Raw genomic sequence first — 72,089 nt, forward strand, 5'->3', positions numbered from 1 at the left:
AGAGGCGGACTAACCAGGTAAGCTCCACCACAACTCTCTGCATCGATCGATACTCTGCTTTGACGGAACTGAGAGAAATTGAGGCTTGTTTCTTTGATTTCCAGAAAATTGGTGAAGATCCTAATGAGATGTAGAAACCACTCACTGATCTCCGAGAATCTGGACATGAACCCCAATCCAAATCACAAAAAGCTTGGAGTTTAAAAGATGGTGATGCAGTCATGAAAAGCCCAAGTCCTGGGTCTTTAAGAAGATAACGAAGTACTCGGAGAGCAGCTTCGATGTCACTACCCTAAACTCAAACCTGTCGTGATGGCGCCTATCGTGGAACTAGGCAAGGCGACTCATTCCAAAAAAAACCGATATTTTCATTTCAAGGATAATTTCAAGGCTATTTAGCGTAAAAAACTTTGTAAAGGAGTTCAAATCAAAATAAAAGTGCAGAAAAGAAAAGCCCGACATGAAGGTGTCACTAGTCATGAGCATCTACTACAATCTGTCTAACAATATCAAGACTAACTCAGCCTGAAAAATAGCTAAATACAACTAAAGGAAGATAAGAGGGAGAAGAGCAGGGGCTGCGATCGCCAAGCAACTACCTTGCTATCCCCGAGAAAATCTACAACAAGAATAATCAACCACCGCTACCGTGTCTAACTATACCTGGATCTGCACACAAGGTGCAGGGAGTAACGTGAGTATGCCAACTCAGTAAGTAATAACAATAAATAAAGACTGAGCAGTAGTGACGAGAAATAAAGCATATAAAGTTCATATCATGAAATCTCAGTAAAATACCACATGCTTTTAAAATCAGAACTTGAATCAAAATATCTCGTTTATACCCAGTTCCAGTAAAATCATTTAAAGATATTTGTTTTTCAACAGTTTTCAAACAGAGGCTAAATACAAAGGTGAGCAAAAATGATGAAATCATAAACAACCTCTCGGGCAACATCACTCGTATACAGCCCATCGGGCAAACCTCACAATCACTCATGCCTTTCGGGCATACCTCACAATCATTTATGCCACTCGGACATACCTCACAATCACTCATGCCTCCCAATCACTCAGCACTTGGCACTCACACTCAGTAGGTACCTGCGCTCACTGGGGGTGTATAGACTCCGGAGGGGCTCCTTCAACCCAAGCGCTATATCCATCCAAATCATGGCATAAATCACTCAGGCCCTCGGCCTATATGAAACATGTTGCGGCGTGTAGTCCGATCCCATAAATATCCTCACAAATCAGGCCCTCGGTCTCACTCAGTCATAAACCTCTCAAGCCACTCGGGCATTTCAGTAAAAACAAGGTACTCAGCCCAAAACAACATTTATACGCATCAAAATAGAGTAATAAAAACTGAGTTATGCAGTAAACGGTATAACCATGATTGAATATAGATTTTAAATCGAAAAAAATGATAGGATAGTAAGAAAAGGCCCCTAAGTGTCCAAACAGCACTGGCACAAGGCCCAAACATGGCATGCAGCCTAATTTACAGAAACTCTTTCTAAAACATATAAGTATCATATAGTTTCAACAAAATATGCAGCTTAACTGAGTATTACATATACAACTTCAGCAATTAGCAAGACTTCAAATTCATTCAACTATTCTAATTTTAACAATGTAATGTCTTCATTACCAATAAAAAAATTCAACTATAAGGTTTCGGCACACCCATTTATTATCATCAATTATAAGGGATACTTGACTAAATTAACTCTATCTCTTCCTTAACTGAGTAATTAATGATTATATGCCTACTTGGAGTAGTAAGGGTGAAATTAGAAAGAAAAAAAACTAAACGCATTCTTGATTTTCTAATGTGACAAATATTTTAAACCAAGTTTTTTTGTTAAAGTGAGATAAAAAGGGTAAGAGGAAGTAATATTATCTATCACTATTACTAATACAATACATAGGTCAAATAACAACAACCACAACAAACCCAATAAAATTTCACATATGAAGGGTAATGTGTACGCAGACCTTGCGAAGGTAGAGGGAGAAAAAGAAAAGACTTACAGATAGTCATCATCTTCCCGCCTCTTTTAGTTTCTTCTGCACTGGCGCAATTTCTCGTTGCATTTCAGAGATCTGGCGTTGGTATTCACCGTTCATATTCCAAACATACTACAAACATGATTTGTAGTATTCCTGATTAATGGGTTCATCATACCATTCCTCAAACATATAATGATTTCCGTCATTGCGTCCAAATAATTGTTGACACATCCAGTATCTGCACCCAACATTACCATCAGACCAACATGCTTTCAAAATCACACGTTTGCCACAATAGTACATTGGTTGGTCATTGCGTCCAGACATTTGTTAATGCAAGAAAAATAAAAAATGTATGGAAAGTTTTGCTATTTATTTTGGTTAAGCGCAGATAATAACTAAAATGCGCTAGTTATTTATAGGCAAGACAACACACATAACGTAGTATTTCACCGAGTTATGCTTCGCGTGTTAAAGATTATGTCGGGTACAATACAACTTTTCCAGAAGTTAGCTTTTGCAGGCGAGCAGCTTTTTACGTCGACAAGACAACCCACATAACGTAGTATTTCACCGCGCTATGCTTCGTGTGTTAAAGATTCTTTCGGGTACAATACAGCTTTTTCAAAAAATAGCTTTTGCAGGCGAGCAGCTTTTTCAGGTCGACAAGACAATTATTTTTTTTAAAATAGGTTTATGTTAGATTGTTGTACTGAAGTATTCATGTTAAATATCAATAAGATTTAACAGCAATGGAAACATAATTTTATTTCATACATTCTGCAAGATAAACAAGTACATACACTTATTACAACCACATTACGGAAACAAAACACTACGTGTATCCTTGATAGTTGGACACATTAGATGAACTTCTAGGAATTGGATTACCACCGCCACCCAAACCAGCTGAAGAACATTTACGACGGCCGTGTCCTATTTGCGAGCATATGCCATATTTGCACGCATAAACGGTATCACCAACATCCATTTTATTCCGTATACGTGTTCTTTTTTTTCACTTGCCATTGACGTACATAGTCCTTGTTACACACTATTTTAAATGGTTTCTGTGGCCAATAATGTTCAGCACCTACTGGCTGCAACTGCCCACTATAGGTGTTTAAGTATGCAGCAACACTATATTCTTTATCAACGTAGTTGGTTGCCTCTAAACCTGTATGTTGAAAGCACTTGATGGCATGTGAGCATTGCATGTGGTAGATGGACCATTTCCCACAAGAGCATAACCTTCTGGCTTCATTTACGGTGTGTGTATTATTCCCCCGATTTTGATGGATAGCGGTGTAGACTTCAAAAATATTTCGCTCGTTGCAATACTGTAAATATGAATGCCAATGTGCTCGCCGCCTGTATTTCTCAAATCTTTTCATTGGTATTGGTATAAATTCAACACCCATTTCCATCAATGACAATGCACATCTATCCCTTTAAACAAACCTCTCTAACATCTGCTTGAATGACATCCGCACCATGACAGTGACATGCAATCCACGTGCAGACTTCAATAACCCGTTGAAAGACTCTGAGACATTTGTAGTCAGAATTCCCCATCATCTGCCACCATCCGCATGCAAAGTCCACTTGTCAAGCTCATGTCGCATCAACCAACGATAGGCTCCCTCGTCTTCCTGCCTGATAGATTCCATGCGCCTCCTGAATTTACACTCTTGATGATTTGTTGCAACCATCCACATTAAAATCATGCAAATCCTTGTTGGGATATGCCTTCTAGAAATTGGCCTTCAGGTGCCTCACATAGTAACGGTGGTAGGCATACGGTTCCTGCCATGCACACAAATTCTGTACAGAACTTAAAATACCACCATGCCGATCAGATATTAGACAAATACCTAAATGTTGTTTGATAACGTGCTCTTTCAAGTGGTTCAAAAATAGTGTCCACGTCTCTTGGCTTTCATTGGCACAAATAGCAAAAGCTAAGGGAAATATACTTCCATTAGCATCTACGGCGATCAACAACTTAATATCATACTTTCCATATACATGAGTGCCGTCTATGGATATTACCGGCCGACAATGCAGAAAAACATCAATTGCTGGTTTAAATGCCCAGAACACATATTTGAATATATGTTCTGGTATTCCCGGACTCCGCTCAAGCTTCCATTCAACAACAGTCCTGGGTTAAAGTGTTGCAATGCAGCCATGTACCTGGGTAGAGATGCAATAGAACCCAGTTACCATAAACAATTTCAAATGCACGTTTGCACCCGAGAAATGCCTTTCTTTTGGTAATGGTTCACCCATATTCCTGGTGGACATATGTTATACACTCTTTGATCTTGTACCTTATGGACGCTTCAATATGTGGAATCAAGATAAGAGAAATCAAGTCAGCATTCAAGTTAAAATAATTCTCACTGGATGTATCCATTTCACAATTATGGGTGCCAATGTATTTACCCGCAACCCACATATTTGTTTTCTTCTTCCTCGCACGCAGCATCCAATTATAACCCGTAAACCATCTACGACAGACTACCTTGTATACATCTGGAGATAACTCGCGTACCGTGATCTCACGACACTCTTTTATGCTGTACATTAACACCGCCTTGGTTAGGCGCGCTTTATCGGGGAAAAAACATGCCCTTTGACAGTACCGTTGCTCTAGATTCATCCCACATTACTGTCCGAATTTCATCAATATCCCTTGTGAGGGCATCCACATCCGGCATACTTGGCAAATGATCAAGGTAGGGAATCTCCCTTGAATGAAACGTCACGTGGGACTCGTACACTCTTGGTCTAACGAGGGGTGGAGCATGCTTCCTCGTCAAATCAAGTCCAACATTCTCTTCCTCGTCATCATCACCCTCATCAGGGAAGGGTGTGTCATCTCCAGACTCATCGACATTGTTGTCATAATCACTATTCTCTTCCTGACTCTGTGCATCTGCCAAATCCCGATTAAATATATCGTCTTCGGGAAATTGAGTAAGGACATGACCTTCAGGATGCTCGTTTTCACTGCACAACCAATAGAATAATGAGTTGCTCAAATTGATAAATACTTACATATAGCTATATCACTTTACTTACAAATCGTAATGTGTTGACATCCCATGATGGACATTATCCTGTTGGTGATGACTCCCGGATGGAACATCATAATCCAACACACCAAAACTAGGCATATTTCCAACTGGGCGTTGGTTCATAACTTATAAAATTCATATCTGGTCGGTACCCCATGTGGAATATATAAGTGTTAATACAAATTCAATACAGCAAAAATAAACATCGTAACACAAAGAAAAATTGAAGTTTACCACTCGTCTTGTGGATTATGTAAACTAGGAGAGAAATTATTTTCTCGCTCCTCATTCGCCCGTGGAGATAAGTTTATATCAGGACAAACTCTTTCATCCGGAACCTGTTCGGCTAAAATTACTCCAAAATAACCACCCGATGACTGAGGGATATCCCTGCTTTGCGCAACCTGATTATTGCAAACGTCTTCAACCTTGACGTACATTTCCAGTATTTTTATAAAAAATAATTCCCGGTATTCATCCGGAGTCCTCAAAAAATCTCTCAGAGTTTGATCGTCCTCGATGTTAAACTCATCATAACAAGCAACCCCTTGCGGAGTGACAAAATACAGATATCTTCCGGTTACTTTAAGGTTCACTGAACGTTTGCTCACACTCATTATTTTACATAACAACGATACCAATTTATCGTATTCCATTGTAAGTGGCAACTTAACATGACACTGTGTTGATAAACTATAGGTTACTGAGTTATTCTCCACCATAACCTCACCCCTCCCAAATATAATGAAACCCTTACTTTTCGCTCTTCAGACATTATGACAAAATGCAAAATAACTTAACGAAGAAATATTTCAGAAGACTTGAGAATATTTATGAATGGATTTTTAGAAAATTCTTAACCTCCTTAAATAGGGCAAAAACCAGTCTGGGGTACAAATGTTTTAGGTATAGCGCCTTAAATAAGGGCGCTATACCCAGTTGAATTATTATTATGTCAGTTAAGCCCAGAAGAATTATTGGTGGGCCCATAAAATATGTATAGTGCGGTAATAAAAGGCGCTATACCTCCCGTCTTTTCAAATTCACGTGTAATGCCTTTTTAAAGGGCGCTATACATATTTTGGTCACTATATTTTTTCTCCACACATTTCGGTCGTTTGAGTCCAAATGAATCACATTTTGATTCTGGATTGGCAACCTTATAGTTGCTCTATCCTGAGGTAGAATATATATATATATATATATATATATATATATATATATGTTGAACATTGAAGTATGACAGATTATTTGCAAATTCATCTTTGCGGCAACTGACGCATAACCTGTGAGTGAATCTACAATTTTTCAAAAGGCTTCCAAAAAAAGAGTGTGCTAAGGTACCTGCAAATTCAAATAAGAGGAAGAAAAAAGATACATCATCTGACTCTGAAGATGAAGAGGTAAATAGTGATGAGGAGAGTGACAACTATGAAGAATAATCTAGCGAGCGAGCTAGGTCTTCCGGTAGAGGTCAAGGAAAGGATGTTGCCAAAGCTACATCAAGTAAAAAGGGCAGTGGTCGTGGAAGAAGTCGACCTCCATCGGCAAATAAAAGCTCCCAGCCTGAAGGAAAAGTAACGACAGGTAAAAGAGGAAGGCCCGAGAAATCGTAAGAGTACAACTTTTTTGGTTAAGTTAAAAGCTCTCAATATCATCAAACGTATCTTATTCTCCACTGCCTCCTTAGTTACACTAAAAGTGAATCATTTTCATCATTATTTCCATTCTACATTTTGAAATTTAGCAAGTGTAAAATATTTGTGCTTTAAATTTGTAATCTGTATTGACATAGAGCATTAACCACCAAGATGGAAGTGTTTGTCCGAGTTTGTATCTGCTCAACTCTATATCTATGGTTGACAGATGTTAACAGATTACAAGGATGATTCCTTGGACACCAAAGTTGATATTCTTGTTAGACACCAAAGTTGATTGTGTAACTATAATTAATGTTTAACCATCGCAATTCACGTGAAGTTTAATATATCAATTGTCAGAACTGTTACGAAGCGTTGAAAATTGATAATATATTAACAAACCTTCATGGAATGAACAACGTATCACCAAAAGTGAGATCTCATAAATATCAAACCAGGTAAAGGAACATGGTGTTTTCCTTAGACAATTTAGAGTACTATTGGAAACAATTGCAAAAAGAAAAATTACGCTAAACAACTATTGGGCTCATGCTTAGCACGGGTAACACCCCACTAGTAACACATAAAGAAGCCATATTCGTCGTCTAGTTAAATAGAAATGGTGCCTTATCTGTGTTATTTTTTCAAGTATAATCACATAGGGCATACGGGAAGGGGGAACAAAAAGAGGAAAGAGAAATAGGCAAAGAAGAGTTAGACTTTCCACTTAACACGATGAAGAATGAGTACTGCCAAGTGAGCAATATCCCAATCCCTATGTGCTTGTGCGACTGATGAAAGGGAATGAGGAGTGGTCGGCTTAGTGGGGAATTGGAGATGGAATCTTATATTTCCTCAATTGAGGAATATATTCGGACGGGAAGCATCGACGAAGGCTGTTTGAGATCCTCAAGTAGTGTAATGTGGTGCAGTGAAACAATTCCATGGTCTAGAGTTCAAATTTTGAATATTAAAAAATGTTTGATAAAGAAGGCTTTCTTTTATATTCTGTCATATACAACATAAATTTGAATTAATTGGACTACTAAATTTCGAATATTGAATTGTGTTAAGAAAAAGAAGGCGTCTTTGAGCCTTTGGCTGATCACTATCCTTATCCTTTTAGTTTGCAACTTTTGTAATTTGCAACGGCAGTCCACTTAATTGGACTATATCTTCTGTTACCTCTTTACGAAAAGTGACAATGATATATTTGTACATCTCAACTAAACTAAATTAAATATTTATTTTAACAAGAGGGTTAGTCCTGAATAAGTCGTCCTCATCTTTTAACTTACGAAATGGAAGGTTTCACGCTAAGAGTATATAAAGAATTATTGCTAAATTCTTTGAATGATAGGAGAACAAAGAGTGTAAATTTGATTATTTAGTTTCTTAGTTAAATAATATCCTTTCTAAGATAAGTTAAATAATGTTCTTTTTTTTATCACCGTAATTTATGTCAATTCACTTTCTTTTTTTCCTCCATCGCATGTCCCGCTTCATTTGAAATGAAGCCATGTTTACAGCAAAGATAATTGGGGGAGGGGTGACAAAAATAATTCTTTATATTTGAGCAACTTTAGTCTTCTATGTTTGGTAAAATGATTATTTTTATTTTTGTTACATTTAAACCACGCGACAATAGTAATTTTGTGAAATTGGATCATGAGAAGCACATGATCTATTATTCTCTCTGTCCCAATTTATGTGACACTCTTTCTTTTTAAATCAATCCCAAAAAGAATATTAATTTTTTATTTAGAAATATATTATCTTTAGAATTCTTGTTTTATCCTTAATGAATTGATTTGTAGCGACATAAATATTTATAATTTATTTTAAATAATAAATTTTAAAAGTTTTTTTCTTTCTTAGACTCGACGACTAGTGTTAAATTGGGAAGAAGAGAGTAAAATAGAGACACCATGGAGTCAAGTTTCTAATTAATTTCTTCCGACTCGTACCTCACAAAAAATGTATTTATATTACTTGAATTGAATATTTGAATATCCGTTCACCGATTGACACGTGTCCCCATTCCCTGGAACCACTCATACTTAAGCAAGTGAGAAAAAAAGCCTTCAAAATGATCCATTTTAGGCCTTCCAAATTGGCCTTTTAACCCACTCAAAGACTACAGTTGAATTCAACTCACAACTATAAAAATCCTTTTCTAATCGTTTTTTCTAAGAAATAAAATGATTTTAGATTATTAAAATCCGAAATAACGAAAGGGCGATTTTAACCACACGTGCACCGCACGAGGCTGTCACCTCACAAACCAATGGGCATGCGTTTATCAAAAGTGGGACCCGTCACATGAGAGTCACCAACTTCTCCTCATATTCCCCACTATCTTTCTACGCGCTCTCCTCAAGCGCGTCTAAATCACCCCTCCACGACAACAATCTCTGCAACTAGCAACTGTAGTACTAGAATACAAAATTCGCAGCCAGCCAACCAAAATCAACGCTCACCGTTCAATTCCGCCGGTGATGAAACCTCCCCAAAATCCGCACCTACGATTTAATCTACACCATAGGATTTATGCGTACACTATACAAGTGATTGATATACGTTTATGAGCTTTATGATTGGCGTCTGCCTCCGATTAATCATGGAGCTGTTTGATTCTCAATTGATTACTTTTTTGCTTTTTTAGGTAATAATCATTCGTTATACCCTTTTCTTCTTCTTCAATAATTTTGATATTTTTCTTTAATTTGAGTTATTCGTATGTGTGCTAATGGAAATGGCTTATCTTGATTTTTAGCTTCCTTCTTTATTGTAATTGTTTTGGGGTTGGTGATAATCTGGTGATTATATTAAATCTTTTCCCGTGTGGATAATCCTAAAGGAGTGATTTTTATGTTTGCATGGCTTCATGACTGTAAATTTATCTTTTAATTTTATTTTTTTTGATTATCTGAGTTGCAACTCTAATTGGATTTCTCTTGTGGGGAGGTGGGGGTGGGGGAGAAATTGTCTCGAATAACCTATTATCTCTCAGAATTAAATGGTCTGAGCTAAGAACAAATAGGGGTTTCATATAGGCATATCAACTAGTTGGAATTAACTTAGTTGATAGAAAGCTTGCATGAGGTCAGGAGTTCCCTCGGAGTATTTTTAATCTCATTAGCAACTAGGAATAAGTGCGAGATTTTAGAGAAACTCTAATTTTAGAATTTAGAGAACCCCTAATTTGTCTTATTCACCAATATTAGAATGAAATAAGTCCGAGTAAAGCAAAATGAATATTAGAGGATTCAAATATATAGCGCATTCCAACTAATTTGGGCTTGAGGCATAGTTAATTGATCGAGTTGCCTGTTTTTGTTTAGATTAAGTTGGTTGGGATTATAAAGCTTCAATATTGACTCTAAGTCTGGACTTCTTACAGCTCTGCATTCAGTTTTTCTGGTTGGGGTACTTAGATAAAGGCTGACGCTTTAGGTTATAGCGGATGTCTAGTGCTAAATTAGCTTGACGCGATCAATTCTAATCAGAGCAAAAGAAAAAGATGAAGATAGGAGGTTAGTCTTACTCTTTGACTGTTAGGAGGTTAGTCCTTTATAGACAGGGTTTAATTAGCAAGTGGGTTCTTCTTGCATTTGGAAATTTACTCATCTCTTATCCGTACGTGACGGCGCTACACAGCTGTTTAACATTGTCCAACTCAGTGCTACTTTAGTTTGGTACTGTCTCACTTAAGTCATATTCTTTTTTTGGATTGAAACCAAAGGCATACGAGCCTTTTTCTGCCAACACAAGCTATGCTCACGTTTTGTGCTAAATTACTTGATTTTTTTGCCAGTAATCTCGACTCTCATTACTTTGTTCTTGCATGGTTGAATCCTTACTATACACGCGAGAGAATGAAAACCTTGATGTCAACCTAATGGCTTTCGTTCTGAATTCATGGCAGAAATCATAAATCTTCTTGTTTGACTCATCAATGAAATAATCCTGTTGGGATTTCTAATGTGGATAGATGTGAAAAATGCATAATACTTCCTTGTGTAGGAGCTGTAATGATGCAATTCAACTTTATTTAATTCAACATTGCTACAACATAAGATTGTGACTGTGATGAGTTTCTTTTTTTTTTTTGATTTTGCACCGGGTGTCCGAGTCTCTTTGAGCCCCGACTAATCCCGGGGGTGCATAGGCCCTCGGCAAGGAGTTTCCCGCAAGTGCACCACGGTTAATTCAGGTTTTACCCAGTCCGATGGCCCTCAGAAATTGTTTGCACCCAGTGGGTTTCGAACTTGAGACCTTGAAAGGGAGCAAACCCCAAGGCTCAAGTCAATTGCCACAGGCCAACCCCTGAGGGTTGACTGTGATGAGTTTCTTTGGTTGGCAAGGTTGCAATAGTAGTGTTAAATTACATAGAATTACTATGGTCACAAAAACGATTCCAGATGTACCATGTGTTCTACTTGGCAGTGCCAGTGTCCTGCATCATCGAGCGCTTGGTTGTAAGTTTGCTGTCATATTTTGAAATATAACTTTCATGTGTTGGGTTTTAGCATGTACCTATCTTGCACTGTTTATTGAATTTTCTCCATTGAAAAAACTCTGCTTGACCATCTAAATTATCCTTAATATGTCAAGACTCTGAATTTATCTTGTATATTCCTTTTCAGCTGTAGTACCCTTGTTGTTTTCGTTCATAATAATCCATGCTACTGCCTATTGATGTTGCTAACCACTTAATCTTTAATATAGTTACTACTTTTTTATTCTTTCAAATTTTGTGTCCAGTTATGAGCACTGTGGGTGTTTAATAATCCTAAATGCAATGTATGCATCGTATTGGCTCTGAGGTTCTTGGGGTTTTGAATCTGATATCCTGCCGGTGATGCAGGATCTGGCCGCAGGTGACTAAGAAATTAAAAAGACACTATTTGAGGTGAATATAGCAGTGTGCGGTATTCCTGCACAAAGTTCAAATGGAAGCACGTCCTGTCGCTGTTCAAAGTGTGGTTGCAAGTCAACTCAGTAATTGTGGTGCATCAGGGGTACTTTCTTCTTCTTCTTTCCCTATGCTTCCAACAGTCCTAGGAGAGAAGTATCCTTTGTTGCCAGACTCGCAGCAGACTTCGACGGAGAAGGAACTCAAGCAACATCCTGGAACTTTTGTTTCTCATTTGCCTTCCAACAGTGGGGCTGTTGGTCTTATGTTTTCATCATCATCAGGATTCTCGGCGGATCTTCATTTCTCATCCGTTCGACCCCAAGAAAATCACTCAGGACCTGCACCTTTCATTTCTCAGTCAATAAATAGTGAGACATCAATCCTATTACCTCATTCTGGAGTTCTTCAATCCACAGCATCTAGCCAATATTTGAATGAAAACAATGAACCCTGGTGTATAGATCCATTGCCTGATTTCCTTGACTATTCGATGAATACTCCTGTCCAAGAATAGTCAGCTAGCTTGTAGCAATAAACAAAGTGATTGGCAGGAATGGGCGGACCTCGTAATCAATGAGGAAGATGCTCTGACTTCTAATTGGAACGAGATCATGGCTGATACAAGCCTTGCCGAGACAGAGGTGAAGGTCAGCTATATTCTGCACTTTGCTGAATTTTAATCCTCATTCATTTGCTTTTCTTCTTCTTACTCTTCTTATTGATGATGAAAGAACAAAAGGAGACCCATTCTTATTTTGTTTGTTGTGTGATCAAAGATGCAATATCAGGAGGAAAAACAACCTTCAAATTTCCCAATGCAGCAAGTCCAAACATCACAGCAAATCCCAGCTGTGGCTGTAGAAAATTCAGCTATTGCTCCTGCATCATCCCCTGCAAGTGGTGCTGCAACAAAGCAACGCATGCGTTGGACACCAGAACTTCATGAAGCCTTTGTGGAAGCAGTCAACAAGCTTGGTGGAAGTGAAAGTGAGTTCTCTCCTTGTTGTGCATCATAAATCAATTTTTTAGTATTATGCTGTTGTCTGACTCAGGATTTTACTTGAACTGCAGGAGCTACTCCCAAAGGTGTGCTAAAATTGATGAAAGTTGAAGGTTTGACCATCTATCATGTAAAAAGTCACTTGCAGGTTTGTGCAACCTCTTGTCCTCAAACTGGTTCCCTTTTGAGATGTACCTGTTGTTTCTCCTTACTGATATCAGATTAATTTTTTTTTACTGAAATGCAGAAATATCGAACAGCTAGATATAAACCAGAAGCATCAGAGGGTATGTAAAAATTTCTCATTGTTTTGTGTCTGTCTCAGGAATTGGACTTGTGCTGTGTTTGAGATCTTCGTGTGCGTGGTATTTTTGCCATGCTTGGGTTGGGAATTGTTTGAGATATGTTAAGAACTGAATGAGATAATGTCACGACCCAATTTCCCCTCCGTGTGACGTCGTGACGGCACCTAGTCTCTACAACTAGGTAAGCCTAACATTTTGCGGAATAATGAAATGAAAACATAAATTTAACCAACTATCCAAAAATACACAACAAATCCCAAAATCCGGAACATCGTGAATCACAAACTACAGAAGGAAAATCTAGTGTCTCTATACATCAGAGTCTAACAAAAGAAAAATACAGAAGATAATGGACATGTAGAAGAGTAGAAGGGGACTCCGAGGTCTGCGGACGCGGCAGATATACCTTGAAGTCTCCAAAGCTGTCCCGGCTCACCGATAGTGCGGCTGATAATGAGCACCTGGATCTGCACACGAAAAATATGTGCAGAGAATAGCATGAGTACACCACAATCGGTACCCAGTAAGTGCCAAGCCTAACCTCGGTCGAGTAGTGACGAGGTCAGGTCAGGGCCCTACTGGTAAATATATAATAAAACAAGATAGAGTGTAATACCGCAGTAAAATAAAGACTGAAATTTAAAGAATGAAATCATAGAAGGTAACAGCTCAGTACACAGAAACACAACAGGGGATCTCCCGAGATACCGTCTCGTAGTCCCAAACGTAAATGTGCAGTACAGGGGGATCTCCCGGAATACCGTTCCGTAGTCCCAAAGTAAATATGCAGTACAGGGGGATCTCCCGGAAAACCGTTCCGTAGTCCTAAAGTAAATATGCAGTACAGGAGGATCTCCCGAAATACTGTTCCGTAGTCCCAAGGTAAATATGCAGTACAGGAGGATCTCCCGGAATACTGTTCCGTAGTCCCAAAGTAAATATGCAGTACAGGAGGATCTCCCGGAATACCGTTCCGTAGTCCCAAAGTAAATATGCAGTACAAGGGGATCTCCCGGGATACCGTTCCGTAGTCCCAAAGTAAATATGCAGTACAAGGGGATCTCCCGGAATACTGTTCCGTAGTCCTAAAGTAAATATGCAGCGAAAACAATAGAATTCAATAATTACGGTACAAAATTCTACAGTTCAACCTAAGTATCAGTTAAGGAAAAGACAGGTAAATTCACTAAACATGCTGCACGTAGTTCAAGCAAACAGTTAAGGCAAGTAGGCATGCTATTCTAATCTAGCAGGATACTACACATGCTGATGAAACTCAAATAGGAAAGAAATCAGGTTATTACTTAGTAGAAAATTGGGTTTTTAAACAATTAGCCCGTGTACGTACTCGTCACCTCACGTACACGACGCTCATATATCAAAAACAGTACAATTCTTACGGGGGGTTCCCCACACAAGGTTAGGCAAGCCACTTACCTCGAACCAAGCTCAATCAATCGGTAACAATGCCTTTTCCACGAATATTCGACTCCGAATGGCCCAAATCTAGCCAAAACAATTACATATCATAAATACAATTACAATAAACTAATCTAATTAATGAAATCAAAATTTAGATAAAAATTCCGAAATCCGTCCTAAAAGGTCGACCCGGGCCCACGTCTCGCAATCGGGCAAAAGTCACAAAATCCGAAAGCCCATTCACTCACGAGTCTAGCCATATCAAATTTACTAAAATCCGACACCAAATGGTTCTTCAAATCCTCAAATCAAACTTTCCAAATCCCTAGTCTCAAACTCCTATATTACACCTTAAATACACACTAATTAGGTGGAAAAATAAATGGGAAGCAAGATTATTGATAAAAAATAAGCACAAGGGACTTACCTCAAGAAATCTCTCAAATATTACCCTAAATCGAGTTTGCAAAGTCCAAAATGACAAAAATCACGAGCCCTTCGGTTTTAAGCACTGCCCAGGTATTTCCGCACCTGCGGAGCCTGGGCTCGCACCTGCGGGTGCGCTTGTGCGGAAAATGTGCGCATATGCGCAAATCACTTACCTCCCCTTTGCCTCCGCACCTGCTATAAAGGGCCGCACCTGCGCGTGCGCGCCTGCGGGAATCTTTTGCGCTTCTACGGTCTAACTTCGCATCTGCGATTCCTCTCTCGCACCTGCGGGCATCGCAGATGCGGAACTAACCTCGCACCTGCGATCCCAGCTCAGGCTGCCCAAATCCGCTTCTGCGTCAATTTGCTCGCACCTGCGGGCAGCCTTGCGCAGGTGCGATTACAGCAGAACCAGCACCAAAAAAATCTTCCAAGTCCAAAAATGATCTGATAACCATCCAAAACTCACCCGAGGCCACCGGGACCTCAACCAAACATACCAACCAGACCTAAATCACCATACAAACTTAGTCGAGCCCTCAAATCACGTCAAACAACACTAAAATCACGAATCACCCTCCAATTCAAACTTAAAGAACTTGAAGCTTCAAAATTCTACCACCGATGCTGAAACCTATCAAACCACGTCCGATTGACCTCAAATTTTGCACACAAGTCATAATCAACATTACGGACCTACTCCAACTTCCGGAATCGGAATCCGACCCCGATATCAAAATTTCCACTACCATTCGACTTTCGCCATTTCAAGCCTAAATAAGCTACGGACCTCCAAAACACAATCCGGACTCGCTTCTAAGTCCAAAATCACCCAACGGAGCTAATGGAACCGACGAAACTCCATTCCGGAGTCGTCTTCACCTAGTTCCGACTACGGTCAAAATCCTAAGACTTAAGCTCCCGTTTTAGGGACTAAGTGTCCCAACACACTCCGAAACCAAAAACAAAACCTCCCGGCAAGTCACATAAGCAGAAAGAGATACAGGGAAAACAGTAAATATGGGATCGGGGATATTACTCTCCAAACGACCGGCCGGGTCGTTACATCCTTCCACTCTAAAAACAATCGTTCGTCCTCGAACGAGCATAAAGACATACCTGAAGTGGTGAAAAGGTGAGGATAACGATTGCGCATCTTCTGTTCGGTCTCCCAAGTCGCCTCCTCGACCGGCTGTCCCCTCCACTGAACCTTCACGGAAGCAACGTTCTTTGACCTTAGCTTTCTGACCTGCCTGTCTAAAATAGCCATTGGCTCCTCAACATAAGATAGATCCTTGTCCAATTGGACTGAGCTGAAATCCAACACATGAGACGGATCGCCGTAATACTTCCGGAGCATCGAAACATGAAATACCGGATGAACTCCTGCTAGACTGGGAGGTAAGGCAAGCTCATAAGCAACCTCCCTAACACGCCGCAACACCTCAAAAGGACCAATGAACCTTGAGCTCAGCTTGCCCTTCTTTCCGAACCTCATAACACCCTTCATGGGCGAAACCCGAAACAAGACCCGCTCACCAACCATGAATGCAATATCACGAACCTTCCGGTCCGCATAACTCTTATGTCTGGACTGGGCTGTGCGAAGTCTATCTTGAATCACTTTAACCTTCTCCAAGGCATCCTGAACCAAGTCCGTCCCCAATAATCTAGCCTCGCCCGGCTCAAACCATCCCACTGGGGACCGACACCGCCTACCATATAGAGCCTCATATGGTGCCATCTGAATGCTGGCCTGATAACTGTTGTTGTAGGTAAACTACGCAAGTGGCAAAAACTGATCCCAAGCACCCCCAAAATCTATCACACAAGCGCGGAGCATAGCCTCCAGTATCTGAATAGTGCGCTCGGACTGTCCGTCCGTCTGAGGGTGAAATGCTATGCTCATCTCAACCCGCGTACTCAACTCATGTTGTACAGCCCTCCAGAACCGTGATGTAAACTGCGTACCTCGGTCAGAGATGATAGATACCGGTACGCCATTAAGCCTGACGATCTCGCAGATATAAATTCTAGCCTAACTGCTCGGAAGAATGGGTAGTCATCACAGGAATGAAATGAGCTGACTTGGTCAGCCTGTCTACAATCACCCAAACTGCATCAAACTTCCGTTGAGTCCGTGGGAGTCCAACAACGAAATCCATAGTGATCCGCTCCCATTTCCACTCCGGAATATCTAACTTCTGAAGCAATCCACCTGGTCGCTGATGCTCATATTTTACTTGCTGGCAATTCAGACATCGAGCCACATACTCTACTATGTTCTTCTTCATTCTCCTCCACCAGTAATGCTGTTTCAAATCCTGATACATATTTGCGGCACCCGGATGAATAGAGTACCGTAAACTGTGAGCCTCCTGAAGAATCAACTCACGCAAACCATCAACATTAAGCACACATAGCCTGCCCTGCATCCTCAATACGTCATCATCCCCAATAGTGACCTCCTTAGCATCGCCGTCTCCTTAAGGATAAGCAGATGGGGGTCATCATACTGACGCTCCCTGATACGATCATAAAGAGAAGACCGAGAGACCACACAAGCCAATACCAGACTCGGTTCAGAAATATCCAATCTCACAAACTGGCTGGCTAAGGCCTGAACATCCAATGCCATAGGCCTCTCTGCTGCTAGTAGATATGCTAAACTCCCCAAACTCTCTGCCCGACGACTCAAAGCATCGGCCACCACATTGGCCTTCCCGGGATGGTACAAAATGGTGATGTCATAATCCTTAAGCAGCTCTAGCCACCTCCTTTGACGCAAATTAAAATCCTTCTGCTTGAACAGGTGTTGTAAACTCCGGTGATCAGTGTAAATCTCACAAGGAACTCTGTACAAATAATGCCTCCAAATCTTCAAGGCATGAACAATAGCTGCTAGCTCAAGGTCGTGGACATGATAGTTCTTTTCATGCACCTTCAGTTGTCTGGACGCGTAGGCAATCACCCTACGGTCCTGCATCAACACCGCGCCGAGGCCAACTCGCGACGCATTACAATAAACTATATAAGACCCCGAACCTGAAGGCAATACCAATACTGGGGCTATAATCAAGGCTGTCTTGAGCTTCCGAAAGCTCTCCTCACACTCCTCTGTCCACCTGAACAGAGCACCCTTCTGGGTCAGCCTGGTCATAGGTGCTGCAATAGATGAGAAACCCTCTACAAATCGGCGGTAATACCCCGCCAAACCAAGAAAACTCCGGATCTCTGTAGCTGAAGATGGTCTGGGCCAACTTTACACTGCTACAATCTTCTTCGGATCCTCCTGGATCCCCTCACTCGATACTATATGACCCAAAAATGCCACAGAGTCTAGCCAGAACTCACACTTTGAAAATTTTGCATATAACTTCTTTTCTCTCAAAGTCTGGAGCGCAGTCCTCAGGTGCTGCTCGTGATCTTCCCGAGTCTGGGAGTACACCAGAATGTCGTCAATAAACACAATGACGAATGAGTCAAGATAAGGCCGGAACACACTGTGCATCAAGTGCATAAAAGCTGCTGGGGCATTGGTCAGCCCAAAAGACATAACAAGAAACTCATAGTGACCATATCTGGTCCTGAAAGCAGTCTTCGGGATATCTGGCTCCCGAATCTTCAACTAATGATAACCTGAACACAAGTCAATCTTGAAAAACACTGTAGCACCCTGTAACTGATCAAATAAGTCATCAATACGAGGCAATGGATACCTGTTCTTCACTGTGACTTTGTTCAACTGGCGGTAATCAATACACATCCGCATAGAACCATCCTTCTTCTTCACAAATAATACAGGAGCACCCCAAGATGACACACTGGGCCGAATGAAGCCCTTATCAAGCAATTCATGTAACTGCTCCTTCAACTCCTTTAACTCAGGAGGAGCCATACGATATGGAGGAATAGATATGGGCTGAGTGCCCGACAACAAATCAATGCCAAAATCAATATCTCTGTCGGGCGGCATGCCCGGAAGATCAGCTGGAAACACATCTGGAAAGTCCCTCACTACTGGAACTGACTCAACTGTAGGGGTATCAATACTGATATCTCTCACATAAGCTAGATACACGTCACACTCCTTCTCAACCATTCGTTGAGCTTTAAGAAAAGAAATAACTCTGCTGAGAGTATACTCTAAGGTACCTCTCCACTCTAATCGCGGTAAACCCGGCATAGCCAGCGTCACGGTTTTAGCGTGACAATCAAGAATAGCATAATGGGGCGACAACCAGTCCATGCTCAAAATAATATCAAAGTCCACCATGCTGAGCAATAATAAATCGACTCTGGTCTCAAAACCACTAAGAACAATCAAACACGACTGATACACGCGGTCCACAACAAGAGAATCTTCCACAGGAGTAGACACATAAACAGGGGAACTCAAAGAATCCCGAGATACGCCCAAATACGGGGCAAAATAAGAGGACACATAAGAATATGTAGAGCCTGGGTCAAATAATACCGACGCATCTCTATGACAGACCGGAACAATACCTGTAATGACAGAATCAGAAGCGACTGCCTCTGTACGAGCAGGAAGGGCATAATATCGGGCCTGGCCTCCCCCTCTAGGGCGACCTCTACCTCCCCGACCTCCACCTCGGGCTGGCTGAGCAGGTGGGATGGCAGCTGGTGCCGTAATCATAGCCTGAAGACCCGGTGGAGCACGCTGTGGCTGAGAAGTCTGTGGAGGTGCACCCCTCCTCAAATCTGGGGTTATCCCTCACCATATGGCGAGTGTCGCCACACTCAAAATAACCCCTCAGAGGGCGTGGCTGTTGTGACTGACTCGGGCCAGGTCTGCTGGACTGGCCGCTAATAGCACCCCGAGTAGGAGGCACACTAGATACTGGTAGTGCATAATAAGGCTCCTGGGGTCTAAAAGGAGCTGGAACACCGCTGGCGACTGGAAGAGCTAAATGAACGGGGCGACTCACATAACCCCTATCATGGCGAGCTGCTGGGACACGAGCTCCAGAATAATAACCAGTCTCTCGAGACCTCTTGGCCTCTCTCTCCTCTCTATCCCGGGCAAGCATGCCCTCCAATCTCCTGGCAATACTCACAACCCGCTGATACGAAATATTCATCTCCAACTCCCTGGCCATACTAATCCGGATGCTGGGATGGAGTCCCTCGATAAATCGTCGAACCCTCTCTTGAACTGTGGCAACCAAGGCGGTGCATGTCGGGCCAAATCACTAAAGCGAACTGCATACTCTGGCACAGTCATAGCATCCTGACGCAGCTGCTCAAACTCCATGCGCCATGAGTCCCTGAGGCTCTGAGGGACATACTCTCTCAAAAACATGTCCGAGAACTGAGTCCATGTAAGTGAAGTTGCCTCAGCCGGACTACTCAACTCATAAGCACGCCACCACTAATAGGTTGTTCCTCTAAGCTGGAATGTAGTAAAAGAAACCTCACTCGTCTCCGCTACGCCCATAGTACGGAGAATACGATGACACTCCTCCAGAAAACCCTGAGCATCATCCGTAGCCAATCCGCTGAAGGTAGATGGGTGGTACTTCTTGTACCGCTCAAGTCTGAGCTGCTCCGCCTCAGAAGCTGCTTCCCTAACCTCGAGCTGAGCTGGAGCTACCGGTTGCATTGGTACAATCTCTGGAACCTGGTCGACCTGAACCCGCTGCTCTGGAGTACCGGCGACGGGAGTCTGTGCTCCTCCCCCGACCTGAGATGTGGCAGGAGCAAGTGGAATCAATCCAACTTGAGCTAAGGTGCCGAACATGCTCAAAAACTGAGCTAGAGTCTCCTGGAGGGCTAGTGCAGAAGCAGGTACCTCAGGTGTTTGCCCTCCAGCTGAAGCTACTGGGGGCTCCTCTGTAGCAGCTCGTGCGGGTGCTCTGGCTGCACCACGTGGACGTCCTCGGCCTCTACCCCAACCCCAGCCTCTCGCGGCTCTAGCAGGGGCACGGGTGCCTGTTCATCTGATCCGCTTGCACGTGTCCTCACCATCTGTGAGAGAATAGAATACAGAAGTTTAGAATTTTTGAAGTCTAACAATTTTCGCACGACAAGGAATCAAAGTAGTGAAATTTTCCTAACAGTTCCATAGCCTCCCGAAGATAAGTACAGACGTCTCCGTATCGATCCGCGAGACTCTAATAAACCAGCTTGTGACTCACGACACCTATGAACCTAGAGCTCTAATACCAACTTGTCACGACCCAATTTCCCCTCCATGTGACGTCGTGACGGCACCTAGTCTCTGCAACTAGGTAAGCCTAACATTTTGCGGAATAATGAAATGAAAACATAAATTTAATCAACTATCCAAAAATACACAACAAATCCCAAAACCCGGAACATCGTGAATCACAAACTACAGAAGGAAAATCTAGTGTCTCTATACATCAAAGTCTAACAAAAGAAAACTACAGAAGATAATGGACATGTGGAAGAGTAGAAGGGAACTCCGAGGTCTGCGGACGCGGCAAATATACCTTGAAGTCTCCAAAGCTGTCCCGGCTCACCGATAGTGCGGCTGATAAGGAGTACCTGGATCTCCATGCGAAAAACATGTACAGAGAGTAGCATGAGTACACCACAATCGGTACCCAAGTAAGTACCAAGCCTAACCTCGGTCGAGTAGTGACGAGGTCCGGTCACAGCCCTACTGGTAAATATATAATAAAACAAGATAGAGTGTAATACCGCAGTAAAAGAAAGGCTGAAATTTACAAGAATGAAATCATAGAAGGTAACAACTCAGTACACAGAAACACAACACGGGATCTCCCGAGATACCGTCTCGTAGTCCCAAACGTAAATGTGCAGTACATGGGGATCTCCCGGAATACCGTTCCGTAGTCCCAAAGTAAATATGCAGTACAGGAGGATCTCCCGGAATACCGTTCCGTAGTCCCAAAGTAAATATGCAGTACATGAGAATCTCCCGGAATACCGTTTCATAGTCCCAAAGTAAATATGCAGTACAGGGGATCTCCCGGAATACTGTTCCGTATTCCCAAAGTAAATATGCAGCGAAAACAATAGAATTCAATAATTACGGTACAAAATTCTACAGTTCAACCTAAGTATCAGTTAAGGAAAAGACAGGTAAATTCACTAAACATGCTGCACGTAGTTCAAGCAAACAGTTAAGGCAAGTAGGCATGCTATTCTAATCTAGCAGGATACTACACATGCTGATGAAACTCAAATAGGAAAGAAATCAGGTTATTACTTAGTAGAAAATTGGGTTTTTAAACAATTAGCCCGTGTACGTACTCGTCACCTCACGTACACGACGCTCATATATCAAAAACAGTACAATTCTTACGGGGGGTTCCCCACACAAGGTTAGGCAAGCCACTTACCTCGAACCAAGCTCAATCAATCGGTATCAATGCCTTTTCCACGAATATCCAACTCCGAATGGCCCAAATCTAGCCAAAACAATTACATATCATAAATACAATTACAATAAACTAATCTAATTAATGAAATCAAAATTTAGATAAAAATTCCGAAATCCGTCTTATAAGGTCGACCCGGGCCCACGTCTCGCAATCGGGCAAAAGTCACAAAATCCGAAAGCCCATTCACTCACGAGTCTAGCCATATCAAATTTACTAAAATCCGATACCAAATGGTCCTTCAAATCCTCAAATCAAACTTTCCAAATCCCCAGTATCAAACTCCCAAATTACACCTTAAATACACACTAACTAGGTGGAAAAATAAATGGGGAAGCAAGATTATTGATCAAAAATAAGCATAAGGGACTTACCTCAAGAAATCTCTCGAAAATGCTCTCAAAAATCACCCTAAACCGAGTTTGCAAAGTCCAAAATGACAAAAATCACGAGCTCTTCGGTTTTATGCACTGCCCAGGTATTTTCGCACCTGCGGAGTCTGGGCTCGCACCTGCGGGTGCGCTTGTGCGGAAAATGTGCGCATCTGCGCAAATCACTTACCTCCCCTCTGCCTCTGCACCTGCGATAAAGGGCCGCACCTGTGCGTGCGCGCCTGCGGAAATCCTTTGCGCTTCTGCGGTCTAACTTCGCATCTGCGATTCCTCTCTCGCACCTGCGGGTATCGCAGATGCGGAACTAACCTCGCACCTGCGATTCCAGCTCAGGCTGCCCAAATCCGCTTTTGCGTCAATTTGCTCGCACCCGCGGGCTGCCTTGCGCAGGTGCGATTACAGCAGAACCAGCACCAGAAAAATCTTGCAAGTCCAAAAATGATCCGATAACCATCTAAAACTCACCCGAGGCCCCCGGGACCTCAACCAAACATATCAACCAGTCCTAAATCACCATACGAACTTAGTCGAGCCCTCAAATCACATCAAACAACACTAAAATCACGAATCACCCTCCAATTCAAACTTAAAGAACTTGAAACTTCAAAATTCTACCACCGATGCCGAAACCTATCAAATCACGTCCGATTGACCTCAAATTTTGCACACAAGTCATAATCAACATTACGGACCTACTCCAACTTCCGGAATCGGAATCCGACGCCGATATCAAAATTTCTACTACCGGTCCAAATCTCCAAAAATTCGACTTTCGCCATTTCAAGCCTAAATAAGCTACGGACCTCCAAAACACAATCCGGACACGCTCCTAAGACCAAAATCACCCAACGGAGCTAACGGAACCGACGAAACTCCATTGCGGAATCGTCTTCACACAGTTCCGACTACGGTCAAAATCTTAAGACTTAAGCTCCCGTTTTAGGGACTAAGTGTCCCAACACACTCCGAAACCAAAATCAAAACCTCCCGGCAAGTCACATAAGCAGAAAGAGATACGGGGAAAACAGTAAATAGGTGATCGGGGCTATTACCCTCAAAACGACCGGCCGGGTCGTTACATATAATATAGTGGGAAAGTTATAGAAGTGGAAACTTTACAAAGTGTTGGGACTACTTAAGGGAAACCAAAAGTTTTGCACATGATTTCTGAAATCATACTTTTCTTTGGTTTTGTATACTTCTCGTAGCCTAGTTTCACGCGTTTAGAATACTCTTTTGTCATGTGGGTTATTCCCTCCCTCCCTTTCTCTCTCTCTCTCTCTCTCCTTAGCCAAATCTTTTCTTTCAAACTTACACTGCATGCCTTATTTTCTTCTTTACTCCTATCCCTTTTTTCGGATAAGTAAAGAAGAACATAACAAACTGATACTGCACCAGCACAAAACAGTTGCTGGATTCCAAAAGCTCCAGCATACATCAATGCCATTAGCAAAAGAAGCATTACACCAGCATTTCTAAATCCGGATACATCTAAATCAGGTTCTTACAATTCTTTCTCAGTAAAAAATGACCTCCCATATCAGAGTACTACTCTATCCATCTCTTTTTTTTTTCCGTCATTCTTTTGCTTTTTCACTCAATTTAAAAAGTAGCCACGTTTTTTCTTATATTTACTCACTTGAACTAAAACCTGTCTTATAAAGGACATACTGTGGTGAAGGCTAGTTTTTGAATGAAAAAAATCTTATTCGGAAGTGCGACACTATGTTGGACATCCCATACAGGATATAGGGACAAATATTTTAGGATAAAAGAGTATTATGAACTTGATGATGTTTTGTAAAACAAGTTGAGCTGTCTTTCTTTACATGAGTCATTCGGCTCTTCGAATTAATGGTTAATCAGCATAATTATTTCATTGCTAAATATCCTGTGTATCTCTTGTCATTTCTTATTTCCAGGTTGTGCTTAATAAATTTCTCCATCCGTTCTTGTCTTCTGATGATTTTGCTTGCTGATGTCCTTTTCTTTGATCTCATTGCAGAGTCTTCAGAGAAGAAACATTCTTCAATTGATGATTTGTCATCTCTGGACTTAAAAACGTAAGTTGCCAAGTTCCTGTCCAGAGCTCTATTAATCAGCTATTTACATCCTTTGAAATATTGTTTGATAGGTAAATGCATCCTTTGAATGCATATCATTCTATGTCACTTTGTTATTCTATGCAAAAGAAAAGCCTTCAACGATATATCTTTTATGAAGTATTAATTTATTCATATAATGAGAATCCTGATATACAAGATGTGGAGAGTGGTAGAGGCTCTTGCAAAAGAATATTATTCTCTACGAGGGACTACTATCATATGTGCTTTAAAAATATACTAAAAACAAAAACATTGTACTAACTTTTACATGGTTATTCTCTACTTTTTCGAACACTTTTCTTCTCTTTCCATATTGTTTACATAAGCAAAGGAGCTACTTTTAGGGGTACTTCAATACAATAAGTTTCTTGGATAAACTAGTGATGTCACTGTCTTCTTCGATGAGTCGACTGTTTGTCATGGAAAATGGTTCCTCTTGGGCTTGGCCTTGTGATTAATGCATTAGACCGAAGGTGTCTGTTTTTTGGACTTGGGATGTCTGGTTGGTGCTTGAAATCTCAGGGTCTGGATCTGCAGTTTGGGGTATTGGTTCAGATCTGGATTTTGGGGTTTTAATCTTTTCTACATTGTGGGTTTGGTTTAATATGTGTTAGGTTGGGCATAGGCTCGTAGGTTTGGTTGTTATTAGAGGGACGCACGTTGTGTCCTTTTCGTTGGCATTGGACTGAGTTATTTAACAATCCTTGGACCAAAACAAATGATCACATCAATATCAAGTACATACTTGATTTATCCACCTTTTGGGAGTATCTTTTACCTAGTCAATTTGGATTGCTTGTTTGTCCTCTAATTTACGAAAGAAGTGACTGACTATTACCAGCATCATTTGAAATCACAGGGCAGTTTTAAGAAACAATTGCTGCTGGATTATTTAGAAGTTAGAACATTAACATGGAATGCCTCCCCCCCCCCCCTTTTTTCTACTTTGCTTCATCCTCAAATGGGGCCTCCCAATGTGGATGCTGCATGCAGAGTCTCTGAAATGCATTTACATAACCTTAGCATGTGGTATGTCCCCTTTCATTATGCATCATATTGATGCTTAGGTTCTATTTCTCAACTATCTGATTTATCTTTCATGATATTAGGGGTGGGGTAGGAATGTGATTTGTAGGTAAAGTATTATCATATATGTGCTCATTCCCAATTTAATCATCTTGTTTCACCTTTCATAGATCAAGCCAACAATATCTGATGTAAACAGGACATGAATAAAATATCATCTAATACATTATTTAGAGAATACAAACCGAAAATTCAACAAGTTGTAAAACTCTTCATTTGAAAATATTCAAATAATTACAGTAGAAACTTTTACAATAAGATTGACTGGTGGAAAGCCCAAATTGACAAATTTTTCTGGAGGGTAAAATTGAGTTGATTTCTGAAGATTTGAAATTCTCTTGCACATATTTAATGAGAGTAATTTCGACTTCTCCATGAATCAGGATGAGAGCAATTTCGACTTCTCCATGAATCAGGAGTATAATTCATTTATTAGAAGTAACTGTATAATGGACTTCGTTGAGAGTACCATTTTCGAATACGCCTGGGGACTGAATATAATATAAAAGAAAAACACGAACAAAAAAAATGTTGGGACAAAATAATTTTATTATCTTGGTTTTCTACACCACGAACTCTTACTTATATAAACATGTTATTAGAAACAAAGAATTTTCTTGGTATGGCATATGTTTATAAAGGAAAAGGCTGACAATAATACTGGATGATGTTTAGTTGAAGGATGTATTTGTTCCCCCAATAAAGAGAGAGAGAGAGAGAGAGAGAGAGAGAGAGGGGGGGAGGGGGGGGACGGAGGGGGAGGGAGAGAGAGATGGAAAGCGAGAAACAAGTTGAAGGATTTCAAGGTGCAGAAAAGGAAGAGATTCAAATAATTGAGGGTTCTGTGATTGAGGCTGGATAGCTGAAGAGTTTTGTGCATTTATTATGTGACGCTGGCAATAATGGTTCTCTGAATACAAAGAATGGGTGGTACCTTTAAAGGCTCTATTTATGTAATTTTGAGTTTCCCGTTATATCTTATTGTCGTATATTTTTATGCACTGGTTTTCATTCAAATCTGATGTGTTGGGCTGCGATACAGGGGAATTGAGATCACAGAAGCATTGCGACTACAGATGGAAGTTCAGAAGCGTCTGCATGAACAGCTTGAGGTATGATTTCTTGCTTTTGAAGTAAAAAGTACTTACAGTTTGATTGGTGGTCATTGCTTATGTTCAACAATAACTGTATCTGCCACATGAGGAGAATGTATGTCTGCTTGTGATGTTTTAGTTGGTTGTTTGTGGCCTTTCTGATCTTCCAATTGTGATAGACAGTTCTGAAAATAAGGAGAAGTGCAAGTCATAGTTTTTGCTTTTGTATGTTCTGTTTAATTTATGATGTAAGCAATTCCCTTAGGTTTCTCTTTCTCCTTGTTGAAAACTATTGAGATATAAGCAGTCAATCATGAGTGCCTCATTTTTGTTGTTTTTAAAAAAAGTAAATCTTGAGTTCCTCATAGTTCAGTACTGGGATACAAATCCTCTCTATCATAGGTAATATAATAGTGTTCTGATGCCCATTGATAATATGAATAGCCAGCTCATCCGGTCTATTATTTGATGGTCTTGTGGTAACTAATGATGCATGTGCCTAATTTATGATTGTTATGTGCACTTATGGTTGTCATGCCCTTTTGCAGATTCAAAGAAATCTGCAGCTGCGTATAGAAGAACAAGGGCGATACCTCCAGGAGATGTTTGAGAAGCAGTGCAAGTCAATTCCTGGCGTGGACTTGGCTAAAGGCTCATCATCCACTGCAGATGATGCCTTTGCACAATTGTCAGATGCCGTTCAAAGTTCCTCCTGCAAAAATGATCCTGGAGTGTCACAGGTTGATATTCCTAAAGAGGTTGATGAGAAGCAGAAAAAGCGGGAAAAAGAAGTTGGAGATCCTGAGACAAATAAAACCAGCACACCTGATTCACCACCTTCAAAGCGCTCTAAATTGGATGAATAAGCCTCCGTAGATCACAAAACATTTGGTAGGATAGTTATATTTTGATGCTTGGAACATCACAACCTTGAGTAGAACAAAGTTTGGCTCGCGAAGGAGATAAAAATACCATGGTGTTCTTTTCATGGAAATACTCCGATGATCCTAGGTGTATCCTCTCATTTGACATGGATCATAAAGAAATATCAACTTTTGATGTTAGATTGTCAATATGTGTCATTCTAGAGTTAACGTTGGAAGGAGAACGAGGAACTGTTGGTCCTCCTAATGTCTATTTCTTGTTCAGTAAGGTTTGAGGTGCCAAGATTCTTCCCCCCATCATTTGAAAATTAATGTAGGTCGTTTGAGTTGTCCGGTTACAGTGTATGTATCTGGAATGGAAGTAGTTCTTATTGCTTGGATTCTCACCAGTTGCATTATGTAGTCTTTGTTAAAGATGATGGTTTTATCATGTTGAAGCAGGCTTAGGAATTCCAGGAGTAGTGAGTAATTTTTTAAAAAATTGAAAAAGGGAATTTCGAAAAGATTGTATCCATTTCAAACCAACTTATCATATTACAACAAGAGTTTTAAATTCTATGACTGACACTGATCAAATAATTACATGATCAGGTCAAGTTAATTACATCTAAGTTTTTATGCTAAGCATTAACAGTTGTCTGGCGTAACTTAAATCCTTAAAATAAGTTGAATTTAACTAATATAAACTGACAATTTTAAAAAGAGCCGAAATTAGCCAACGAAACTTAAAAGGTAAGTTCCACAAAACTTAAAGGTAAGTTCTATAGAGTAGTGGTTAGACCGGTTATGTTGTATGGGGCTGAGTGTTGGCTAGTCAAGAATGCACATATTCAAAAGATGAAAGTAGCCGAAAGATGAAATATTGAGGATGTGCGGGTATCGCAAACATGTTATTCGTAACCTATAAAATATGGTAAATGACCCATTACAACCAAATATGCTCTACGGTGTATGTGCAGCTCGTTCAGATCATGATCTAGCACAAACACAAAAACAAGAGAATGACTTTACAAGTAAAATTACACTAATAGTGTAAAATATACTAATATTTAAATACAAATTACTAGTACTCCCTCTGTTTCAAATTATATGACACGTTTTCTTTATTAGTTTGTTTCAAAAAGAATGACACATTTTTACAATTGGAAATAATTCAACTTTAAAATCTCTATTTTACCTATTTTACCCTTAATGAGAAGTTTCTATAACCACACAAATGTTATGGCCCCACAAAGCTACCCCTCATGCTTTTAAGACCATAAGTTTTAAAAGTCTTCTTTCTTTTTTTTCTTCTTGTCAGGGTTCCGACTTTGGATACCTTTGTGTCAAAGCTATGTACAGCCTAACCATTAATCATACAATAATACTGCCATCTAATTACTACTCCGTATAAATAGAGAATAATTTTATGATCACTACTACCATCTTATTAGGACAAAAAAATATAGAGAAGAAAAAGAAATTTTTAGAAAATATGTCTATGAAGAGAATTAGCATGTAGAAGAAGCGAGCGTCCTACCTGTCCAAGTAACGTCTCTTCTAATCAAACCAATGACCCTTCAACTATCAGTTGGTGAGAAATCTGAACCTCCCACCAAAAAGTACACATTCTCCTATCATTTTTTCTCCTTATTATACCCTCTTCTACTCATTCCCTTTCATTGCTCATTCCCCCCATTTGCCTTAGTGGCATCATCTAACACAATGGCTGGTTCTCATTCTCGTAGTGAACTTCATGTTTTCCACACTGGAGATGATGTAATATTTTTATTTCTTCTTAATTCTCCCTTATATATTTTCTTTTGTTTGGTAACATGATTTAGAGTTTTTATATATAGCAGCAGCGACCTCAGCCAGCAGAAACCAGAGATCAGTCAGCAGCTTTGAAGAAGATATGCAAGATTTGTGGAGACGAGATTGGAGTGAAGGAAAACGGGGAGGTGTTTGTTGCTTGTAGCGAGTGTGGATTCCCAGTTTGCAGGCCATGTTATGAGTATGAGAGGAGTGAAGGCAATCAGTCTTGCCCACATTGTCATTCTCGCTATAAGCGTCATAAAGGTGATATAATGATAAAGCAATAACTTAGTACAAAATTAGTTCACTTATAAGGTAATTACATATAATTCAGTATGAGTAATACTAACTAACTTGTAATTATTGATTAAAATTCACTTTTAATAGTGTAGTGTATATATTTTGAATCCATAATATCCGATTAACTTTCATTGATAGTGCAAAATTTGTGTATACTGTCATCAATGGATATGAATTAAACTTGAATTGTTTGCTTTGATCTCTCTTTTGGACGCATTTTCCATCATCTAATTAATATGTGCATGCATGGCCATCAAAACCTGTTTCATATATATGATGCATTGATCTTGAAATTCTGCAATATGGTTTAGGTTGTCCTAGAGTTGCAGGTGATGATGAAGATGACTTTGATCATGATGATTTTGACCAAGAATTTCAGATCAAGAATCATCATACTTCTCCCAACCACCCCCACTCGGTTAGTTATAAATACTTAATTCATTTCAACAATCACCAACCTTATTCTTTTTTCTCTTTTCAAGTTGAACAAAAAAACACCATGTTCCTTTATGTCATCAAATAGCACTAGAGAAAACCTTGTCGATTATTACCATGTGGCATAGAGGTGCCAAAAATCGACCAATTAACTCGTCCAAGTTTAAACGAATTGAATTATTACCTTTTGAATTGATCCAATGAATTGAATTTGAAATGATCCATTATATTAAAATCAGGTCAAATAGTGTAACCCTATTGGTCAAAATGCAACCTTTAATAATTATGTAAATTTGGAAGAACTTGAAAATAGTAAAATGGATTAGCTTTCACGTTTTTCACTAATAAAAGCAAAACGGAAAAATTAGGGGACTTGAATTATGACCCATTATTTATTGATTTGAATCCGCTCAAATTTGACCTAATCCACCCATTAATATTTGCAACCTCTAAACTTCATGCAATATTAGAAATGGATTGAACCCCATGTGTTTGTATGTTGGCAGGAGAATGGAGACTATAATCAACAGCATCACCACGCAAATGGCGCTGCTTATAATCAGTCCGTTACTGGAAGCGGTAAAACTATCTATTCTTTTCCAAATAACAAGTAACTGTACGTTGCGCTTTAGTATACTCCTATTTAATGAAGCATGTCTTTTCAATGGGACTTAAATTACAGTGGTAGGGAAGGATTTGGAAGATGAACAAAAAGAAACTTATGGTGACGCAGAATGGAAGGAAAGAGTTGAGAAATGGAAGAACCGGCAAGAAAAGAGAGGTCTGGTAAGCAAATTGGGTGATGGTGGAAATGATCAAGCTGATGAAGATGATGACTATCTGTAAGTCTTTTCTTTTTTTTTCGCAAGTTCTACGTGTGTGATTAGAAAATCAAGAATGCGTTAAGTTTTTTTTTTTCTAATTTCACCCTTACTACTCCAAGTAGGCATATAATCATCAATTACTCAGTTAAGGAAGAGATAGAGTTAATTTAGTCAAGTATCCCTTATAATTGATGATAATAAATGGTTGTCGCCGAAACCTTATAGTTGAATTTTTTTATTGGTAATGAAGACATTACATTGTTAAAATTAGAATAGTTGAATGAATTTGAAGTCTTGCTCATTGCTGAAGTTGTATATGTAATATGACTAACAAATTGGGTCAAAATCTACAATGTTCCAACATGAAAGGAGTGTGTATGAATTGAAACAGATCAAGCATTAAGCATATAAAACTTGCAGAAGATTTCAATGTTCTAACCATTTCAATAATTTCCAAGCAGTTTGGCTGAAGCTCGGCAACCACTCTGGCGAAAAGTTCCACTTCCATCAAGCCTAATTAGTCCATATCGCATAGTCATTGTACTCAGGCTTGTAGTTCTTGGATTCTTCTTCCATTTCCGGATCTTAACACCAGCCTATGATGCTTATCCATTATGGATTATCTCTGTAATATGTGAAATATGGTTTGGTTTATCATGGATACTTGATCAGTTCCCCAAATGGTCACCCATAAACCGTGAAACTTACCTTGATCGATTGACATTGAGGTTTGAGCGTGAAGGTGAGCCGAATCGTTTAGCTCCAGTGGATGTGTTTGTGAGTACAGTTGATCCACTTAAGGAGCCTCCTATTATCACTGCAAACACAGTTCTGTCAATCTTGGCTGTTGATTACCCTGTTGAGAAGGTCAGCTGTTATGTATCAGATGATGGTGCCTCAATGCTGCTGTTTGATGCATTAGCAGAAACGGCGGAATTCGCAAGGAGATGGGTGCCATTTTGTAAGAAATATAACGTAGAGCCTCGAGCACCTGATTTCTACTTCAATGAAAAGATTGATTACTTGAAAGATAAAGTTCAGCCTACCTTTGTCAAGGACCGCAGAGCCATGAAGGTATCTATCTCTTAGTACTTCATTTGTCTCATTTTATATGACTGTATCGGAGTAGACGTGTTGTCTAAATAGTTAATTTGAATTACATCGTTAAATGGAATCGTGTCAAACATTATCCGACGTCCCATAATGGAAAGTGTCACATAAATTCGGATAGAAGGAGTATCACTTATCAGGGGTTTAAGTTTCTTTGGCTAAATCATATTTGCTGCAAATTGAAAAGTCATTATCTTGTGGCAGAGAGAATATGAAGAATTCAAGGTAAGAATTAATGCATTAGTGGCAAAGGCTCAGAAAAAACCAGAAGAAGGATGGGTAATGCAAGACGGAACTCCATGGCCTGGTAACAATACCAGAGACCATCCTGGTATGATTCAAGTTTATCTTGGTAGTGAAGGTGCACTTGACGTTGAAGGAAAAGAGCTACCGCCGCCTTGTCTATGTTTCCCGTGAGAAACGACCAGGCTATCAACACAACAAGAAAGCTGGTGCCATGAATGCTTTGGTTAGTAATTCGTACTAGTATTAATTTCTGGCTAGCTTCCTTGACATTCTTTTAAGTCTTCTTCGTCGTGTTATATGTAATTGATTCTGTTTTTTCTAAATAGGTTCGAGTCTCTGCAGTGCTGACGAATGCACCATTTATGTTGAACTTGGATTGTGATCACTACCTTAACAACAGCAAGGCAGTTAGAGAAGCCATGTGCTTTTTAATGGACCCACAAATTGGAAAGAAGCTCTGTTATGTCCAATTTCCCCAGAGATTTGATGGTATTGATCGCCATGATCGATATGCCAACCGTAATGTTGTCTTCTTTGATGTAAGTTTAAACGCAGCAATGTGGTTAACAAAGGGTTTATTCTCAGTATTTAATGAGTTCTTTTTCTTCATGGCGACAGATCAACATGAAAGGCCTGGATGGCATTCAAGGGCCAGTGTATGTTGGAACAGGTTGTGTCTTCAACAGGCCGGCATTATACGGCTATGATCCACCTGTTTCAGAGAAGCGGCCAAAGATGACATGTGATTGCTGGCCTAGTTGGTGCTGCTGCTGTTGTGGTGGTTCAAGAAAGCCCAAGTCCAAGTCCAAGAAGAAGAGCATCAAGTCCTTACTTGGACTATATAGCAAGAAAAAGAGAACAATGAATGGAAAGAACTACACTAGGAAGCCATCTGGACCTGTCTTCGATCTTGAGGAAATTGAAGAAGGACTTGAAGGATATGATGAGCTTGAGAAATCATCTCTTATGTCCCAAAAGAACTTTGAGAAACGATTTGGGCAGTCCCCAGTTTTCATAGCTTCCACACTCATGGAAGATGGCGGGCTTCCTGAAGGGACAAATCCAACAACACTCATAAAAGAAGCCATTCATGTTATTAGCTGTGGGTATGAAGAGAAAACTGAGTGGGGCAAAGAGGTTAGAATCATAATGAGTTATCGATGGTCGCTTCGCTAGCTTTTATTATTGGTTTGATGGTCGCTTCGCTAGCTTCTACTAATTGCTTTTCTATCTTATTTTCTTGACAGATTGGGTGGATTTATGGTTCTGTCACAGAGGACATTTTGACTGGATTCAAGATGCACTGCAGAGGATGGAGATCAGTTTATTGCTGTCCGAAAAGAGCAGCTTTTAAGGGATCAGCTCCAATCAATCTATCAGACAGATTGCACCAAGTCCTGAGATGGGCTCTTGGTTCTGTTGAAATCTTCATGAGTCGTCATTGTCCCCTTTGGTATGCCTGGGGTGGTAAACTTAAATTGTTGGAAAGGCTAGCATACATTAACACCATTGTTTACCCATTCACTTCCATTGCTCTGCTAGCTTACTGCACCCTTCCAGCTGTATGCCTTCTCACTGGAAAATTTATCGTCCCAACAGTAAGCGAACTTTTAAGTCATTTGGTTCAATAATAGTGAAGATTAATTTTTAATTCTCTAATGCAAAGATCATGTTTCTTTTTGCAGCTTAACAACTTTGCAAGCATTTGGTTCATGGCTCTCTTCCTCTCCATCATAGTCACAAGCGTACTCGAGCTGCGATGGAGTGGAGTAAGCATTGAGGCCTGGTGGCGTAACGAGCAATTTTGGGTCATTGGTGGTGTTTCAGCACATTTGTTTGCAGTTTTCCAAGGCCTTCTTAAAGTTCTTGCTGGTGTAGACACAAACTTTACCGTAACAGCAAAAGCAGCTGAGGACACTGAGTTTGGGGAGCTTTACCTCTTCAAATGGACCACACTCCTCATCCCACCAACCACTCTGATCATCTTGAATATGGTTGGTGTTGTGGCTGGTGTTTCAGATGCCATCAACAATGGTTATGGTTCATGGGGTCCTCTCTTCGGAAAGTTATTCTTCGCCTTTTGGGTTATTGTCCATCTCTATCCTTTCCTAAAGGGATTGATGGGCAGGCAGAACAGGACTCCCACCATTGTGGTCCTATGGTCAATTCTTCTTGCTTCAATATTCTCACTGGTTTGGGTCAGAATAGACCCTTTCCTACCAAAACAGAAGGGCCCTATACTCAAGCAGTGTGGAGTGGAATGCTAAATGCCGCACCTGGTATCTGTGTGATGTATTCTTTGCCAATTTTTGTTAGGTAGTTATTTTGATTGCAAGTGAACACATTGTATCTTTCTGCTAGTGCTTTGGCTAGCAATAAAGCGAAGACTGGGAAAAGGAGAAGGGCACTCTGTAGCATCCAAACTTGTCCATGTATATCAGATTTTTAAGATGCTAAGCATCTTCTCCTATAATCTTTAATGACATACACCTCAATTTTCACCTCTATGAGGCTGTATTCAAGCTCATATTTCATACACCTAGTCACTTCCTTTGGAGAAATTGTTATAAAATCACATGGAAATCTAGTGCACTACTAACCCCAAGCAGGATTTTGTGGTTTTCTTTTGTTTTATTATTTGTTCCTGGTGGAAGTTAAATATCAGTTAGAGAGTTTCTAATATTATTATTGCTATTATTTTTATATATATTTGGCTTTTTTTCCCCTTTCTATTATTGGATATGATGTTGATATGAATTGAGCTTAAAGGAAGAAGTGAGGATTCATATAGCCGACTCTAACTTGCTAAGGATTGAGGCATCGTTTTTGTTGTTGGAAGTTAAGATATCAATATAATTAGGATTAAAGTATAAGACTTTGAGATCTAACTATCATGATTAACAGGATAATATTATTTCTCTCTCTAGAGAAAAGTGCACCTACAACGTAATAATTCGGCCAGCTCCGATGTTTCATCATTGAAACTATATAGACACTAACACTAGAACTCTGCAGCCTGTACATTTTTCACACCTATACATCAGGCTTGTTATCTCATACTTTCTGCTATTTCTGGAAACTTGTTAGTTTGCTCACTTCTATTGACCCCAATGGCTGTGGAAGGTAAGGCAAAGTCTGAGCAGATAATTCTTGTGCTACAGAACGCATGGTTGGTCGTGCCTCAGGAGTGGTACGTGTGCATGCAAAAGCAATCGTGATTACAAAAACCACTGCTTCTGCCAGGTGGCCAGTGGGTGGTAGAAGTCTGTGGTCAAGAACATCCTTCAAAAGAATTTCTGAAGACAAAGTTGTTGCTGCTGATAATGATATTAAAAGCTCCCCCGGATGCCTTCCCATCATAGTCTCCAAAGCCACAACTCCAAAACTATAAACATCACATTTTTCTGTAACGCGCATTGTAAGGGCAAGCTCTGCACAAGAAGAGAAACAAATGTGTATTGAAACATTTTTCGTTTCTAAAGTAAGAATATCAACTGTCACAAGCTTGTTAAGCAGAAAACTAGCTGCATCAGGGACACTGAAATTAGATGATCCAATAAGGAATTGCAAGGGTTCAAAAGTGAATATCTGCCTGCATTCTTCCAATGAGCATACTGAAAAACCAACAGAAATAAGGATGCATAAGCTAATGAGTAAAATACCTGGTGCCATGTAGCCATAAGAACCAGCAACTGAAGTCCAATTTGATGATTCTGAAGCTAGCAGCTTTGCTGTGCCAAAGTCAGAGAGTCGTGGCTCGAACTCTGACTCAAGCAAGATGTTATTCAGCGATACATCACGGTGCACGATGGGTGGGGAGCAGTCATGGTGCAAGTAAGCAAGTGCATGTGCTATTCCTTGCACAATTTTCACTCTTGTACCCCATCCTAGTTCCATAACCATCTCACTGTCATATAGAACTTTCCCGAGGCTACCTTTTTCTATATACTCATAAACCAAGTACATGCACCCATTCTTGGAACAGTAACCAAAGAGCTTGATTATATTCCTGTGTCTCACCTCTGTCAAAGTTCTAATCTCATTCTCAAAGCTTCGACGACTTGTCAAAGGAATGTCACTTGAGTCTGACATGTTGAGTCTTTTGACTGCAACAACCTGCCCAGATGGCAAAACTGCTCTATAAACACTTCCAAAGCCTCCTCTTCCAATGCAGTTTTTCTCATTGAAATCTTCAGTAGCTTTCACAATGTCACCAAATGTAAACTTCCCTTCTCTTTCCCAAATGAGAGACTCTGAATTCTCATACATCTGGCTGGCTTTGATCTCCTCATCGTAATGCTTAGCCTTCCTTCGAGATACAAGGCATGCAACAAAAATGATTGCCAAAAGTATGAGGCAGGCCACCGGTACAAGTACCCCGATAAGGACCTTTTGATTCTTGTTTCTGGACTTCTCATCAAGGGTAGCCAAATTACACGAGGATAATCCTTCTAAATTTCCACACAAACCAGAGTTTCCAAGAAAAGATTTAGCAGCCGCTCCTTGAAATACTCCATCGGTTGGAATTGGTCCTGAAAACTCATTGTAGGAAAAGTCCATCTCCTGAAGACTGACCATGCCAGATAATGCTGGAGGAATTCTACCTGAGAGGTTGTTATGTGAGAGGTTGAGATCCTCCAATGAGGTCAGCTTAGCCAAGTTTTGTGGAATTGTTCCCGATAGCGAATTGCCACTGAGGTCCAAAAGAATACTCAACCCCATCAAATTGCCAAGTTCAGAGGGAATAACACCTGATAATGAGTTATTGCCAAGATTCAAGCTCAACAGGCTCTCGCACTTCCCAACATCTACCGGTATGTTCCCACTTAACTTGTTTGTTGACAAGTCAAGATACTGGAGCTTAGTTAAATTTCCAACAGACTGTGGGATTCCTCCTGTAAGATTGTTTTTGCTCAAACTGAGATTGTAGAGCTGGCCCAACTTTGCCAGTTCAGAAGGAATTTCACCGGTCAATTCATTTCCTTCCAAAGTTAACACGCGCAGCTCCCTCAGATTCCCTAGCTCAGCTGGGATCACACCAGAAATTTTATTTCCATCCATTCTTAGACTTGTGAGTTTTTCACATTTCCCCCATTCAGGTGAGAGTTCACCTGAAAATTGGTTGTCAATGAGAGAAAGGAAAACAAGATTCGGGTGCACGCCAAATGCCTCTGCAAGATTACCAGATAAGTTGTTGCCTTCAAGCCTTATTCTTTTTAGCTCTGTGCAATTCTTCAAGCAATCTGGTAACTTCCCACTGAATTTGTTCCCATTTATTGTGAACTCTTCAAGAGCAAACTGGCTACATAATCCAGGTGGCAGTTCACCAGTGAAGCTGTTATTTGAAAAGCCGACACTGGACAATTGAGGACTGTTCTTTCCAAAGTCCTCAGGAACGCTGCCTGAGATATTATTACTATATACAGAAAAAAGCTTCAGACTACTGAGATCAGAAGTGATGTCCGGCAGCTCACCACTAAGTCGGTTGGTATTGATATCAAGGGTTTGAAGAGATGTCAATTTCCCAATCTCAGGAGGAATGGTTCCATTGAGAACATTGCGAAAAAGATGCAACGTTATAAGATTGGTTAGGTTTCCGATGGTTGGAGGTATTGTGCCTGAAAGCTGGTTGTCAGAGAAATCTAGCTCCAACAAGTTTTGCAAGTCTCCAATCTCAGAGGGAATGGAACCAGTGAAATTGTTATGAAAGAGGTAAAGATATTTGAGGCTTTTCAACTGACTGATTTCAGGCGGAATTTTCCCAGTAAAGGAATTGTTTTGAAGCTGCAAAGATGTCAGCTCAGTCCAATTGGTAATGAAATATGTTGAGATCTCACCAGAAAGAATATTATCAGACAACCCCAATTCAGATAACTTGGTCAGAGAAGAGAAAGATGGAGGCAATGATCCGTGTAGGGAATTCTCTGCTAGAGCCAAGACGGTAAGATTAGTACAAAGGCCTAGCTCAGAAGGAATAGTTGAATTCAAACGATTCTTTCGAAGATCCAGGTGTTGAAGATTTCTGAGTCTGCCTATAGAAGATGGAATATTTCCTTGAAATGAATTGTTGAAAAGTACAACAACTTCAAGACTAGTGATCAAACCAATTTCATCAGGAACTAAGCCAGAAAACCTGTTAATACCAAGCTGAAGTTCTTTCAACTTGGACAACTTGGTAAAATTTGGTGACAATGATCCTTCAAATGAATTGGATGAAAGATTTAGGTACTCAAGCTTGTCTAAGTTTGTGAATACTGTTTCTGGTATTGAACCATTCAAATGGTTTATTGATATATCGAGGTAAGTCAGATTATGGCAACGGAGTACAAATTCAGGGAATTCTAAGCTCAGCTCATTGTAACCAAAGCTCATATGTGTCAACAGAGGCATATTCCTCAATTTAGACCAGTCAGGAGTTTCTAAGAAGTTTGATCCAAGATCCAAGTACCTTACCTTCTGAAGATTGCTAATTTGATAGGGAATAACACCATTGAAACTATTGTTATATAAACTGAGATATTCAAGTTGTGTTAACTTCCCAATTTCTTCTGGTATGAGACCTTCCAAGATATTGTTACTCAGGTCCAAGAAAGTGAGCATAGAGGCATTGCCAATATTCGAAGGTATGGATCCACTGAAGTTGTTGCCATTGAGATTAAAACTCGTGATACTCGGGAATGAAGTGAAATCAAGCTCATCAAGAGAGCCAGAGAGGCTTGCATCAGAAAGATTGATCTCAGAAAGTGTCCCACCAGTATTGCAAACAATAGCTGTCCAATTACACAAGTTTCTGAAACTGGAAATGGACCAAGAATCCAAGAAAGAAGCAGGAGATAAGTTACTCTTCCATTTGACAAGAGCTTCAGCTTCAGTTCTTGCTGAAGATGTGATTTTTAATGGAAGTGAACAAACAAGTATCACATGTAGAATGCAAACAAAGGAATTATGAAATGTTGTCATGTCTAATACTTGGCTTCAAGAAGAATACAACATTTTTGAGCTTTTAACTCAAAAGGTTTGTCATATATAAGTGGACCACAAAAAGGGATAAGTGGAAAAACACTCATATCCAAAGATGTAGTTGAAAGGTACAAGGCTTAACGGTCCAACAAGATGTCACAATAACACGGTTTCAACTCATTAATTAATAATCTTGAGGATTTTGCAATATCATATTCCACCTTGATCAATAATAGTAAATAGTACGATTTTTGAGTGCGAACAGTTTAGTGCGATAAGTGTAGTAAAATAACTTGCTTGAAAACCAATATTCAAGTACTAGTTGCACCTTTTAGCTTGATTTTGACAGCTGAATTGCCCACAAACCACTCAAAAAAAAGGCAATCAAGTCAATGCTTATTTTTTGTTCACTTCAACATGGTGTTAGTGTGAAAACTAGCAAAAACGTTTATTGGACATTTGTGTTTGTTTGGTTTTCACCCTATAGGCAAAAGCCGAAATAATACTATTATTTTTATTTAAAAAGAATATTTGTATTCAGTCTGTATTATTTGTCTAATAAGTTGACCTGCAGATGCCATGACAAGTATGAGTTGTAATAACTGGATTGTTGACCTTTCTTAGCTCATTCAACAGCCTAAAATTGGAAAAATTTGCGATTGAAAATATAACAGGTCTTCTAAAGGAAACCCATGTGCCGATGGGTCAAAAAGGATGGCTTTTATTTATTTATTTAATGTTATATTAAAATGTGCACCTACTCGTTCTTCCTTCTCTTTGTTTTCTCTGAGCCATAGGAAACTGTTAATAGTTGAAAAATAGTCACCGACACAATTTATTGGCTGATTGATAAGGATATTGACTAACTTCGTTCGTAATATAAAGAAAGAAAATGGCAGTACTAATCTTTAACTAATTGATACTCCGTATATGACTTAGTGAAATAGCATGATAACCCGAATAATTAATTATGGTGCTGTAATAATGAATCCTTGCAAGAAAATGTAATAAACATTCAATGGTGCATTCAAGATTTAAATACAAAAAAGTTTGGGCTCTGATTACATATTTAATTTTATCTTTGCTTATTTCTTTAACACACATACATAAGGGTGTTCGTCGGTCGGTATGGTACTGTATTTAGATATTTCGGTTCCATTCGGTATTCGATTTCGTAAAATGCTATATCAATAACATACCTAATTAAATTCGGTATGGTTCGGCATTTTTTCTTTCGGTTTCGGTTTATTTGGTCTGATAAATTCAGTTTGTTCGGCTCGAATATTAACTAGTGCATAAAGTCATACACTGTAATATTCTTAAGTAAGGTGCTCACAACTACGAAAATAAAAATGTTATAATATAGTAAAAAAATATGGAAGCCAAAAATGTTAAACCTAGATGGGAGAAAGGTCGAAACATAAGTAGGCAATCAAAGAAAAGGGAGAAAGTCAAGTATAATGGGAGAAAAAAGGTGATAAATTGAAAAATGACGGGAAAATAAATTTAGAACTTTAGTATTTATTCTATAATCAATAATATGTTTATCGTGTAACTTATTATATATTTCGGTACGGTATCGGTATTTCGGTATTTTATTTATAAATACTAAATACCATACTTAATACCAATTTTTTTAAGTACTTAAACCAAATATCATACAGAATACCAAAATTTTAGATTTCTGTACTGTAATTCGGTACAGCCCTGCATATACTGCTAAAGTTCATAGATTGAATGCAGTAGAAAAGCCTAGCTGCGAGGGAGAAGAGAGAAGAAGAAAGGAAGAGAGGAAATAAATGAAACAATGCAAACTTTTTCATTCTATTCTATTTCAGTGTTTACATTGATATATATATAAACAAGTAGCTTAGTACTAATGTAACTACCTAACTAACTAACCACTCACATCATTAACCACTACTAACAGACTAACTAATTCGAATATGTATAAATAGATTAAACTACCCTCATGCTCAAGTCACTCCTCTTTCCTCAACACTCCCCCTCAAGCTAGGTGGTATGAAAATATTAAGAACACCTAGCTTGGACATCAGATATTCATGTTGTACTTTGGTTAAGCCTTTGGTTAGGATGTCTGCAAGTTGTTCCTTAGTGGCCACATACTATGTCTTCACCGGCCCATTCTGTATCTTTTCCCTTATGAAATGACAATCTATTTCAATGTGTTTAGTACACTCATGGAACACTGGATTGGAAGTTATTTGAATTATTTCCTTGCAATCAGTGTGAATGTTCATAGGAAGAGCAACTGACACTCCAATATCTTTAAACAATCCAAAGTTTCCAAACTAACTCTGCCATATTTGATGCAATGCTATTGTATTCTAATTCTGCAGAACTCCTAGAGATAGTGCTCTACTTCTTAGACTTCCAGGACACTAGTGAATCACCATACATAATGAAGAAGCCAGTTACTGACTTTCTAGTGAGAGGGCAAGCTGCCCAGTCAGCATCACAATAAGCTGTAATGATGTTCTTCTTCTTAGTAGATAAAAGTATGCCTTGTCGAGGCTGATTCTTCACATATCTGACTACCCTTTGTGCAGCTTTCATATGAGATCTTTTGGGTTTTTGCATAAATTGATTTAGTGTCTGAACACTAAAAGCTATGTATGATCTTGTGACAGTGAGGTAGAGTAGTTTTCCTAGTAGTTTTTGATACTTGCTAGGATCTGGTAACAATTCATCATCTGTTGTGTTGTAACTGTCAGTATGTTCATCATACTCCTTGGTGGTTAGCTTAATGTTGGCTTTAATAGGTTTGAAAACTGGTTTTGCAGCTCTCAACCCAAGTTCAGAGATCAGTTCCAAAGTGTACTTCCTTTGGTACATTAGAATGCCTTGCCGTGACCTGGCAAACTCATTGCCAAAGAAGTATTTCAGTTCACCTAGATCTTTCATCTTAAAAGCCTGTTGGAATTTAGCCTTGACCTATTTTAATAGTATCATATTTGGACCAGTGAGGAGCATGTCATCCATATACACCAAAATGACTATAGTGTTTTTGCCTGTCCCTTTTATGAAAAATGAATGATCATGTTGACTCTGCACGAAACCAAACTTCAATAGTGCTTCAGAAAGTTTGGCATTTCACTGTCTTGGCTCCTGTTCAAGTCCATATAAGGATTTCAAAAGTTTGCATGCTGGTCTGCTCTCCCCCTGAATCGGAAATCCTTGAGGTAGAGTCATATAGATCTCATCATGTAAATCCTCCTGTAGAAAGGCATTATACACATCCATTTGATGGATGTGCAGAAGCAGCAAAACCAAAATTGTCCTGACAGTAACCATTTTTACTACTGGACTGAAAGTTTCCTGGTAGTCAATGCCCTATTGTTGGCTATACCCCTTGGCCACAAGCCTAGCTTTAAACCTCTCCACTTCTTTAGTGGCTTTGTACTTTACTTTGTAGATTCACTTGCATCCAATAGGTACTTTGTCATCAGCCAAAGGCACCGCATCCCAAGTATGGTTGGATTCTAAAGCAGCAATTTCAGCTTGCATTGCATCTACCCACCTGGAATCCTTAACAGCTTCTTCAAATGTAGTAGGTTCTACGATAGAAGAAAAGGCAGCTAGATAACATTGGTACTTGGGAGAAATACCATCATAGGAGATATAGCTGGCAATAGAATAAGGAACAGATTTGTGACTTGGAAGTGTCACAAAGTCCTTCAACCAGATAGGAGCTTGTTTTGTCCTCAAGGATCTTCTCAGGACAGTGGAGTTCTGATCAACAGAAGGCAAGGAAGCTGACACCCCTTCAGAGGCACTAGGAGGCTGCACTGAATGCTCCTTCTTTGAGTTATTATCCTCAAGTCTCAGGCTAATAGAAGTAGAAGGAGAAGGTGTCTGCCCTAAGCTATTAATCTCATATGGAGTTGAGATGTAGGCTTCACCATAAGAAGGAGAATCAGAAGACAAGAACATAGGTGGAGGTGAGGATTGAGACTCCTTAAAAGGGAAGATATCCTCCCTGAAAGAGACATCACTATTGATGAAGAAGCAATTAGTGGCAAGATCCAATAACATATAGCCCTTTTGAGTATCAGAAAAGCCCATAAGAACAATAGATTTAGCTCTGGGAAGAATCTTATCTATTTCTTGAACTTGCTTGGCATAACACAAGCATCCAAGAACTCTCAGATGCTCCAGAGTATGTTCTTGATCATATAGCAGCTCAAATGGGAGACAAACCATTAAGAACAGAAGTTGGCATTCTGTTGATGATGTAAATAGCTGCAAGAACACAGTGGCCCCAATATTTAATGGGAATATGATCTTGAAACCGCAAGGCTCTAGTTACCTCAAGAATATGCATGTGTTTCCTCTCAGCGACTCTATTTTGTAGAGGGGTATATGCATAAGTCTTCTGATGAATAATACCATATTTCTGAAACAATGCATGACAAGTAGAATTTACAAACTCAGATCCATTGTCAGACATGACTACTTTTAGAATTTTGTTGAATTGAGTTTGAACAAAAATAATGAATTGAGTAAGGACCACACACACATCAAACTTTAGTTTTAATAGAAATAACCAAGTTATTCTGGTAAAGTCTTCAACAACTATTAGAAAGTATCTATTACCATCAAAGGTTGCATATTTGTAGAGACTCCAAACATCCATATGAATTAGATCAAAGGCAGCAGTACTTTTAATACATCTAGTAGGAAATGGTAATCTGGTCTGCTTGGCACATACACATATAGTGCATTTATTTATGGTATCAGTAATATTTGTTAGTTTGGCAGGAAACAACTTCTTAAGGACTATACTAGACACACGTCCTAATATTTTATGCCACAAACTAACATCAATGGTAGAGTTATTTCTGCTTGACTTTATTCCAGCAGAAGCCAAAGAGATTGCAGTGAGCTTATTGGAACCATGGTTCTGCAAAAAATACAGTCCATCTCTCTCCCTACCAATCTCTCTCACCATGCCACTGAAGAGATCCTGAAATATATAGAAATCAGGATAAAAGGAAGCAAAACATCTTAGGTCTCTTATCACTTTGGAGACTGACAACAAGTTGAATTTGAATTGGGGCACATAGAAAACTTCTTTAATGATATTGTTGTCTGAAATATGACTATCTCCAATGTGAGTTACTTGAGTGACATCTCCATTAGGCAATAGAACTTTTTTGGGATTAGTGGGTGCAGTTGATGAGGTTTTGGTTAATAGATTAATATCTGACACCATATGATTTGTGGCTCCTGTATCAATGATCCATTCATGTGGATTAGAATATGCCAAAAAAGCAATGGTAGTACCTGTTACATTTTCCATTGGAAATAGATGATGAGGTGCCATTGTGATTGTTGTTCAAAATATGCATGATTTGCTCATATTGTTCCTTGGTGAAAGGAAAACCACCTCCCTCAGATGATGACTTTGCATTTGCAGCACCTTGAACCTGTGAAGCAGCAGAGCTAGCATGAACCTTGTACCTGGTAGTTTTCAGCAACTTGACCTATAGCATGGTGATGACCATAGTTCACAGGCAATGACTGCATTGGCATGTACTGAGAGGCACTATCAGTATATAAAGGCATGGAGTAACCAGGTTCTATCATTACATTGTGTGCTCTAGCTCTCCCTTTCTTTTTGAACTTATAATCATAGGGATATCCTATTATTTTGTAATAATTCTCCTCACTATGACCTTTCATTTTGCAAAACTCACACTGAACATTATAATTCTTTCTAAACTTTGGATTAGAGTTGGACTTAGCACTATAGAGTGTTGTAGAATCATATGTATTTGCATTCACAATAGGAGGAGGACCTAATACTCCAACCGAGGCAGCTACAACTCTTTGGCTCTCATCACCCATGAGCATTGCATAAGCTTGATTTACTGTTGGTAAGGGCTTCATCATAAGAATTTGACTACGAGCTTGTGAGTAAGAATCATTTAGGCCCATTAGAAACTGATATACCTTTTATTTTCGTAGATGCACAATAAACTCCTTTGTTTTGACACAGTCACATCCAAGGGTAGGTATTACAGACTCAGATTCATCCCAAAGATCTTTAAGTTTTGAATAATAAATAGAGATAGATGAGGTACTGATCTCGTCCAATTTCACTCCTCTATTTGAGGATATGAAAACGGTCGATGCAATAATAATACCCAACAAGGAAGTCATGGTCGATTTTTCACAGGGAGCTATGAATGGGTCTTAGGGATATATATTATAGTGTATGAGCTTGAATTATCCCAAATTGCACTTCCACAAACTTGGGTTGTTTCTATGTCTAATTTAAATGAAGGTTACAAATTAGGAAAGTGTTTTTGGTTGGTTTTCAAATGATATAAAAGGCTTAGGGTTATGATATTCACCTAGATGTTCGCCTAATGGGTTGTAAACTTTAAAGCTTGTTTTATTGGTCGGGGTGTATTATAGATATCAACACCCAAGTACCCACTCAATACCTTGCAGTCAGAGAGTGATTTTACCCAATTTGGCTTTCTCAAGTCCAAATGGGTATTGAACAAAATAGTTTATGATAAGCTCAAGTAGGTTTTTACTATCTATAGGTTCAACCTTTTAATTGGGCTTATCAATCCCTCGATTTATCCAATTTCTTGCTAGCCAAGTTTTTCTAGACTAAATCTCTCTTTCTCAAGTAGAGACCAAGTCAAATAGGCGTGAAATAATATTTGCAAGCATTAATTCTCCACATAAAAGCAAGAACTAGGCTAGATAATCAACATCCAACCATAAACAAGCAATAAATCAAATACCCATTAAGTTTACACACTAGGGTTGGGTCACAACCCTAGTGAAAATCTAGCTACTCATGCTTAAATTAGAAGAAAAAGAAGAAGTGATAATTAAACCCATATTGATAATTAAAATGATGAAATCAATATTCAAAAAGCTCAAAATAGCAAAAACTACTAAAAAGAGTAAAAGAAAATGTCTACTGTAGCTGCTGATATCAAAACTTGACCTAAAAAAGTAATATCTTCTATTTATACAGTGCTGGAATTTTTGGACAAAAATGCCCTTTCGGAGGTTTTGTGGCCGCACAATTTCATGTGCGGTCCGCACTTTGCTTCAGCCTGACAATAATGGAAACCTACGGCCGCATAATTCTGAATTGCGGCCGCACTTCTCTTTTTCTGCGGTCTACACATTTTTGAGTGCGACTGTACATTGCTCTTCTGTGGACCACACAAATGTGGCTGCAGCCGCGTAGCTATTCTTTTGCGGCCGCACATTAATTGTGCGGTCCGTACTTCTGTTGAACTTGAGATGCAAGTTCTATGAACTTTTGCTCTTGCCTAGGTTCTGCGGTCTCACATGTCATGTGCGGACTGCCCTTTACACTTGTCTCTTATAGGAGTTTTTTCACAATCTGCGGCCGCAGATGAAAATCTGCGGTTCGCACTTCTAAGTTTTTGTGCCTGTTTGTGTCCTTGAGTTCATATCACTCCTTCTTGAGTTGGATTTCATTTTGGGGGCTCATTTTCCACTATTCCTGCAATTAAGCATATTTCATCAATTTTCGGGAACACAATTAAACGCTTTTGGACTAAAACAAAAGCAAAAAGATTCTAATAAGTAGTCAAAATCTCTACTTATCAACTACCCCAAACTTAAGCCTTTTCTTGTCCTCAAGCAAATTAGGTAATTCCCACCTCCACAAGTTAAGAGTTATTCCTGCTAATCAAAGATGCATCAATCACGCATCAATTGGGATTAACAATTACCCACAACACTTCTAAATTATTAACAAAGCAATGGGTTGAACTTTTAAGCACAAATAGTTCTAATGTGACACTTGAGCATCAAGAGTTGACTTCATTCATCAAGGAACCTCTCTCTTTCATGTAGATCATTGTGGATCCCAAACTCCTCCTCTCTACTCTCCGTTTGCATATCTCACTTAAGAATGTAGCACTCAATTCAAAGTTTTGTGAAAGGTTCACTCATCTCTCTCAAAAGAATGTCACAAGTACGACTTTAAGTATCATAGGCTTGCCCCTCATGTAAATCACCACTAATGTAAGCTCACTCGGCTTGAAATCACATAGGGCTTTTTCGGAATGCAATGAAGGCTTTTGGACTACGATTGGATATGCTATGATTGAATGGGTATCTTTCCTTAAGCACTCTATTTTCTCTTATCGGCTCATGCTTTGCCAACTCTTTGAGGCATTTTCTTTTCCATAAGGGGATTAGAGAGACTTAGCATCACTCTTTCTTGGTCATGATATTTATTTCCTCCTTCTTTGCTTTCTCCATGCTTTGCATCATTATTTTTCTTTGAATCCTTTCAATTCTTCAACTTAATCACTTTCTTTTTGCATTTCTTTTTTTCTTTTTTTCTTGCCTTTCCTTTTCTTCATTTATTTTCTCTTTTTGTGCCTTCATACCTTTTTCAAACTCCTAGTCTCTCCCCCAAACTTACGTTTTTAGCCAATTGTTTCACAAAAGTATTAAGGAAAGCTCGGGTGCTAAGAGAGGGTCATGACAGAATTGTAACATAGTTTTCAAATGAGAAAGGTTTTAGGATCAAATGGGTTGACTAGGGATAACAACATTGATGGGACTTAGAAAATTTCAAGCGGGTCAAGGAGAGCCTACAATCACTTCTCAAGCCAAGCAAAACTTAAAATTTTGCCTAGAGACACATTCGGGGCAAGTTCTAGACCATTCGCACGGGTACTTAGACTTGAATCAAAAACATCTCACCTCTCACGCAGCGGGGTTGTTTAAAAGGATAGAGGTGAGGGCCCACAATGACCATATTCAAGATTGAAAATTACTATGGTTCGACTAACCCCACTAGATGATTGCTTAAGTCAACACAAGAGTCACAAGGTCACTAACTAGAGCTATATCTTTCCAAAAACCTTGTTTTTAACCATAAGCACGTAGTTAAGTGTGTTGGTGCCAAGTGAAGCATGTTTTACTCTTCGAGCCTGACTCAATTAGGTCTTTTTATTCATTATTACTACTATCCTTACCTAAACACCAAAAATGGACTCAATCCCTTAAGAATGTTGTCATGCCATCCATCATTGGGAAGAGTCACCCGGTTCACACAAAAATGACCTTTGGAAAGAACCGTGACATTAAGAAAACCAAAGGCTTATTGTTCACCAAAACATAAAAAGAAACTACAAAATTAAAAAGAAGTTATTAGATTAAACATAGACTAATAAGAAAACAGAATAAAGAAGCTAACGAATATACATAATGAGAGAGGAAAAGAGAGAATATATACATCAAGAGAGAACAGAGAGAATATATATACAGAATGAAGAGAAAGAAGAAAATATTGTCAGTTATTGCAAACCAAATATCTAAAAGTCATCCAAATAGCAAATCAAATAACTCCACCCTCCCCTCCCGAATAAAAATAAGCATTATCCCTAATGCTTAATCAAAACAAGAATAAAGACAGGTAAGGGTGAAAAAGACTCCCTATGTGGCCTTGGACATCTTCGTGTCCATAGCAGTGTCACCGCCCTCAGTATCCTAAAACTAGATCTCATCATCGGTTCTGGGAGTAACTGGTTGGTGAACATTTGGTGCACTGCTTCAACAGTGTCGGAAGCTAGGTCTGGCTCCTCAAACTGGCCAGCTGGTGCCACTGGAGCTGCTGGATCTGGTGGTGGGTCTGACCCCATGAGCATATCAAATGAAATATCGCTAACTGCTACTATCTTGGACAACTCTCTCCTCAGCCTGTCAACTAATTTCTTGGATGCCTGGGATTTCTTCATTTTCTTTACCTGCTTCCCCAGCTCCTATATCACTGCTCCATGTGCTACCAAGGTGTTCATGATGGTTGTCTGGTTCTCCAAGATCTTCTTCAATGTATCCTCTACTGTCGGAGGAATCTAGGGTGCCAGAGTGTATAACTGTGCTGCAACATCACTAGATATGTCAGACATCTTTGCAGTGGTTGTCTGCATCCAGTTGTTGAGGCTCGCTAGTATTTCGGAGACTTGCAGAGTAGATAGTGGATGAGCGGGCATGGGCATCGGCTTCAAATCCAACGTGGAAGGCACTGATGCTGAGGGACCTGAAGAAGGAGGTGGATGCATAACTTCTGCACCATCAGCAAGTTCTGCTGAAGTAGATGGCATGTCAACTGTCTCAGCAGTTACCCCGACGGGGTCATCAGACTGGCTTGCAGTAGTATAGGGTTGACCCTTTTTCTTTGGGTTTCCACCACCCATCAAAGAATACCATGAGAAGGGCTTCTTCGCTCGCACCTTGGTATCAAAATCCCTCGGCTCCACACCCGCATCCGTAAGGTACTCAGTGATAGTGTTGGGATACAGGAAGGAGGTGTCACCTTGCCTGGCTACCACAGACATGTTGGCCAACATCACCGCACCCACATTGATTGGGTACCCGGCCATGATAGAAGCGACTAGCATTGTCTTCCAATGCATTGCCCTCTGAATTGGAAGAATTGTTTCATTTTGGCACGGGTCTAGTCTACTACACATGAATGTTTGCCATTCCTTTGCCTCAAAATTTAGGGTGTTCCGCTGAATGGGAACCCCTGTTGTGATACGTGTTGGAGGCGGCCCCGGAGCTGCAAGAATCTTAGCTAGCCATGGTCGAACTGCATCTCCCAGTGCTAATTTTTCCAAGTATTACACAGGCTCCACATCCTCAAACCTTAAATACGTGTTCAGGATGCTTTGACCGAACCGCACCTTTAGATTTCTCACTTTTGTTACCTTGGTCCCTTTCTTTATATGCGCCACATTGGCGTAAAATTCCCGGACCAGGTATTCCTTGGCATCTACCACACTTTTGGTGAACCACATACACCCCTTCCATTCCCGAAACTGTCTCAACACTACCGAGTTGTATTTGTCAAGGTCTTTTATCATGAACTGTCGCTCAAGAGTGAATGATCTTATTGGCTACCACTCTCAGAAGCTTATGAAAGTAGCCAGACTGACAAACCTATTTTTCCAACTCTCTTTCTTCTTCGACCTCTCAAGGCCGACAACTCTGGTATCACCCCCTCGGCCATCATCCGGAATACCATCAACATCCACTATAGTAGCAGGTGCGCCGGGGGCATGTGTGGATGAGGGCTCTGAAGCCTGACTGTCACCTTCCGTACCCTCAGAAGTGCTCTCAGAGGAGGTAGGCTCGTTTCTAAGTTGGTATTTTCCCTGAGGCTACTGTGGCTCTGATTTCATAACAGGCTACTCTTACACTGAGTCACCCTCTGAAGCTTCCCTAGACGGGGCATATGAACTAGATTCGGAGGGCTCGGGTATCTTACTAATTACTCTTTGGAGGGAGATGGGTAAATTGCTTTTGCCTCTGCCTCTGGAAGGTTCACCCATCCCCTTTGATGTATCACCATGACCACGTGATCTAACCATTTTCTGCAACAAATAGCAGCAGGAGTCAGTTCTAATTCAATTGCACATAAACAGAAAGTCACAGAACAAAACATGTTGCAGGGTAGGGAAGTGTGGTCCGCACAATTGCAAGTGCGGCCGTAGGTCTGAAACTGCGGTCCGCATAATTTTGACTGCGACCGCAGAATTGAAGTACAGCCGCACATGAAACTTTCCAAAAGTGCTAACTGTCTGATGACAGAGATTGGCCTGATCTGTGGCCGCACACACTTTTCTGCGGCCGCTATGAAATTACTGCGGTCCGCACAATTTTAAGTGCGGTTCGCACAATCTTGCCTCACCAACTTCCCTAATCTATACTTCTGCGGGCCGCACAATTCCTTGTGCGACGGCACATTTCAAAATTCAATTGGGCAGAGTCCTGTAGGTTTTCGATTTATGCACAAATCGAACATGGCGATAGCAACTAAACATGATAATCAAACTACCCACTCCCCAAAAGGCAAGTAAGAGTTAACCCACACAATTTAAACCCCACATGGATATGAAATTGATAAATGGTCTAAATTAACTAGCAAATTGTACATTAAACTAAGAAAATTGAAGAATCTTAGAAATGATTTGAACAAACCAGTGGCGAAGTGGTGCTAAGGAATGATCACAAATGCGTAATTAGGTGGTAGATGATTGAACCAAATGTGTGCAAAATTTTAGCCTCTTTGATTTCTCAGAGAATGAAAAATTTCAATAGTAGCCTTAGGGTTACTAGTTATACACAGTGGGTATGGCTTAGGAATCAAGATACGAGTGCGGGCTCATAATTCCTTATGTGGTCCGCACTCTATTACCTTGTGTTTCACTTCCTTTTGATGATCTACGGTCCGCAAATTTAGCTGTGCGGTCGTGGATTGTGGTGCGGACCGCAGAATTCGTTGTGCGGCCACACTTTGGTTGTTTCTCTGACAAACAAACTTCAGAGAGTTAAGAATTTTTCCATCTCAATTTGTGCGGTCCGCAAAGGAACTGTGCGGTCGCATTTACCTTCTGTTGTAGCGTCCAAAATTGTGTGGTCCGTACTTTTTACATACTTAGCCAATTTGTTTTAGCACAGTTCCTGCAAAGTACACACCTTCCTAAAACACACTTCAAATCCAGTTAGAACAAAATAAGACCTATCTAAAGAAGAAGAAAAGAAAAACAGAAAAGGAAACATGGGTTGCCTCCCAACAAGCGCTTGATTTAACGTCGCGGCACGACTCAGATTACCATCACTTCAAATGAATCACTGCCACCACGTGGCCATCATCATCTTGTCCCAAATAATGCTTCACCCGGTGACCATTGACTCAGAATACCTTATCATTTTTGTTCTTCAAGTCCAATGCACCAAAAGGTGTCACACCCACAATTTCAAAGGGACCACTCCATTTGGATTTCAGCTTTCCGGGAAACATCTTCAATCGTGAGTTGAACAACAGAAAAAGATCGCCCACCTTAAACTCCTTGTTGCAGATTTATTTTCATGAAGGTACTTCATTCTTTCTTTGTACAAGGATGAACTTGCATATGCATGGTACCAAAATTCATCTATTTCATTCAAATGTGCAACCCGCAAGTTAGCAGTTGCATCCCAATCAAGATTTAACTTCTTTAAAGCCCACATGGCCTTGTGCTCGAGTTCCACCGGAAGATGACAAGATTTGCCAAACACCAAATGGTATGGAGACATCCCGATAGGAGTTTTGAAAGCAGTATGATAAGCCCATAGTGCATCATCAAGCTTCTTTGACCAATCCGCCCGGTTAACATTTACTATTTTGGAAAAAATACTTTTTATCTCCCGATTGGAGACTTCCACTTGACCGCTAGCTTGAGGGTGATAGGGAGTCATAACTTTATGAGTGACACCATACTTGCTAAGGAAGGTGTCAAAAGCTTTGTTGCAAAAATGCGACCCCCATCGCTTATGATTGCCCGCCGAGTACCAAATCTTGTGAAGATGGTCTTCTTCAAAAATGCCACCACATTTCTTGCTTCATTGTTGGGTAGAGAAACAGACTCAACCCATTTAGACACATAATCAACTGCTACCAAGATGTAGGAGTTTCCACAAGAACTCACAAAAGGTCCCATGAAGTCAATACCCCACACATCGAAAATATCAATCTCCAAAATGGTGGTGAGGGGCATTTCATTTTTATTTGAGATTCCACCGGCCCTTTGACATTTATCACAACACTTGACTATATCACGTGTATCCTTGTAAAGAGTGGGCCAATAGAAACCGCAACTTAGCACTTTGGCCACCGTTCTTGCTCTACCATGGTGACCACCATACGACGAAGAATGACAATCCCCCAGAATTTCAACTTGTTCCTCCTCCGGTACACATCTTCTAATCACTCCATCCGTACAAATCCGAAAAAGGTACGGTTCATCCCAATAATAGTCTCGACAATCCCATTTGAGCTTCTTCCTTTGGTTTGAAGAGAACTCATCCGGGGTGATACCACTTACAAGAAAATTTTCTAGATCCATGAACCATGGCACCTCTTTCATTGAAATGACTAAGAGTTGCTCATCGGGGAAGGAGTCATTGATTTCAAGGCCATCATGCATCCTTCAAGTGGTCTGCCACTTGGTTTTCACTTCCTTTTTGGTCTTGGATGTCTATATCAAACTCTTGCAATAAAAGAATGCATCTCATCAACCGGGCTTTGGAATCTTTCTTGCTCATAAGGTAACAAGGTGCCGGATGATTCGTGTGGATAATCACTTTTGCACTCATCAAGTACGGGCAGAACTTCTCAATAGCAAACACAATGGAAATGAGCTCTTTTTCGGTCACAGTGTAATTGACTTGGGCATCATTCATGGTCTTACTAGAATAGTAGACCAGATGAAAGATCTTGTTGATACGTTGTCCCAAAACTGCTCCAACTGCTACATCACTAGCATCACACATGAGCTCAAAAGGAATGCTCCAATTAAGAGTGGTGATAATTGGAGTTGTTGTCAACTTGAACTTGAGCAATTCAAATGCTCTCATGTAATCATCATTAAAGTGAAATTTAGCATCTTTCTCCAAAATCTTGCACAAGGGGTTCACCACTTTGGAAAAATCCTTTATGAAACGCCTTTTAGTAAAACGACCTCCAACATGTCACCCACATTAACCGTGGCACTTGTATCATCAATAATCACATCGGTCACCAAGTCCACGAATGAACACACTTCATTGCTATTCGGTTGCCTCTTAGATTTGCACACGTGGAACACTTCCTTTTCATCACCCACCCGAAAAGTGAGTTCACCGGCTTCCACATCAACAAGAGCCTTCCCCGTAGCAAGGAAAGGTCTACCAAGAATAATCGGCACCTCATAGTCCACTTCATAATCAAGAATAACAAAATCCGTTAGGAGAATGAACTTGTCAACTCGAACCAATACATCCTTAATCACCCCCAACGGTCTCTTCATTGTACGATCGACCATTTGTAATCTCAGAGATATGGGTCTTAGTTGCCCATTTCCCAATGTCTTGAAAACCGAATAGGGCATCAAGTTGATACTCGCCCCAAGATCACAAAGAGGTTTTGCATACTCGGCACTTCCAATTGTACAAGAAATTGTAAAAGCACTGGGATTTTCCAACTTAGGAGCCATCGAATGTAAAATTGCACTCACTTGGTAAGTGACTTTGATAGTTTCAAAATTTATCGATCTCTTCTTTGTCACCAAGTCCTTCATAAACTTTGCATATCCGGGAATTTGCTCCAAAGCTTCAACTAATGATACATTTATAGAGAGACTCTTCATCATATCAATGAACTTCTTGAATTGATTCTCGCCATTTCTCTTAGCAAGCCTTGAGGATAGGGGGGAGGTGGCTTAGGTAATGGTACCTTAGCTTTTTGCACTACCATTTCCGGTATGTCAATTATATGATTCCTAGACTGGTTCATATCCTCTTGAGTCTCTTCCACCGTGTCATCAATATCAATCCACACTTCATTATTTGTTTACACAATATTGTTCGTAATATCCTATTATTCTATCACTTGCTCATCATCCAAAAGTTTCTTTTGACTTGAGGTAGGTGCATTCCTACCTCTTCCACTTCTTGTAGTAATGGCCATGGCATGCCCCATATTGTTCCCACCCTTCGGTTTCACAACCATATCACTTGGTAGTTCCCCCATAGGACGAGAATTTAAAGCTTGAGAGATTTGACCCATTTGCACTTCTAAGTTACGGATTGATGTGTTGTGTGAAGAAAGTTGGGCATCAGAATCGGCATTCATCTCCATCATTTGCTTGAACATGTTCTCAATACGGGCCATTTCATTGTTGGAGGAACTAAGACCATGAGAAGGGTAAGGATGTGGGTTGCTCGGTTGTTGATACATCGGGGGCCTTTGAAAACCTGACCCCTGATTTCCTTGGTTGTTGTTCCACCCGCCTTGGTTGTTGCCTCTCTAATTTCCTTGATTATTATTGTTTTGCCAATTCCCTTGGTTATTGCTTCCACTCCAATTGCCTTGATTGTTTCCACTATTCCAATTACCTTGGTTGCTAGAATTCCAATTGCCTTGATTATTCGAAAGTCTCCATTGTTGTTGACTAGGGACTTGGTAGTTGTTTCTTTACCCTTGAAAGTTGTTCATATATTGGACCTCTTCTTCTTGATCATTATAAGAATCTCCTTGATCAAACCCACTATCATCTTGCACAAAATTATCCACTCTTTGTTGCACTTGTGGACTTCTTGTTCTTCTCTTGTTTACCATCATATTGACTCCCTCCACAGCATTGACTTGCCTCGGGTTTTGCATTTGTTGAAGTTGAGCCTTTTCCAATTAGTTCATGGTGGTTGTCAACTCGGCTATGGCTTTCCTATGGTCATGTAAATCTTTATGAAGAAGAATCACATTTGGATCACCTTGTGGAACTTGGCTCTAGATTTCCACGTTGATGAAGTATCCACTATCTCATCCAAAATATCACACGCCTCCGCATAAGGCGTAGTCATGAAGTACCCACCGGCAAGTTAATTCACTACACATTGGTTGGTGGTATTGATCCCCCGATAGAAAGTTTGTTGAATAATGTTCTCCGTCATATCATTGTTGGGGCACTCTTTCACCATTGTCCTATATCTTTCCCATATCTCGTGTAGTGGTTCATTAGGCTCTTGCTTGAATGCTAGAATTTCATCCCGAAGAATGGCCATGTTCCCGAGAGAGAAATACTTTGAAATAAATTTCTCCGCTAGTTCATCCCAACTATGAATTGAATGATTTGAAAAATGTTCCAACCAATCTAAATTTTTCCCCCATAGAGAGAAGGGAAAAAGCCTTAGCCTCAAAGCATCCTCGGAGACATTTGTTTGCTTCCCCAACACGTATCAACGAACCCCTTCAAATGTTTATATGCATTTTGACCTGGTGCACCGGTGAAGAACCCTCGTTGCTCGAGCAAAGTAAGCATTACGTTGGTTATTTATAAGTTGCTCGTCCTAATACGGGGTGAGACTATAGCACTTGCATATCCTTTATTCGGCAACACCCGGTGTGGAGCCGCTCGTGGTGGAGGTGGGGGTGGAACGAGTACATTGTCTTTAGGCAGTCAACCTCGTCTATTGGCTTAAGGTTCAAGAGGGATCTCACCCATTTCATCATCATCAACGTCCACATCCCCCACGGCTATGTTTCTGAGCTTGTTGTTTGCTATGATTGCACCTACAATACTCACACGTTAGTAACAAGGAAGGAAAAGAAGATATTCCAAAAACACACCTAAATATATAGCTAACACCAATTTTTAAGCTCCCCGACAACGGCGCCAAAAATTGATCTCGTCTAATTTCACTTCTCTATTTGAGAATATGAAAAAGGTCGATACAATAGTAATACACAACAAGGAGTCGTGGTCGATTTTCCACAGGAAGTTATCAATGGGTCTTAGGGATATATATTATAGTGTATGAGCTTGAATTATCTCAAATTGCACTTCCACAAACTTGGGTTGTTTCTAGGTCTAGTTTAAACGAAGGTTACAAACTAAGAATTTAAACTAGGAAAGTTTTTTTGGTTATTTTTCAAATGATATAAAAGGCCTAGGGCCATGTCCTTCACCTAGGTGTTCGCCTAATGGGTTGTAAACTTTAAAGCTTATTTTATTGGTTGGGGTGTATTATAGCTATCAACACCCAGTACCCACTCAATACCTTGTGGTCAGAGAGTGATTTTGCCCAATTTGGCTTTCTCAAGTCCAAATGAGTATTGAACAAAATAATTGATGATAAGCTCAAGTCGGGTTTTACTATCTCTAGGTTCAACTTTTAATTGGGCCTATCAATCCCTCGATTAATCCATTTTTTTGCTAGCCAAATTTTGCTAGAGTAAATCTCTCTTTCTCAAGTAGAGACCAAGTCAAATAGGCGTGAAATAATATTTGCAAGCATTAATTCCCCACATAAAAGCAAGAACTAGGCTACATAATCAACGCCTAACCACAAACAAGCAATAAATCAAACACTCATTAAGTTTACACACTAAGGTTGGGTCACAACCCTAGTGAAAATCTAGCTACTCATATTTAAATTGGAAGAAAAAGAAGAAGAAGAAGTGATAATTAAACTCATATTGATAATTAAAATGATGAAATCAATATTCAAAAAGAACAAAATAGCAAAAACTACTAAAAAGAGTAAAAGAAAACGTCTACGGTAGCTGCTGATGTCAAAACATGACCTTAAAAAGTGAAACTCTTTAATGTATACAGTGCTGGAATTTTCTGACAAAAATATCCTTTTGGAGGTTCTGCGACCGTACAATTTCATGTACGATCCGCACTTTGCTTCAGCCTGACAGGAAAGGAAACCGCACTTCTCTCTTTTTGTGGTCCGCGCATTCCTGAGTGCGGCCGCATATTGCTCTTCTGCGGACCGCATAAATGTGACTGCAGCCGCGTAGCTATTCTTTTGCAGCCGCACATTAATTGTGCGGTCCGCACTTCTGTTGAACTTGAAATGCAAGTTCTCTGAACGTTTGCTCTTGCCTAGGTTCTGCGGTAGCACATGTCATGTGCGGACCGCACTTTTCCCTTGTCTCTGATAGGAGTTTCTTCACAATCTGCGGTCGCAGATGAAAATCCGCGGTCCGCACTTCTGAGCTTTTATGCCTGTTTGTGTCCTTGAGCTCGGATCACTCCTTCTTGAATTGAAATTCTTCTTGGGGGCTCATTTTTCACTATTCCTGCAATTAAGCATATTTCATCAGTTTTCGGAAACACAATTAAACGCTTTTGGACTAAAACGAAAGCAAAAAGTTGCTAATAAGTAGTACAAATCCCCACTTATCAGGTAACTTGACACAAAGTGTCTGTTTTCTTGTGTAAATTGTAGCAATGAGTATCATTTACCTTATCAAACCTCTCATGTAGATCCAACCACACTGTTTGCGCACTGGTAGCATAAGCTATACCACTAATTAGCGAAGGAGCAACTGAATTCATCAATCACGACCAGTACGAAAGCATTGCACCTTTCCCACTGGTACCAATCCTTCTCATGAAACCTCTCCTCTGGCCACTTGCCATTAACAATTCCCAGTTTATTTCGGCCAAGTAGAGCAATTCGCATAGATTGATATTCCAGTCAACTAAAATGAAATCAAGGAGATGTCGTTTGTATCACCAGGAGCAAGGTACAAAGGATGAGTAATTGCTATTGTAACTCCTTCCTCAAATTCATCGTCCGATGATGTATGCGATGCATTCTCGACAGTGATAGTTGCATTTTCCAAATTATCAATCGCCATTGTTGAGTTGTTTGAAGGTTTTAATCAGATAAATTGAGGTCACAATTGACTCAAATTTAGGGGAAAATAGCTGAAATTAGCGCAGAGAAAAAGATTAGGATCGATTTTGAGCTTCAATTTAGAGCTCAAAGCTTTGATACCATGCTAAAGTTCATAGATTGAATGCAGTAGAAAACCCTAGCTGCGGGGGAGAAGATAGAAGAAGAAAGGAAGAGAGGAAATGAATGAAACAGTGCAAACTTTTTCATTCTATTCTATTTCAGTGTTTACATTGATATATATAAATAAGTAGCTTAGTACTAATGGAATTACCTAACTAACCAACCACTCACATCATTAACCACTAATAAACTAACTAATCCGGATATGTATAAATAGATTAAACTACCCTCATGCTCAAGTCACTCCTCTTTCCTCAACACATACATGTGTGAAATTAGAGCCAAAACTATGAATTTTGCCGAAACACTGGATACATAGGCATGTGTTTAAATCAGTATCACAGTGAAATAGTAACAAATACTCTAAACAACAGGATCCAGAGTTTTTTCAAGAAAACATCATTTCTCTCAATCTCATTATCGGTTTAATCAAATGAGATCATGAATAAACAGAAATAAAAAACATCAATCGTTATTGATTGTTATTCAAGTCACATTTGGCGTACTCAGTATACTTAGGTCAAGGGACGAGCAATTGGGCAGAAGAGCATGCCATGCTCTTGGGACTACAATATTGTATATCGAAAGGATTGGATAAAATAATAGTGGAAGCTGATTCAAAGGTGTTAGTTTCTGCGGTCAATGAAGAATCAAGCACACCATGGAGGCTGCTGCAAATTGTGGATAAAATCAAGCAGATTGTAAGTGAAAAAGGAGCAACAGTAAAGCATTGCTACGGAGAAGCGAATAAAGTCGCAGACAAACTAGCATCAATAAGTCATCTCCACAAGAAGGCCATTGTATTTTCGGACTTTACTGGATTACCGAGACAAAATCAGAGGGTTGCACCAGCTGGATAGATGGGAAATGGCATCCTTCCGAATCAGACAAAGAAAACTTCAGAGATATATTTTGAACCACCTTAAGCCTCTACATATGAAATCAATAGTAGATCGAAATTCATTACTTCAGTGAGAAAAAAAAAAAGAAAAAAGAAAAGAAAAGAGAGAGTCACATTTGGCTAAAACCACTAAATTTATAAAATAATTATATTGGTTGGTTTTTGGTGCTCCGACAACCAAATCTGCTGCCATTTTGATCGTCGGAATTGAGCATGATTAAAGCATCTCTTTTTCCTAAACCTGGTTTTATTTGATTGCATTTGATGTTATGCATCATTTTTTTTAAAATAAAAAATTCCTCTCTATAGTGTTTCCATACTTCTCCTCCAACGTGACTCAAATTCAGGACCCAACGATCGTGAATAGAGATGTTTTACCAACTGAGCAAGCCTCATGCATCCTTGATAAGACGTTAGTGTCGGAAAAATATTACTTGCACTAATTATTTATATCAGACAAATAAATACGGAGTACATGATATGTGTTTTTAATTTGTATATAAATTATTTTCATATAATCATAATTAAGTGATACTATATTTTCTTACTTTAATTTGTGACCTTATAGTTAAATTGTTTAATTGGTGTAAAAATACTGGAGGATATTTCCCTGATGATTAGCACTTGCAAGAGTTCAGATTACAATTTCCCTGATGATATTTGAAATGAGTCAAAATTTAACAGAGAAATTAGTTCATGAACTACTGTAACTGAGTCGAAACATGATCAAATACTATCTAACAATAAACACGCAACACATATATTATAAAATAAAAGTCCAAGGAAATAAATAAAAAATCAAAAGCATGCTCTTTATAAATTCAAAACGATGCAACATATTAAATTTGAGGAAGACTAGAGGTGATTTGAAGTTTTAACTAAACTTGAGTTAGAAATTCGGGTTATCAAATTTAGAATTTGTTTCGAGTGAGTTGTTGAAATATATCGGGTAGATCTCAAGGAGTTTGAATCTCAAATTTGGGACGATTTTGCGAAGATTTGAGGTGGTTTGAATTGAAATTTGAGCCAAATTTGAAATTGAAGATAAACGCAAAAGAAGATGATATGTGATCTCACGTGCTCGTGTATCATTTGTATACCGTATATGTATCAAATGTGTATCTACTGTGTATCTATGTATACTTGTGCGTGAGATACATGTTAGATATATTTGGTATAAAGAAAATTATAAACTCGATTTCAATTACAAATTTTGATTCTAAATCAGTTCAAATTGCCTTAAATTTCGTATATTACCTTATCTATGAAATTTCAACGAATTCCTATATGTCATACAAAAAAAATCCTTTTTGCCTAGGTTTTTTTTTGAATATTATATACGAGCGATAATGAATTTTGACTCCAAACACGTCCAAATCACCTCAATTTTTTCTCAAATTTTGTATATCTTCTCGTATGTGTGTTTTCAATGAATTCCGATCATATCTATCGAAAACAAATCCTTTTTTCCAAGGTTTTTAAATGCCGAATATCTTTGGTAGTTTTTTTGACTATTTTGTATAGCATGACTTAATGGTTAATTATTGATAAGTAATCTATTTGGGGCTATTTCGGTAATTTTCTCTTAGTTTTCAGTTGTTGACTCCAAGGCCCTTTAGATAATTGATTTTAGGCCCGTTATTTTAACCAAATCACCAATTTTTGAACAAGAAAATATAAACCGAGCCTAAAACAATTTTTTTAAGCAAACCACGTTAGAAGTAACGTTCGCCATCCCCCACCCCATTTCTTAAACAACAAACTATGACAGAAGAAGACACTTCTTTAAAAAATTAGATCTATATACATACATCATTTTTCAAAATTTAAACTTCTAAACAACAGCCAAAGTGACAAGAAAGTCAAAGCATTTAATTGATCAGAAATATGGGGCAAGAAGAAAAACAATTACTGTAGTTCACACTGTTGAAATATGTGACATTGAAGGTGTTTGTATTGACTTTTAAGCTGGTCAAATCAACTTTTAAGCTTTTTTTAATTTTTTCAGTGTTTGACAAAGTTAAAAAATACTTAAAATAAGTTAAAAATTACTTAAAACAAGTCAAAAATAATAAATTGAGCAACCCCAAAAAACTAATTTTTAAAGCCAATTCAAACGGACTAATTGTCTCGCGTGAACTTTTAACTTCTAGAATAACCAAATGTGGTCAAAGTAAACGATGGCTTTTGAAGTTAAATATTATTATTTTGCATCATTGGTATTCCTTTGTCCTTTTCTTCCCAACCAAATAAGTACTTTTGCGGAGTTCACTTCACGTGGTTAAAACAAGACTTACGGATAACAATCAAATTTTATCGGGGACAGGAACCAGACTATAAAGTCTAATTAAAAAAAAATTCGGGCTTGCTTTTTCAATTCATATCTACGAGCGAGGATTCCTTTATCTCTTGCTCGCTTCGATCGGACTCTGACAGCTTAGGGAAAAATAATGGGTCGCTAACGAGGCCCCTAAATGACCGCCCTAAGGCCTACCTATTTTTTTCCCAATGTAAGGTTTTACAATTCTAGACTGTGATTATAACCAATCTAACGTAATAAACCTATCATAAGTTAAAGGATCTAGGAACTATGTGATTTTCACATACTAAACAAAGTAAATACATAAATCAAGAAACATACCCGATTTCATAATATTTTCTTGATGATTTATAGCGGAATTGTGTGACCTTTACTTGTGATTAAAAAAGTCCTTTTCTCTCTCTTTTCTTTCTACTTTCTTTCAAAAAAAAATGTTATTCTTTGGTTTTTTAAAGAGAGAGAAGACCGGTAGTTTTAACGCATAATCTCACTTTCCATCAAAGTGATGAGTGAGGAGTTTTAATCAAAATTAACTTTCCCAAATAGCGGAATTTAGGAAATTTAATTTAATATTTATTAAACCAAAAATAACTTGACCAATGTAACCAACGTGGACCATATTTTACATCCCTCTCTTAATATTTGTGCTTATCTCAATTTAGATTTTTCTTTTTTCTTCCAAATCTCAGTTTAGCATTTAAGACTGACGTTTTAAAATGAATGAATTGAATTTGATATTTTAGCAAAGATATAAAAGAAAATCGACAATTCTTTAAGGACAGTCGAAAGTGTCAATTTACACTACCTCACTAGTTCAGTTACCTAAAGGAATCATCTCCCACCAGATATATATCTACACATGATTTTAAACGAAACACCCACATAAGTTCATTTGCCATCCCTATTGCCAGTCTGCCATAAGCTACTGGTTCAAGAACACTTTGATACTCACTATACAACATAACAAGTCCGAAGGTAATGCGCATGCACTTTTGAATTAATTAACATGTGTGAAAATGTACAGTAAGTTTTTGGCAAAAGAATTTGAAATATGTCAAAATTCTGCTTTAAGGATTATACTTCTGTCCCTAATAAGGTTTCTCTTTTTCCTAGTACCTAATCCACTCATATTGGATACTCATGATTTAGTGCAGTTTTTGTTCCCCTTGATAAGACATCACCATCGTCCCACTTTCATAAACAATCATCGGGGAGAAGAAAATACTTAGGGTAAATTAGGCTAATTTATTATGATTAAATAATAAATTGAGATGGCTAAATGATACTTAGTAAAGCTGTATATACTTAAGATATCAAGCTGGGTTATAGCTTAGTTGTGGTGCTTTTATTGCTTACTTGGCGATTAATAAAATGTAATGCACTCATTATTTTGGTGTATGGATTAGATCCTAACAAGTATTTACTTCGTTACGTAATCCTGACACATGCATGATGCCAGCTGTATCTTGAAACTTTCCAAATTTAGAAACCTTACAAAACAGAAAGTGAACGTCATTTACAAAAACTAAACTCGAATAAACTTTAAATCATAACTGTTCATTTGGAAAACGGCACCAAAGTGATAACAAAGTCAAAGCCTTCAAGTTAGAAATATGGTGCAAATAGAAAACTAGTTCCCACTTTTGAAATATGTGCCGCCATCTCATGGTTTGAGCTTCTAACTTCTAGAGTCTAGACTAACCAAATCTGGTCAAAGTAAACGTTGGCATTTAAAGTTAAAAATTGTTATTTTGCATCTTAGAATATACAAAGAACAAAAAGAAAGATAAGTTGGAAAAACCAATTGGTTGTATCCCTCTCATTGTGCTTTATCTCAATTTAGCATTTGAACATGATTCAAGTGAGTTGGATTTGACATATGCACAAAGGCTGACCAAAGTTGGCTACTTTACTCTTTCTTCCCAGTAATTATTGTTTGAATTCTTCCAGCGTACAAGAATGCATCAGAAATGAATGTTAAATAATCCTGGCTAATGAGTTGATGTGTTGTGTATGTAACTGCCAAATCTTTCAAAGGACACTCAAAAGTGTATATAGAAGAATCCCGCTTTACCCCTTAGTGGTGACCTCTCAAGAATGAATTGGATTAGTCGGACCACTAATTTTGGATACCAGACAAAAAAAGTACCTAAAGAATCACCTCACACCACATACCTCTTATTTTCACATAAGCATTTGACTATTTAGGGTTTAGTTACTACAAAGAGATTTTTTAACATAAATAATCCATTATTTAAAATAAATAACAAAAATAATACAAAAAATTCAAATATATTAAGCATTTTCAGAAATAGACTACACATATGTTCGAGTAACGTTTTAGGTAATATTATTTCCAGAATTAACAGGCAAAAATTGACGGCTTATGGAGTAAATAGAGGTATAAAAAGTAACTATGAGTAACATTATATTTTACTATTTCGTTACGCCCGGTAATTGACAATATTGCTAAACTATCTTTTGCGACAATGAAGCTTTGTGAGCTATCGCCATTCAATTTCCAACTGTATCTGACACAGTGATGCACACTCACTAGAAAAGTATAGTATAGTCAGATGCTTGAAACTATTATCTGATTTGGAGGAGGAAGCAACTCGAACTACTATTATTAGTTTTAGATTAATCAGAAAATATCATTGATGCACTTTAAGGATTCATACGGTGAGAAATTCAAACTCAGAATGCTAATTCATACGGTGAGAAATTCAAACTCAGAATGCTAAAGCAACATGATATTAAAGGGCATTACAATGATTTAGTCCTGTATTCATATTCAAATAGAGCATAGTCCTCCATTCTGCACTCAAACTCTTAGTCTCAGAGCATTGAAATGGCGCCAAAAACTTCTGGATTGCAGCAAAGATGATCCTTCCATTGGTACAGTTTTCTTTCCAAGTCATTAAATGTTTTAGCATCAGACATATATGTTCGAGAAAATAAGGTTGCTTTATAATAAAATATAGTCCTCCTAATCAATCATACAAGTAATGCAAAGTTGGTTAACGACCATGTGATACAATCTTGTGATCTTCACCACTGTGACCATCTAGTTGCTATTAACTTCATACATCACAGTATCAAGGACCCAGACACACAAAATTGCAAAAAAATCCAGTACATCACCACTTATCATAGTTACAAAAAAATTACAACAAACAGTTTCCCCATATGCCACTTTCAAATTCACATACACAACCAAAATCTATAAACTGTATAGAAATAATGAATGTCTCACAAACAGGTGTGCCACTTTAGATATACAATAATCAAGCTTTAGAGGCTTCTGCAGAACCTTGTTTCAAGGCTCTGTCCAGTCTTGTCTCAAATGGAGTTGAATGCCAATTCACTCTCTTATCCTGCATTGTCGTGAGAACCTCTTAGTACCCCTAGTGATTGTGTAAGCAAGTCGTATCATTACTGAAAAAAATTTCATATCAACCTACCTCTCTGTACTTGCTAGTTGAGTTTGGTATGCCTTTAAAAGAAGAAGCTGACCCAGAGTTCGTAGAGGGATTCCAGTAGGTCCCAACAGTTCCTATGATAGGCATCTCATCAGGGCTCCGACTGGGTGATTTCCTCGGGGAGGAATACGCCGACATCTGTTTCAGCTCCTCAACTGTCAAGGCACCTAAAATCGGTCTGTCTTCAAAGCTCATCACAGAGTTGGAACCCTGTGAAATACTCTTTTCTGATGTAACAGCCTCAAGCATACCGGAGCCAGCCTTCTTAGTGGTGTCAGGTGTAACCAACCAATTTGAGAGACTAGCATCAACTCCAGTTTCTTGATCCTTAAGCTTTGGCCTGAAACTAGATGACGATGATTGCTTAAATGTCGGTTCTAAACTGAATGAAGCACGAGGGCCTTCTACTTCTGCGGCAAAATTTTCCTTCTGCGGCAGCAGCTTCAAGGGTTCTGCTGCTTTTGATTTAACAGATTTCCACTGACTGAGGTTTTCCACAGGGTTCAACACAGGATGGATATAAGCACTCCTATCTCTTACATATCCTTTTGTTTCGCCCTTTCTCATTTCCTTCTCAGGCACGCCAAACATAGCAGGACTATCCACTTCCTCCTCGTCATTCACTAGATGAAAGGACTTGTCATCAACCTTAGATCCCAATGATGCAGTTACCACTGATTCAGACCACACTTGAATTCCACCTTCACAATCGGAATCCCCGCTGTAGTCTTCATCATCGAGATCACATTCGTCGTCCAAGTCACTGTCGTCACCAAACTCCTCAGCCTCATCATCACTGTCTCTACAGTTCTGATACCTGTGGTTTGGAGGGTATGATCCAACACTAGATATGGCCGAACCCTCTTCTGAGGAAGTGTTGGACTGGCTTGATTTAGCAAGACAACCCTCCTCTTCTTCGTTTTCACCAGCTTTCTTGCTTTCAGGTAAAGAATCTGTACTTTCATAGATTGAAACAGGATCATATGTAGTGACCTTTGAATCAAAGGTAACTCTTTTTCTAGCACTCAAGCTCAGTTGTTCCTCAGACCTATCTCTGCATCACAAAAATCCATATTATTTAAATTGGTAAAATGTGGTGGAAAATATAGAAAACAAATTAAAGGCACTAATAAAGTCAGTAACTCACTGTGCTTCTGCAACCAAGTTCCGAGACCCATCATCTCTACATCACAACAATCCATATCATTCAACTTAGTAAAATATAGTGGAAAAGATAGATAATAAATTTAAGACACTAGTAAAAGCAGTAACTCACCGTGCTTCCGCAACAAAGTTCTCAGAGGAGGGTTCCTCTGTGATGCTTTGTTCAGTGGAGATGGTGCTTTTTGGAGGATCCCTACAAACATGTTTCTGCAGCAAAATAGTACACCAATCAAGAAATTTCCATATTATCCACTTAATTAACCCTAATGGGAGTAAAACCTTATACTGAACTTGACTATAGCTCAAATTTAGATCAAACAAATTTCAAGAATTTATTTTTCTTTCTACCCTAGGAGTATAGCAAGTAATAAGGGGTTAGTCCAAAACACTCACTTAATCAAGAATAAACTTTTCTGGAGTAAAATTTTATTTTTAACTTGTTTAAATGGTTCTAAAAACTGTTAGGATAATTTATGACACTAACCTAGAAATGTCCATCATCATCAGTTTAATTAACCCTAACCCCACTTAAACCAACTTCCACAATATTAACTAAAGCTGAAATCTTGCTCAAACACAATAAAATTTCAGGAATTCACTTTCCAAGAATTTCATAAATAGAACAAGGAAAATAGGGAAAAGTAACAACTAAAGAGTGGCACAGAAGGGTTATTCTGAAACACATACTTGGTCTCGAGGGATGACTTTGTGCCTCTGTTTGCTGCGACGTTTCTTGTCCTTATCACCACCAAAACACCCAAGAAAACAACCCATTTAAGCAGAACTCAAATTTGTTGTGAACTCAAATCTTGGTTTCAGATTTGGATTCTGTTCCAGCCAAGAATGTTGAAGAAATAACAAAGGGGTATGTATTAGCCAAGAATCCTCATGATGATAGCAGAGGAGGAGCGTTTGGGGAGTGGAGTAATTGAAACGGTCAAGAAATTTGGTGGGGGGGGCTAAGACAGGAGGGGGGGAAAGGGGTTTATTACTTTGAAAAAAGTGCAAGTGACCGTTATACTTGAGTTGATAATTGTGGGGGGTTTTGTGCAAGAGAACAGCCTGTACTACCAACGTTACGTATCACAGCCGTGGATTTTGTTACTTTATTTTGATTTCTTTCTTAATAAATAATGCTCCATCCTATTTTAATTTATATGAACTCATTTAACTAGATATGCTCGTACGGAGTATAAGAAAAAAAGAAAATTTTTAAACTTGTAGTATAAAATGAGTTACATATATTTTGTGTGGTTATAAATCATTACATAAAGATAAATTGTTTCCAAATAAGGAAAGTGATCATTCTTTTTGGCACGGACTAAAACAAAATACGTTCACATAAATTGAAACGGAGGAAGTAATAATAATTGTGGGTTAAAAGAATTTTATAATATGAACTACCGGACAACTATTCATAATAAATGAATTAATAAATCAAAAAATTAAAGTAAACAATTTGCTATAATAGAATAATAATTTACACCTGATAATATAAAAGAATCATTCCATTAGTGCATATAATCTAAATCTTTTTAATAACCTTTTCACTTTTTTTTTTGGAGGGACGAGATTCAAACATTACAACTCAAATCAATCACTAACTCTACTGAAATAGCTATAATCAGATTTAATTAGCCTATCTTATGAGATCCGAACCACATCATCTGGTAAATCCTTTTTAGTATAATTTTTTTCTATTTTTGCAGCTCCCTCTAGGTGATGAAGTACTTCCTCTATCTCAACTTGTTGGGAACTATTGTTTATTAAAATTAATTTGATCAATTTTTGATATTAAGCAGAGTAGATTAGTTTTTTAAAGTTAAATTTAAATATTGATAAATTACATGAAAACAACAATAAGTTAAAATACTCCTCGTATCAAAATGACAAATGAATACAATCATAAATGTTAGTCAAAATTCATGTAAATTTTCAAATATTTTAATATAGAGAGATTTAGTAATGGCACCCACTTTCCTTAAAATCAGGCAAATAGATAAAAGACACACATATTTTTGGCTGGTCAATTATATTTGTTTATTTTATTTCTTATTCTCCTTAAAATTTTATAGGGATATGCAGTTTCCTCTTCCAGATTTAGCACTATAAATGCATTCTTAAAATTGCTTTTATCGGAAAGCTTTACTTTTTCTTGTTCTCTAATCGTACAAATAAGCTAAGACATGTTTTAAATAACAGTTTTTTATATTACATTAGAAACTTATTTAAGCTCACTAAAGAAGTTATCATTTAATTACAATTTGATATACAATTTACCATTTATATACAAAATAATGTATTAGATCACAATCTTCCTCATTTTTTTCTTCCCCGGTGAATTTTGGTGCTCAACCATTTTTTCTTTTTCTGGTCACAACCACTGCCGCCTCCCTTTTCTTCTTATATCAATCGCCCCACGACCATCAAGATTGAAACTTCTAAATGAGAATTCACTTCCAAAAAATAAGGCCTTTCAATATTGCAGACGAAAAATATCAAACAACAGTAACAATAAGTACAATGAGCTACAACCTTGATTTTTTGAATCCTTATAATCCATAAAATATAGTAGTTAAAGTTAGAAAACGTCAATCTTCAGCTGAAAAATCACGATTACAGAAGCTGAAACAACTGGATTTTGCATTTGGTGAAACAGAAACGTAAACATATTAATGATTTCTTTTAGCTTTTTGAATCAATAAACTAATCATATTAATCAGAAGCGTGTAAATTAAATTGGAAGTCTGAATCTATTAAAAACTCCATTGACAGACATTAAAAAATTTTAAATTCGAAAATCGAATTTTGCAAAATTGTTGTTTGTTTGGATTGGGTGTTGTTGCAAATGATTGAGAATATCCTTTGGAGTTTATATCTCAATTTTGAGAGAATTTGGAGAAGATTCAACGTAGTTTTGGTTGGAATTTTATATTGAAACTCAAAGAAAAAGACATAAACAAATTGTATATATTTTGTATGTTGGTGTGTATATACAACTAACATAATTGTATACAAGCTGTATATAAATTGTATGTAAATTATAGTTTTGACCGGATTTCTGTACAAAATATTTTGTATTTAAGTTGTAAATGAATTGTAGATTTTGACCGGATTCTGTACAAAAAATTTGTATTTAAGTTGTAGATAAATTGTAGATTTTGACCGGATTTGTATATATTTTGTAAAAAACTTTAGTTACTTTCCGTAAATAGAAAAACTTAGACAAAACCGAGTAAATAAGTTTAAAATCTCGTATATATACGAAAAAGTCCCTGGGATAAATGTCAAATAGAGGTCCATCACAGAAGTTAATATTACCTAAGTGTGGTTTGTGACTTAACAAAAATTATTACTACTTCTTCTCCTAAAATTAGTTTGGGGGTAAAAGTTGAATAAGCAATAAAAAGAAGTCAAAGTTGCAAAGCAAAATGTAGTTTAAAATAAAGAACAAGGTATACAGTTGAAAAATAAATATTAGTCTAATCCAAATGTGATTCCCCAAGTGTGGCGATTCGAACGTCGGAATAACCCCAAAATACAAGACAAACGTTCCCTAAATCCTGAAAAAGCTATCTATAGCTAACAAACTTGTACCATCTATGACATGTGTCCAACCCTCGACTAGCCAATACACGAGGACTTGATTGAAAATTAGGAAAACTAGGGACTAAATAACAAAGGCTAAAAACTTAATTTTTTTTTTATATATATATTTGGACTCATTCTCATTCGGACTCTCAGCTGGACCGGTCCAATTCTAATAATATACATAAATACCTGTCTTACTTTAAATTTCAGAGTCAAGGTCCAAACCGTGACATCCCATAACAAACCTTGTCCTCAAGGTTTGGGTATATACCAGCAATGACATTCTTATGTTCACTTCCTTCTATTTTGTTACTCAAAATACCACTGACAATCCATTGCACATGTGGAATCGGATTGAAGGATCCCATTTTCCATTGGAAGAATTCATTCAAGTCAAAAACAGTAGTAGTTTCAGTACCAAGGACAAAAGTAGCAATATGCACGAGACAACAATTTATGGTTTCTCCGCCAATTTTTTTATAAAGAAGACTACCTTGAACAGTACTTATAAATGCCTTGCACCTGTTGCACCCTATTTTGCACGGGACAAAACAAACTACAACTTATAGTACTCTACAAAGTTAATTAAAGTTTAGAGTCACCACCTAGTATTTAAGGTATACCAGGATACCTATATTACACTATATAACAACAATAACCCAGTATAATCTTACTAGTGGGGTCTGGGGAGAGTAGTGTGTATGCAGACCTTACCCCTACCCTGGGGTAGAGAGGCTGTTTCCGATAGACCCTCGGCTTCCTCCCTCCAAGAACTCCCCACCTTACTCTTGGGGTGACTCGAACTCACAATCTCTTGGTTGGAAGTGGAGGGTGCTCACCACTAGAACAACTCACTCTTGCATTATATTACACTATATAATGTACACTAAATTATGGTCTGCGAAACCGTTGAGATTATGAGTAAGGGCTCAAGTTATCTCGAGGGAAGGGTGTTAGACATCCCTCAAGATTCACAAAATGTGGTTCATGTGGACTCAATCAAATAAATGAGGGAAGGTTCAAAAGAATGATTAATTTGATATATACAAAGAACGGTAAAGTAGCTTGAATGAGGAGTGATTAAATAAGAATGTCACATGGTAAAGGATAAATGTCTATGTATGATAAATTATATACAAAAGGGGGATGAAGTATGTGAGAATTATAATTTTTAAAAACTGACAAAATGCAAAGCAAATATGTAGTAACAAGTGAAGTATTTTGTAAATTAACTAAATATATTATAGTTAAAGAATACACTTGAAAAAATTTGATTTATGTCCAAGGGTAAATTATTTTGAATGAGAGGCTAAATTGTAAGGAAAGAAAAACTTATTCTGAAGTAATTGGCTAAGAGAGGAAAGAATTATTTTTAGTGTAATGAATAGGGTAAGAAAAGAATTAACTCAATATTTTACAAAAATACATTAAAAGGGGACAATTAATTGAGACAAGCAAATAATAAAATGTTTGTATTTACGTGCAAATGTAGTAAAAGTAAATGATCAAATGTATGAAATAATTTATATTTTTTAAAATCGGTGCACAAGACACAAAGAGGAGAATTTGGTGTTTTTAAAAAATAGGTTAAATGAGTGAAAAGTATTGATATATATATTTGACTAACGTATAAAATATAATAAAGAATGATAGACAATAAGTAAGACAAGGTTAAATGTTACAAACACTATGTCTTGCGCCTTTCAATTTAATGAGTAGAGTATGAAAGAATTGTTGGGATTTTAAGCTTATATAGCTTAAAGAGGGTGAATGAGAAATGGAGGGAAAATAAAATATTTGAGTTTCCCTTGGCA

The 72,089-nt window shown here is 38.7% G+C and overlaps 5 protein-coding genes across 5 annotated transcripts; 2 read left to right on the forward strand and 3 right to left on the reverse strand.

Moving 5' to 3' along the window:
- The first annotated feature begins 10,615 nt into the window (after positions 1-10,615).
- LOC107792059 (protein PHOSPHATE STARVATION RESPONSE 1) lies at positions 10,616-28,157 on the forward strand. Its single transcript, XM_075237733.1, is given in 9 exon segments — positions 10,616-11,220; positions 11,610-12,168; positions 12,170-12,307; positions 12,437-12,647; positions 12,732-12,808; positions 12,908-12,947; positions 24,608-24,665; positions 26,836-26,905; positions 27,436-28,157. Coding segments are annotated over 8 exon segments (1,386 nt in total). The 5' UTR covers positions 10,616-11,220; positions 11,610-11,694; the 3' UTR covers positions 27,754-28,157.
- A 1,215-nt stretch (positions 28,158-29,372) lies between these two features.
- Positions 29,373-34,987, forward strand: LOC107820514 (cellulose synthase A catalytic subunit 4 [UDP-forming]). The gene is given in 12 exon segments (XM_016646804.2): positions 29,373-29,529; positions 29,610-29,829; positions 30,177-30,283; positions 30,807-30,879; positions 30,983-31,142; positions 31,586-32,198; positions 32,439-32,632; positions 32,634-32,703; positions 32,807-33,019; positions 33,099-33,617; positions 33,728-34,078; positions 34,166-34,987. Coding segments are annotated over 12 exon segments (3,156 nt in total). The 5' UTR covers positions 29,373-29,475; the 3' UTR covers positions 34,748-34,987.
- Positions 34,988-35,371: 384 nt separating this feature from the next.
- Positions 35,372-39,514, reverse strand: LOC107820515 (uncharacterized). The gene is made up of 2 exons (XM_016646806.2): positions 36,143-39,514; positions 35,372-35,911 (listed from the first exon to the last, which is right to left on the reverse strand). Exons 1-2 carry the CDS (start codon positions 39,438-39,440, stop codon positions 35,547-35,549), a joined length of 3,663 nt encoding a protein of 1,220 aa, XP_016502292.1. The 5' UTR covers positions 39,441-39,514; the 3' UTR covers positions 35,372-35,546.
- Positions 39,515-42,878: 3,364 nt separating this feature from the next.
- Positions 42,879-45,401, reverse strand: LOC142173476 (uncharacterized). The gene is made up of 6 exons (XM_075239070.1): positions 45,054-45,401; positions 44,851-44,947; positions 44,584-44,747; positions 44,284-44,427; positions 43,771-43,857; positions 42,879-43,703 (listed from the first exon to the last, which is right to left on the reverse strand). Exons 1-6 carry the CDS (start codon positions 45,399-45,401, stop codon positions 42,879-42,881), a joined length of 1,665 nt encoding a protein of 554 aa, XP_075095171.1.
- A 19,585-nt stretch (positions 45,402-64,986) lies between these two features.
- On the reverse strand, positions 64,987-67,645 carry LOC107820516 (uncharacterized). Its single transcript, XM_016646807.2, has 5 exons — positions 67,372-67,645; positions 66,797-66,891; positions 66,668-66,703; positions 65,503-66,574; positions 64,987-65,415 (listed from the first exon to the last, which is right to left on the reverse strand). Exons 1-5 carry the CDS (start codon positions 67,456-67,458, stop codon positions 65,326-65,328), a joined length of 1,380 nt encoding a protein of 459 aa, XP_016502293.1. The 5' UTR covers positions 67,459-67,645; the 3' UTR covers positions 64,987-65,325.
- Between the last annotated feature and the right edge of the window lie 4,444 nt (positions 67,646-72,089).

Source organism: Nicotiana tabacum, chromosome 19, assembly GCF_000715075.1.
Source record: "Nicotiana tabacum cultivar K326 chromosome 19, ASM71507v2, whole genome shotgun sequence".
NCBI classification, from domain to species: domain Eukaryota; kingdom Viridiplantae; phylum Streptophyta; class Magnoliopsida; order Solanales; family Solanaceae; genus Nicotiana; species Nicotiana tabacum.

Bases quoted from the DNA above. Each gene is read 5' to 3' on its own strand.
- LOC107820515 (XM_016646806.2), bottom strand. From the start codon at position 39,440: ATGACAACATTTCATAATTCCTTTGTTTGCATTCTACATGTGATACTT. The intron at 35,912-36,142 runs GTATTTTACTCA...CTTCTTGTGCAG, and splicing joins TTATGGCTACATGGCACCAG to AGCTTGCCCTTACAATGCGC.
- LOC142173476 (XM_075239070.1), bottom strand. From the start codon at position 45,401: ATGGGCCTAAATGATTCTTACTCACAAGCTCGTAGTCAAATTCTTATG. The intron at 44,428-44,583 runs GTAACTCACATT...TATATATTTCAG, and splicing joins CTAATGGAGATGTCACTCAA to GATCTCTTCAGTGGCATGGT. The intron at 43,858-44,283 runs GTTAGTTTGTGG...GCATTGTTTCAG, and splicing joins GAAATAACTCTACCATTGAT to AAATATGGTATTATTCATCA.
- LOC107820516 (XM_016646807.2), bottom strand. From the start codon at position 67,458: ATGGGTTGTTTTCTTGGGTGTTTTGGTGGTGATAAGGACAAGAAACGT. The intron at 66,704-66,796 runs GTGAGTTACTGC...GTTGTGATGTAG, and splicing joins AACTTTGTTGCGGAAGCACG to AGATGATGGGTCTCGGAACT. The intron at 66,575-66,667 runs GTGAGTTACTGA...TTTGTGATGCAG, and splicing joins AACTTGGTTGCAGAAGCACA to AGATAGGTCTGAGGAACAAC.